Source organism: Chiloscyllium plagiosum, unplaced genomic scaffold (assembly GCF_037043375.1).
Source record: "Chiloscyllium plagiosum isolate Xiang-an unplaced genomic scaffold, Cpla_swu_hap1 HiC_scaffold_18, whole genome shotgun sequence".
Classification (NCBI taxonomy): Eukaryota; Metazoa; Chordata; class Chondrichthyes; order Orectolobiformes; family Hemiscylliidae; genus Chiloscyllium; species Chiloscyllium plagiosum.
Genome location: NW_028270156.1, coordinates 5,783,972 through 5,856,060, shown reverse-complemented (window position 1 = coordinate 5,856,060; position 72,089 = coordinate 5,783,972). Strand labels below are relative to the sequence as shown.

Genomic DNA, 72,089 nt, shown 5'->3' with positions numbered 1-72,089 from the left:
TTTTTTTTAACCCCCACACTACCACCTAAGTGCGGTAGTGCTTATTTTATCCCCAGCACCCATGGTGTGTGTGTGCAGGTGTGAGACACAGTGAAAGACACAAAGTGCACGAATCTTTATTCAATTTCCACCACCAGGAAGATAGGAAAAACACCCGGGTGGCCAGTGACAAACACTGCCCTTTCTCCTGTTTATTTTTTTTTTTGTTTTAACCCCCACACTACCACCTAAGTGCGGTAGTGCTTATTTTATCCCCAGCACCCATGGTGTGTGTGTGCAGGTGTGAGACACAGTGAAAGACACAAAGTGCACCAATCTTTATTCAATTTCCACCACCAGGAAGATAGGAAAACACCCGAGTGGCCAGTGACAAACACTGCCCTTCACATCAAAGGGCAGTGCTGTGTGATCAAAACAGTGAAGGGGAGGGTAGGGACTAAATCAAAATAGAATTGGAGGGAGAAATGATGCACTCCACTCCCTGCGGCGCCCACCTCTCCCTGAACAACTCCAGGGTGTTGGTGGACACCGCGTGCTCCTTCTCCAAAGACACCCGGGCTCTAACGTAACCGCGGAAGAGGGGCAGGCAGTCATGCTCCTGTTCTTTTTTTTTTTGGATTTGAACCCCAAATTTCACTGTTTACCAAGCTAGTACTTTAACCAACTAAGCCAGAACATCATGTTGACACTCCTGTTTATTTTTTTTTTCTTTTTTTTTCTTTTTTCTTTTTTTTTCTTTTTTTTTTCTTTTTTAACCCCACACTACCACCTAAGTGCGGTAATGCTTATTTTATCCCCAGCACCCATGGTGTGTGTGTGTGCAGGTGTGAGACACAGTGAGAGACACAAAGTGCACCAATCTTTATTCAATTTCCACCACCAGGAAGATAGGAAAACACCCGAGTGGCCAGTGACAAACACTGCCCTTCACATCAAAGGGCAGTGCTGTGTGATCAAAACAGTGAAGGGGAGGGTAGGGACTAAATCAAAATAGAATTGGAGGGAGAAATGATGCACTCCACTCCCTGCGGCGCCCACCTCTCCCTGAACAACTCCAGGGTGTTGGTGGACACCGCGTGCTCCTTCTCCAAAGACACCCGGGCTCTAACGTAACCGCGGAAGAGGGGCAGGCAGTCATGCTCCTGTTCTTATCTGTCAGTCAGGACTCCCTGATTGGACCAGATTAACAGCTACCATCTGGGAACTCTATTCTATGAGATCCACCTGGCTGACCTCATACAATCATTACAGCCCTCCCACTCTGAGTCTGAGGACTTGGGGTTGTCCTTTTTCTTGTAGCTTTTCTTGGGCTGTTTTAGCACTAGTCAGATTCCTCCAACTTTGCCTCTGATAGGGGCTGCATGTAACGCACAGTAGCTCACCTCCTGCACTTGGAGTGTCTCAGAAGAAATTCATTCACGTCTTCACAACACTCCAGCCCTGCACGCAGAACAGGATCTGCTCCAAGCAAAACACAAATAACCTCTGGACCCTGGAAGAAACCAGATGCTCAGAGACCATGTAACCAAAACAAACTTTGTTATATGTGTTAAGTTATCCATGCAGGGCCATTCTTTTGGTTCCCACACCAAACTTCATCCCCTGAAGTAAACTGCCTATATTGCTTAGCGGAGTCTTGTGTCTGACATTGGCACTCCTGATGCCATTTCACCGACCCCCAGCTCCGAGAAGATCAGTTATAACATGGTGCATAGTATTTTCTCCCTTAGCAACAATGCTGAAGCTATCTCTGGAGTTGCTTAACGGCTGGTCTGATAATCAAACAGGAACCGGGACAGTTTCCTCCCACAGTCCAAAGATGTGCAGGTTAGGTGAATTGGCCACGCTAAATTGCCCGTAGTGTTAGGTGAAGGGGTAAATGTAGGGGAATGCATCTGGGTGGGTTGCTTTTTGGAGGGTAGGTGTGGACTTGTTGGGCCGAAGGGCCTGCTCAGTGGGTGGCACGGTGGTTAGCACTGCTGCCTCACAGCGCTACAGACCCGGGTTCAATTCCTGCCTCAGGCGACTCTCTGTGTGGAGTTTGCACATTCTCCCCGTGTCTGCGTGGGTTTCCTCCAGGTGCTCCGGTTTCCTCCCACAATCCAAAAATGTGCAGGTTAGGTGAATTGGCCATGCTAAATTGCCCGTAGTGTTAGGTGAAGGGGTAAATGTAGGAGTATGGGTCTGGGTGGTATGCGCGTCAGTGTGGACTTGTTGGGCCGAAGGGCCTGTTTCCACACTGTAAGTAATCTAATGTAATGTTTTTTTCTTTTTAAAAAATGTTTTCTTTCTTTGTACCCCCACACTACTGCCTAACTGCAGTAGTGCTTATTTTTCCCCAGCACCCATGTTGTGTGTGTGCAGGTGTGAGGCACAGTGAAAGACACAAGGTGCACAAATCTTTATTCAAATTTCCACCACCAGGAAGAAAGGAAACACCCGAGTGGCCAGTGACAAGCAATGCCCTTCACATCAAAGGGTAATGCTGTGTGATCAAACTGTGAAGGGGAGGGCAGGGATTAAATCAAAAGAGAGTTGGAGGGGGAACTAATGCACTCCACTCCCTGCAGCGCCCACCTCTCCCTGAACAACTCCAGAATGTCTGTAGATACTGCGTGCTCCTTTTCCAGAGACACCCGGACTCTAACGTAACCGCGGAAGAGGGGCAGGCAATCGGCCCTAACGACCCCCTCCACGGCCCGTTGCCTGGACCTATTTAAGGCTAGTTTGGCCAGGCCCAGGAGCAGACCCACAAGGAGGCCTTCAGACCTGCCGTCCCTCCTCTGTACCGAGTGCCTGAAGATCAGGAGAGTGGGACTGGATGCAACCAAAAGCAGAGGAGGAGATTTTTGAGAAAATCAAAACGGGAGTGCAAACGTCCACACCCAATATATACATGGTCCACGGACTCCACAGCACCCAGAACAACCAATTGGGCTGGGAGTCAGTGAACCACCACAATCTGCGGTTGCAGGGGACCGCTGCGTGCAGCACGCTCCACCCCAGATCCCCGAGAGAAAGGGGGAGTACTCCCGCATAGAGAGCCCTCCACTGGAGATCCCCACCGCTCAGTGTCCAAGTCCGGACGGTGGATGAGGGAGAAGAGGTGACCGGGACGGTTAATATCTGGTTAAGCTACAGGTTGTTTCTTTAATCCTCCTTAAGTTTGGACTGCTCTTTCTGCCAGACTATTGGATAATGGATGGTATGGAGTTGCCCTTATTATGTCAAATACCATTCAACTTTAAGAAATATTCAAATTCCCTAATGGTAAGTGATGGTCCGTTGTCCTCAGGATCAACACTTCCAGGAGCCCATGTATTGCAAAAGGTGCACACAGATTTTCTATTGTCACCCCTATGCTTGACGAATGAACTCTATGCTCATCCATCCACTTCGAATGGGCATCCACAATGTCTAAGGACATTGAACTCATGAAAAAACTAACATAGTTGACAGGTAACTGAATCCAGGGTGGAGGAGGGGTAATTATTTTGTCCTTGTTTGCATTGTGAGCACTATAGTATCAATGCAGCTATGTCTGCATCCAATCCTGGCCATCAGACGTAACATCTCACCAACATCTTCATTGGGAAACCCTGGATGACCCTGGTAGAGTTCAGCTAGTATCTGTCAGTGACCTGTGCTCAGAACTGTCATTCTTGCTCTCCAATAATAATATGCTGTCCTCTGCTGTGATCTGGTCTCTCCGGATCCAAAAAGGTTTCAATTCTGGTTGTCATGGCCCTTTGGTTTCCTCAATGATCACCAGGACTTTTAATTTTGCCAGGACTGGATTTTTCTGCCTCCAATGTCTGATATTATTAGCTGTGACTGGAAGTGTGTCCAGAAAATGTAATACCATTACATAGTGTTCCAGTGGTGGTACCACTGGTGATATATTGCATGGTGGGAGGTGGCTCAAAGCATCTGTAGTTGCTCCTTGAACTCCTGGACAGTGTCCCAACATGTAATTATACACTAGTATTAGACCCCACCACTGAATTTGGCCTGAAGCTATGGACAGCATTATCTTGTCCTCTTTAAGTAGACCTAGCATGGGTTTGTGGTACATTTATTTCCATAAAGGTATTGTTGGAGCTTCCTGACTCCAAATTTGACAACCAAACCTGCTTCTCTATCTGTTTATATTTCCACTCTGCATTAGCCAAAGTCCTGAATACACATACTAATGAGTGTTCCTTTCTTTTGGGCCACCTATGAGCTAATACTACCTTGATGCTCTATGGGGAGGCAACGCATGTCAATACCAGATCTCACTTGAGATCATAATATGCCAACACATTAGAGAATGATAGCTTTTTCTTCACATCTCGAAAGGCTATGACTTGGCTATGAGACCATTTCAAAAGCTAACCCTGTTTTAAGAGTAGATACAAAGGTGCCAGGTTGGATGCCATATTAAGTATGAACTTTCTACAATAGCGGTGTATTTCCTCAGGCACATTTGACTGGACTTACTTTATCTTTCAACAGGTGCTATCCAGTCTTCTCTACTCTGCTGCCCAAGTAGGTCACTTGAGGTGTCTGGAACACAAGTATTTTCCTTCTAAAGCATACAGCAGCCTAGGAGAAACATTTAAAGACTATGTACAAGTTCTTTAAGTGCTCCTTATTGGTCTTCCCTGTTATTAGCATGTCATCTAGATAAATGGTGACCTGAGGTAGACCCTGTAAAATGTTCTCCATTGTTTACTGAAACGTTGTACAGGCTGATGATACATCACACAGAGTCTTGTATATTGGTGTAAGCACTTATGGGTATTAATTGTAGCATACTTATAGAAATCTCACCGCAATTGCAAGTACTCATGTCCAGCTTTGTGAAGAACAGTCCCCCTTCCAGCTTTACATATAAATCCTCAATGCGAGGGAATGGGTATTTATGCAGCTGGGAAAAGCTGTTTCGCATTTTTTTAAAATCATCACAAAGGTGACTGACCCTTTGAGTTTTACAATTGGTACTAATGGTGCTGCCCTTTCCATAAATCGGGCTGGTTTGATGATTCGTTTGCTTTCCAGCTTTCTGATTTCTGCCCCTACTTTTGTCTGTAAGGCAGATGGCACTGGGCGGGCCTTACAGAATTATGGAATTGCTTCCTATCAACATGCAAGGTGGCCTTGACTTCTGTGATAGTTCCTAGATCTTCTTGAAAAACTTCAGGTACTTGATTTGGACTTCACTCAGGCAGCCATTTTCTAATCGAAAATTGTTGAGCCAATTTAGGTGAATCTTTCTAAACCAATTTTGTTACAAAAAACTCGAGCCCAAGTCTTTTCTACTATCAGTCATACTATTAGCTGCTTTTTGTAAGAGACTGGAACCGAAGTTGTTCTCTTAATCTATAAAGTTTCCCCGGTCTCGGTTCTCAGTGTAGATGAGGGCTTAAGGGTTGGATCCAAACCAAATTTTGTTAAAGACTGGTTCTGCGATCACTGAAACATTCATGCCAGTGTTGACCTACATTAGAATTGGGTGACCATTTAACCAAACATTTATTTTGATTGATTCTGATTTGGATGTTGCTAAGCAATTTAACTGTTCCAAACCAGATGTAGGCGACTTTCCAGAATGTGCACCCTCCTGGATACTGGCCTATAGTTCAGTTATTCAATTCAGGTCTACTGAGACTCTTTTACTCTCTCCAGTCCACATACCGGCAACAACTACAATGGCTTGCTGGCCCAGATCTGGTAAAAATGTTAATTAATTGGCCAAGGCTTTGCTTTATTTTGGGATTTTGCAGTGTGCTGGCCTCGGGTCCCTCTGCTCAGGATATGTCCTAAATGAGGCTCGGCTGTTGCCTACACTCAAGTGGTGTTGCTCAAGCTCAGATGGACGAGTGAGGGTGTCTGCTTCCATCAAGATATCCTGTATCTCACATGCTCCACTTGCCGCATTTTCTAATGATAAAGTCAGTTGTAGAGTCTCTTTAAAGTCCAGTTGGGCTTCAGTTAGTAGGTACTTTTGCATGGTTACATCATTAATCCCACATACCAAATGGTCTCTCTGCGTCTCATTAAGGGTTAAACCAAAGTCACATGCCTCTGCCAATCATCTTAACCAAGTCAAAAATCCCAATATCAAGTCCCTTGGTTTTTAAATTGCCGAGGAAAACCAACAGCATTTCAGAATTAAAGGAGGCTTGAGGTTGGAAGATTCCTTAAGTAAACCCACCAACTCTTGAAAGGTTTTAGTATCTGGTGCCTCAGGGAAATTTACGCTCCTAAAAACTGAAAATACTGCGGGACCACATACTGTCCAAATTACTTGTTACTTTTCATCTGCCCCAATTTCATTTGCTCAGAAAAAATAATACATTCTTTCCACATAATTAGCAGAGTTTTGTTGGCAGGATTGAACAAATCAAGCTTCCCAAATAACAGCATGATGCCAGAAATGCTTATACCAATTCAAAGGTAACCGTTGTAAGCAAATTTCTTCAGAAGCATGCTTTTCTCTCACTGCCACTGAAGTAACTAATAGCTGGTATCCCATGACTAAGTCACCCTTTATTTACATATGGAGAGTCCTTGGCATTGATCCAATTCCCTCAGAGCTAGTTCTCAAAGTGTCTGATACTCCTTGTCTGTCAGCCAGGGCTCCCTAATTAGACAAGATTAACAGCCCCAATCAGGGAAGTCATATTCTATGAAGTCCACTTGGCTGACGTTTTTATAGTAACTACAGTCTCGCCCTGCTTCGCTTACCTAACGACCTAGTACCAATGGACAGGAATTTCCTCCAATTACATATTGGAAAGACTGAAGTTTTGAGTTTCTGCAACAAACTCTATTTCCTTGCTAATTACACCATTCCTCTCCCTTATAAACATATGAATGAAATTGTTCTCAATTTTAATACCAGATTTAAGAATAGCAAAAATTCATCGAGGGTCCTTTAAAAGCACCTTCCAAATCCCTCATCCACTATTATCTACACAGACAATGGCAATGTGGACATGGGAACACCACTATCTGCTGAGCCACTCATAATCTGACGTGGAAATATATCACTATTCCTTCAGTGTCACCAAGTCAAATCCTGGAATTCCCTCCTTAACTGCATTGTGAGTGTACCCACAACAAATGGAATTACTGATAAGGAATAAATGCTGGGCAAGCCAATGAAGCATACATTCCATGGATGAATAAAAAAAAGAGAAAGTTAACCCTGAGAACAGCTGCTAAGTACATATCGGTATTTATTTCCACTTCCATTACACCAACTGACACCAGCATTCCCTCACAAGTCATTGGCTGCTCATGGTGTTAGCTATCAGCTATTTGTTAGCTCTGGTGTTGATGATCCCAATGCACTCAGGTTGAACCTTCCACATTCTGTACTTTAAACTTGAGGTTTAAAATTATAACTTTACTACTATAATAAAGACACTATATAAATCTGAAGTTTATTTTTGTTGTATTTAAATTTCATTGGACAATCATTCATTTACACTCAGTGAGAAAAAGAATTGTTTCTTTCAGTGCTACTATAAATTCTATTGTTTCCTTCAAAAAAATCTGTTTCTTTCAGAGCTGTTCTCAATGTTGTGATTTACATGATGTTGCCTATGCAGATAGTTGAATCAATTCTGCCACCCTCAGGTAATTTACTGAAATGTAACTTGGTTAAAAAAATGGACAATGCTGTTACTAACAACAGGAACACTTTTAGAAAATATGTTTAAAGCATATTTGTAATATCTCTATACTTATCAATTCTATTCAAGGAATATTTACATAAAGATGAAAATATAAAACAAGACATGAAGCGTGTAAATGTTGTGAGTCGAGAAGTTCTGTTGTTTCCCAATGAGAAGGAAAGCCTAGTCTCAGTGAGGTTTTCTTCTTCAGTCAAATTACAATGTGATGTTGAAGTCAAAGTTGAACAATGCGGACCACTCATTTCTTTCAATCAACATGATCTATGGGTCAAACACAAGGTAACATTAAATGGAAAAACTCCGTATAGCTGTCTGGCCATTACATTGTTATACTGCCATCTTGTGGGTAGGAGGACCAATAGTGGTAAAATAAGTACAATATAAATGATCAAATTGTAGTAATATATTATGTTTTGAATTGGAGACGACAGTGTTTGACATAGACAACGTTGGCAGAGTCACATGAATACCTGCCACGTACATGGTGGGAGGTGTCCCCACACATAATGGTGATATCCGACTGAGCCAACATTGTCTATCTCATATGCTGCAGGCAAGGATGCCCTGAGGCATGGTACATTGGTGAGACCAAGCAGAGGCTATGGCAATGGATGAATGGGAACCGCACAACAATCAACAGACAGGAGAGTTCCCTCCCGGTCAGAGAACACTTCACGGTCCAGGACAATTGACCTCAGATCCTTCACCGTCCTCCAAAGCGGACTTCAGGGGCAGGCAAAATGAAAAGTGGCTAAACAGAGGCTGATAGCCAAGTTCAGTATCCGTCGGGATGGCCTCAACCGGGACCTTGGGTTCATGTCACACTACAGGTGACCCCATTGCACTATACACAGACATAGACAGATGGACACACAGACAGACGGACACACACACACAGCCACACACGCAGACCCTCTCTCATACAGGAGAAAGTGAGGACTGCAGATGCTGGAGATCAGAGCTGAAAAATGTGTTGCTGGAAAAGTGCAGCAGGTCAGGCAGCATCCAAGGAACAGGAGAATCAACGTTTTAGGTCCTGAAGAAGGGCTTATGCCCGAAACGTCGATTCTCCTGCTCCTTGGATGCTGCCTAACCTGCCTCTCTCATACACTCACACATACACTCCCTTACACCCTCTCACAGACTTAAACCCCTTTATACTCACATACATACACACATCTTCTCACAGACACTCACAACACCTCCCCCCCCCCCACCCCCCCACACACATACACATATAGGTTTGTGGGGTGAATTTGTACTTGCAGAATTACATTTTACTTTGCTCAAAAGCTGCATTAATTCATGTAAGATTCTGTAAATCCATTTTTTAAATTAGAATCAGTCTGATCATTGTGGCACAGGCAGCCTCACACAGGGAGCTAACACCTTCAATACATTATCTGGACTGACATGACACCAATTGTAAAAGTTCACAAAAATGTGCCAGGTGAATTGACCATGCTAAATTGCCCAAAGTGTTAGGTGCATTAGTCAGAGGGAAATGGGTCTGGGTGGGTTACTCTTCGGAGGGTCGGTGTGGAATTGTTGGGCCGATGGGCCTGTTTCCACACTGTAGGGAATCTAATCTAAGTCTAATCTTCACTTGAGAATGTAACCTAAAAAAAGTTTTGTGATTCACATATGAAAGAATTGAAAGCAACATGTTAATTCTAAAAGACGAGAGACTTAACAAACAATCCAGGTCTTCTTCAATATATAATTTCAGTTCCATTGCACTGTAAACTTTTGCTATAGATTTTGTGTCTAACAATCTTTTTCTCCACAACCACCTGATGAAGGAGCAGCGCTCCGAAAGTTAGTGCTTCCAAATAAACTTGTTGGACTATAACTTGGTGTTGTGTGATTTTTAACTTTATATTATGTTTGTAAACCATCTCTTACAAAGCAAAATATCCCAAATACCTCAACAAGGGAAAACTATAAATATGAACTAGGAGAAGAGGTTTATTTTGACTATTTTCAGAGGTGAAGGAGGATAATTAAAATAAACTGCAGGAACCTACCCACCCTTTAGTGCCTCAATCTGGGTGGTTGCAATTTTAACAAACCAGATCAGACTTTAATGACAAAAACAGGGCAGAATGCTATTTAACAATAGGGACGAGTGGGAGAATGAGGTGGTGCTATGCCAGACTACAACAGCTGGGGATCTGTACCTTGGGTCATATACTCCCAGGTTTCCTTGTCTAGGACAAGAATACTGAATTCGTAGCAAGTTTTGAGAAGATTTGTAGCTCAGGTTGAGGTTTTGGATGTAGGTTTGCTCACTGAGCTGAAAGGTTCATTTCCAGACGTTTCATTACCTTACTAGGTAACATCTTCAGTGGACCTCGTGCAAAGCAATGCTGAAAATTCCTGCTTCCATTTATATGTTTGGGTTTCTTTGGGTTGGTGATGTCATTTCCTGTGGTGATGTTATTTCCTATGTTCCTTTCCTCAGGGGGTGGTAGATGGGGTCTAACTCGATGTGTTTGTTGATAAGAGTTCCGATTGGAATGCCATGTCTCTAGGAATTCTTGTGTGTGTCTTTGTTTGACTTGTCCTAAGATGGATCCATCCTAGGACAAGCCAAACAAAACACGCATGAGAATTCCTAATGGCATGGCATTTCAACCCGAACTCTATCAACAAACACATCGAATTAGACCCCACCTACCACCCCCTGAGAAAAGGAACAGGAAGTGACTTCACCACAGGAAATAACATCACCACAGGAAATGATATCGCCAACCCAAAGAAACCCAAACATATAAATAGAAAGCAGGAATTTTCAGCATTGCTTCGCACGAGGTCCACTGAAGATGTTTCCTTATAAGGTCACGAAACGTCTGGAAATTAACCTTTCAGCTCAGCGAGCAAACCTACATCCAATACTGAATTCAAATCAGAGGTCACAGAAACATGGATAACGCATTTACAGGTAACAGGGTGGAACAGGGCAGAAGCAAACAATATCTAAGTATAAACAGGCAGAGTTGAGCTTCGCCTGATGTGTGATTTTAAATTCTTGTCAGATTCTAACAGAATAACAAAATTGTACTCTGTTAATTTTCAACTGGACAAGCAGCGTGCAGGGAAACTACACTGCAACATTTCTGGCCAAAATAATGGGTACAGCTCTGCCTTTTACTAGTGTTGAAATATCTATGACTTAATGTAGTGAAGCAGGTGCAAGGCAGAAAATTTGAGGCTTGTGTCAGAAAGATAACTCTTTATGGGAGCAGCATAGAGAGAGAAGCTAAGCTCAAGTTTAGAATAGAATGCCTGTGAGAAGCATAAGGGAGGGGAGGCATGGCGAGGTTGAAACTTTGGGGCACAGTAGAAGTGAAGCAGAGAATCCAATGAAGGAGTTGCAATGGTGATACTGGAACAAGCCAATTAAGAAAATGTGATGATATGCTGATGAACCATGAAGAAGACTTACAAAATCTAAACTGGACCATTGATACTAGGTCTCTTATCAGGTTCTTGATTAGTAGGGGGATCAAGGCTTATAAGGAGAAGACAGGAGAATGATGTTCAGAAATGTAGCAGCCATGATGAAATAGTGGAGCAGACTCAATGGGCCAAATGGCACAATTCTGTTCTTATATCTTATGGTCCTCATGAGACTCCAGATCCACAGCATTGGATCTTTAACTGTCCTCTGGGTAATTAGGGATGGGCAACAAATATTGACTTAGCCAGCAATGACCGCATCCCATGAAGAAAACCAACCACATTAAAACTACACAGAGATTATGGAGACATAATGCATGACATGTTCATACAGGATGTAGCTAATTATTTGACTGCGTGGAACAAATTAATTAGAAAGAAGTTGGCCATTTGATCCCTCAAGCCTGCTCTACCATTCAATAACATAATGGCTGTTTTGATTACTCTATATTCCAGTCTATCCCGATAACCTTTCACCTACTGCTTATCAAGAATTTATTGACTAATTCTTTAAAAATATTCAAAGCCTCTCTTTCCAATGCCTTTTTTAGGAAGTGAGTGCCAAAGATTCTCAAACCTCCTCATTGCTATCTTAAATGAGTGACTCCTCATTTTTAAATAGAGAATCCTGGTTCTGGAATTTCTCACACATGGAAACAATCTTTCTGGGTCTACCCTTCAAGAGCTACTATGTTTCAATCAATTATTTATGTTGCAGCTTTATTCTCAAATTCTTGATGCGGAATGAAGTTGTATTCAAGGCCATATCATCCAAAAGGGGGAGATCGAGAATTGATAAGATGAGCATGATGCCAAGTCAAAGTAATAGCAGCCTTAGGCAAGAATGAATTTGAAAAGAGAGGATTGGAGAGAAGCAAACATTAAAGTGCAGCCTTGAAGCCAAATTAAAAGAGCAGAACCAGAAAGAAAATATTTTATAAAGGAAGTATTGAAGTGAAGAAAAATTAAAAGGAGATATGGAAGTCATATTAGAAGGGAGGGAGAATACTAAACAGGGCTTCAATTACTGCAGTGTTAAAATATAGAATCCGGGATAAAGAGGAAACATAATTCCAAGTCAAGATGTACACTGGATTATATCAAATTCATGCATTAATACAAAGTTCTTAAGTACTATGTTTACCAGCAGAGACTTCAAACCACTTGAGAGTGCTCAATGTATACTTAGTTGATTAACAAATGTGCAGTTCTGCTATCTGGTCATGAATAGTGAGTGGACAATTAAGCAACTAATGAGAAGAGCAGGCTCCCTGAAAATCCCTGTCCTCAATGATTGCAGAGACTAACATAGGAAATGTAAATGACAAAGCTGAAAAGATTACAATCATCTTCAGCAGGGTGTGCTGAGAGGATAATCCATTTTGACCTGAGCTCCCCAGCTTCAAGCATGCCACTCTCCAACCAATTACTTTCATTCAGGCAAAATGAGGAATTGACTGAAAGTACTGAATACAGAAGCTTGAACACATGTACCAACCTGTTCAAGAACAGATTTTTCCCTGCTGTTATTAGGCTGCTGAATGAACCTCTCTAATTTCAAATCTAACATTCATCTTGCTTTTGTGCCCTCCTGTGCAGCCGTAACTCTGTATGCCTCTTTCTATCTAAACACCCTATGATCTGTATGTCCTTGTATGTTATGATCTGCCTGTACTGGTTGCAAAACAAAACTTTTCACTGTACTCAACTCCAGTTCTCATTACATTTGGTTCAAACATGAAGACAATAATTAAATTCCAATGGTGAGGTTTCCCTTGATCAAGTGTGGCATCAAGAGCCCAGGAATTAGGGAAAGCTCATCTGGAGCCATACCTAGCACAAAGAAAGAAATACAAGTAGTCATTTGGTAGTACAGAATTAATAGTGTTTTAAAAAAATATTTTGTTGAAATTTTTCATTTTGCACACATCAGGACAATTTACAAGTGATATCAATGTAAAGAGAAAACATTATTTATACTGTCTGGAAGGAAACTGCTGATTGGTTGACAAGTTGGCTCTGATTAATATAGGCATTGCCATGGAGAACACACCAGCTAGATGTTGACTCTCGTTTAACCATAAGATAATATGACGATAAGGAACGGGAGTAGGCCATTCGGATCCTAGAATACGTTCTGCTATTCAATAGGATCATGATTGATTCACCAGTTCTCACATCCACTTTCCTGACTTTTTCCCAAACCTTTGATTCTCCTACTGATCAAAAATCTATCTCAGTCTTAAACATATACAAGAAATCTCTGTGGCAAGGCGTTCCAAAGACTCACAACACTCTAAGAAAAGAAATTCCTCCTCATCTCAGTCCTAACTGGGCACCGCTTTATTGTGATACTATGGCCTCTGGTCCTAGACACTTCCATGAGAGGAAACATTCTCTACTTTGCCCTGTCAAGCACCTTAAGCATCCTTTGTATTTCAAAGAGATCACCTCTCATTTTCCTAAATTCAAAATAGAGTCCCAGTCTGGGGGGATGTTGACCTCATGGTATTATTGTTAGACTACTAATCCAGAAAAATTTCTGAGGTTTAGGTTCAAATCCCAACATGGCAAATGGAAGAATTCGATTTCTATTTTTTAAAAATCTGAATTAAGATCTTAAGATGACTATGAAATTGTTGCCAATTATCAAGGAAAGCCATCTGACTCACTAATGCCATTCAGGGAATGAAATCTGTAAGTCCCAGCTGATCTGGCCTACATATGACTCCAGAACTGCAACAATATGGCTGACTCTCAACTGCCATCTAAAATGATGGGCCGAGCGAGCCACTCAGTTCTATCAATCACATCTCAAGTCTCAACAAAGAAATGAAACCAGGCAGACTAACTGGCATAGGCCAAGGCACCAGAAACAGCAACAGCAAAGTCCACCTTATCTGGGGGCTAGCACCAAAATTGGGACAGCTGTCTCGCACACAAGTCAAAAAGTAGTCTGACAGTCATACTCATGAAATCATACCTTACAGACAATGATGTAGGCATCACCGTGACCATTCCTGGACATATCCTTTTCAACCAGCAGGACAAACCTAGCAGAAGTAGCAGTACAATGGCATACGGTCAGGAGACAGTTGTCCTGGGACCTTTCAACGTTGACTCTGGACCCCATGAAGTCTCACAGCATCAGGTTAAACATGGGCAAGGAAACCTCTTGCTAATTACCACATACCATCCTTCCTTCGCTGATGAATCATTACTCTTGGCAGAAGCACTGAGAACTCTTGGTGATGACTTCAATGTCTACCACCAAGAGTGGCTCAGCAGAAGTGTGTGGGTCCTAGAGGACATTGCTGCTAGGCTGGATCTGGGTCTGTGGTGAAGGAACCAACAAGAGCAAAAACATCTTTGACCTCATCCTTACCAAACTGTGGGCTGCAGCTGCACCTCTAAATGACTGAATCAGTAACAGTGACCACCGCACAGTCCTTGTGGAGACAATGTCCTGCCTCCACATTGAGAATATTGTGCATCGTGTTGTGTGGCACTATCAACGTGCTGAATAGGACAGACTTTGAACAGAGCTAGCAACTCAAGACTAGGCATCCATGAGGCACTGTGGGTCATCAACTGCAGCACAATTTTCAACAAAGTCTGTAATTTCATGACCCCCAGCATAGCCTGGTCTACATGTGACTCCAGATCCACAGCAATCTGGTTGATTCTTAATCGCTGTCTAAACAACTAGGGATGGGCAATAAATGCTGTTTTAGCCAGTGGTGCCCACATCCTATGAATGAATAAAACATCTGGGGAAAAGGTAAAATGGGCATACAAGGTAAGAAATTCCTGCAAAGGGTGCAGAACTTTCTGGAATTTTCCAGTTCTACCAGGGAGGAAGCTGTGTTGGATCTGGTCCTAGGAAATGAGGCAGGCCAAATGGAGAACATCAGCGTGAGGATCATTTGGGAAATAGCGATCATGATACAATAAAATTCATTATTAAGTTGAAAAAGGATAAAAATCAGTCAAGAAATAAGATGTCAGACTGGAAAAGGACAGATTCTGAGAAGTCTAAAAGTTGAACTGGAGGAGTTTGTTTGGTAACACATTTTGGTAGCTAAAATAGTGGATGAAAAATGGGAGAAGTCAGAAGTGAGATTGATATGTTGAAAGCTAGATACGTATCCATGAGAAATAAATATGGGGGATCCAAATCGAGAGTACTCTGGATGACAAAGGATACTGATGAGAAAATAAGGAAGAAAAAGAAGTCACATGAAGCATACAGGAGTAATAATAGCAAAATAAATCTAGAAGGGTATGTCAAATGTAAGAGGGAAGCTAAGACTGGAATAAGTAAGGTTAAGAGGAAGCATGAGGAAATAGCAAGTAGCAGAAAAAAAATAGTGAAGTGTTCTTCAAATATATTAATAGCAAATGATTAACAAAAGATAGTGGATAAACTGCTCAATAAAGCACATGGTATGGCAATGGTATGAAATGAATACTTTGCTTCTATCTTTACCAAATTGAAAGAAGGTGGGAATGGCTCATCTGAACATGTGAGTATGGCATGGTAACTCAGTGGTTAGCACTGCTGCCTCACAGCGCCAGGGACCCAGGTTCAATCACAGCCTTGGTTGACTGTCTGTATGGAGCTTGCACATTCTCCCTGTGTCTGTGTGGGCTTCCTCCAGGTGCTCTGGTTTCCTCCCACAGTTCGAAGATTTGCAGGTGAGGAGAATTGGCCATGCTAAATTGCCCATTGTGTTCAGGGATGCATAAGCTAGGTGCGTTAGTAAGGGGAAATTTAGAGTAAAAGGGGAGGGAAATGAGTCTGGGTGAGTTAGCCTTCAGAAAGTTGGTGTGGACTTGTTGGGCCAAATGGCTTGTTTCCACACGAAGTTAGAAGACAGAGGTGGTAGTGGAGTGTTGCTTTTCAGACGGGAGGCCTGTGACCAGTGAAGTACCACAAGGATCAGTGCTGGGTCCACTGTTTTTCTTCATTTATATAAATGATTTGGATGTGAACATAGAGCATAGAATATTACAGCGCAGTACAGGTCACTCAGCCTTCGATGTTGTGCCGACCTGCGAACATCGGAGGTATAGTTAGTAAGTTTGCAGATGACACCAAAATTGGAGGTGTAGTGGACAGCAAAGAAGGTTACCTCAGATTACAACGGGATCTTGATCAGATGGACCAATGGGCTGAGAAGTGGCAGATGGAGTTTAATTTAGATAAATGTAAGGTGCTGCATTTTGGAAAAGATCCTAGGGAGTGTTGCTGAACAAAGAGTCCTTGAAGTGCAGGTTCATAGTTCCTTGAAAGTAGAGTCACAGGTAGACAGGATAGTGAAGAAGGTATTTGGCATACTTTCCTTTATTGGTCAGAGCATTGAGTACAGGAGTTGGGAGGTCATATTGCAACTGTACAGGACATTGGTTAGGCCAGTTTTGGAATATTATGTGCAATTCCAGTCTCCTTCCTGTCAGAAAGATGTTGTGAAACTTGAAAGGGTTCAGAAAAGATTTACAAGGATGTTGCCAGGGTTGGATGATTTGCATTTTAGGGAGAGGCTGAAAATGCTGGGACTGTTTTCTCTGGAGCTTCATAGGCGAGGGGTAATCTTATAGAGGTTTATAAAATCATGAGGGGCATGGATAGGATAAATAAACTAAGTCTTTTCCCTGGGGTGGGGGAGTCCAGAACTAGAGGGCATAGGTTTAGGGTGAGAGGGGAAAGATATAAAAGGGACCTAAGGGGCAACATTTTCACACAAAAGGTAGTGCATACATGTATGGAATGAGCAGCCAGAGGAAGTGGTGGATCCTCGTAAAATTGTAGCATTTAAAAGGCATCTGGATGTGTATATGAATAACAAGGGTTTTGAGGAATATGGGCCATGTACTGGCAAATGGGACTAGATTAGGTTAGGTTATCTGGTCAGCATGGACAAGTTGGACCAAAGGGTCTGTTTCTGTGCTGTACTACTCTATGACTCTATCTGAGCACCGTATTTAAGAAAGGAAAGAGTGCAAAGGAGATTTTCTCGAAAGAAACCAGGAATGAGGGATGAGATACAAGAAAAGACTAAAGGAATTGGAGCAGAGAATATTAACAGGTGACTTATTAAGAATTTTGACAAGGCAAAAAAAAAATTCTGTTCTCACTAGTTGCTATGTCAGTAACTCAGGGTCATAATTTCAAGATTGTCAGCAAGAGACCTAGGAGTGAGATGAGAAAGCTCTTTACTTAAAGAGTTGTCAGGATTTGGAATGCACTGTCTGGGAGAGTAGTGGAAGCAGATTTCACAGAAGGTTTCAAAAGTGAGCTGGATGGATATTTGAAAGTGATTTAATTCAGAGAGTTACGAAGATAGTGCTCGAGAATGGAACAGGCTGTGTAGCTCATTCAGGAACCAGTACAGATAAGTTTGGGTTCGGGATAAGTCGTAACTGGGGATGTTCATTGATGATTGGGCATTGTTCAGTACCATTTGCAAACTCCTCAGATACTGGTCTTTGTTCAAATGCAACAAGATCTGGACAACATCTAGGCTTGGGTTGACAGGTGGGAAGCAAAATTCGCACCTCACAAATGCCAGGCAAAGATCATCTCCAGTTAGAGACGATCTAACCACCACCCCTTTACATTCACTGAATCTGCAAATATTAACATCCTGATGGTTACCATTGACGAGGAACTCAAGTGGATTGACCATATAAATACAGTGTCAACAAAAGCAGGTCATAGGCTAGAAATACTGCAACGAGTAACTCATCTCCTGACTCCCCGAAGCCTGTCCACCATCTTAAGGCACATGTCAGGATTGTGATGGAATACTCCCCACTTACCTGGATGAATGTAGCTCCAACAACACTCAAGAAACTTGCCACCATCCAGGATAAAGCAGTCTGTTTGATTAGCATCACATCCAAAAGCAACCAGTCCTACCACCACCAGTGCTCACTGACAGCAGTGTATATTATCTATACATTGCAGAAATTTGCCCAAGATCCTTTGACAGCACCTTCCAGATCCACGACCACTTCCACCTAGAAGGACAAGGACAGCAGATACATGGGATCGCCACCACCCTGCAAGTTCCCCTCCGAGCCACTCACCTTTCAGTTGTTCACAACAAACAAGGTACTGATGATATCCAACCAACCTATGTTTGCAAAGTTTGAAACAGTGTCCAAAATTAGATGTGATTCTATAATTATACAACATTTGCAAAATTATCCAAAGTATGCAAAGAATTGTGCTGACAACTAATTTACAATCATTAATCAGGATAACACTGTGGCATACTTGCACTAGAAACTACTTTTTTTAATATTCATTCAGAGGATGCAAGTATCGTTGACTTGACCAAAATTTATCCCTCATTCCTAATTGCCATTGAGGTGGTGGTGGTGGTGAACTATCTTCTTGAATTACTGCATCCATTTAGCATCAGTAAACCCACAATGCTAATCTGGGAGGGAGTTCCAAGATTTTGACCCTCCAAAGTAATGATAATATTTTTTAAGCCCGAGTGGTGAGTGTCTTGGAGGGGAACTTGCAAGTTATGCTGGTGTTCCCATATATCTGCTGCCTTTACCCTTTTAGATGGTAGGGGGTCATGAGTGTGGATGGTGCTATCGAAGGAACGTTAGTGAATGTTTGAAATGCATTTCGTATATGGTACACATTGCCATTACTGTAGAGGAAGTAAATGTTTGTGGATATGGTACCAAACAAGCAGGCTGCTTTGTCCTGGATGATATCTAGCATGTCGAATGTACTGGAGCTGCACATATCTTGGCAAGATAGGCTGTGAGACATCACTTTGTCATAACTCCATGAAGTATTCTGAGAGACACCCTCAAAGAGGGAGTACTCAGTCAAAGGACAAAGTCAGAAGTCACATGACACCAGGTTCTAATCCAACAGGTTTATTTGAAATCACAAGTTTTCAGAGCACTGCTCCTTTGTCAGGTGACTTAATGCAACTTCTGACTTTGTCCACCCCAGTCCAACACTTGCACCTCCGTATCAGTCAAAGGAAGCAGAAGGAGAATGTCTTTCAGAAATTGCCTGGTTCTGTTGATAGAGTCTAAAATTGTGTAACTGTAGAACTGGTGAGAAAAAAGGAACCTCCTTCTCTCTGTCCCCTAAAATCTACCATACTTCTCTGAGTCCACTGGCACAAACAACCTCAACTAGAGAGGCTATCATAGTTCCTGAATTCCGACTTACAGCTCTAAACTTCAGAAAAAGAATCTGAAGTTTCAAATTTCTAAAGTTTCAGTGTCCTAAAGCAAAGCAAGAAATAGGCCTGTAATAAGTTTAGTTGCAAAAATGAAAGTAAGATCATCTCTGTCTTTTACCTGTATCACCAATTAATCATTGCATTGATATTTTTCTATTTTCATTTTTTTTTACTTCGTAACTTTCTGCAATGGTTGTGCAATAAAGTAATCTTTATCTTCACTAGAACACTTGAATAACCAATTAACAATTCACAGACATTCTGCGAATACATTTGATGTAGTCATATCACAATGCATCACCTTCTTTTAGGTTAACGTCTCACTCCCAGACCAGAGCACAAAGATCAGGCTGGCACTCCAAAGTAGCTTGGATGAGACATTAAAGCATGCTCCATCAGTCTCCTTGGTGAATATAAATTAAGGATGCAATGGCACAATTTTGAAGAAGAGCAGGAAGCAATCCTTGGTGTTCTAAACAATGTTTATACCTAAATCAACGTAACCAAAACACTATTTGGTCAATATCATTATTTTTGCGAATTTAAAGTGCACAAATTGGCTGCTTCATTTCCTTTGTCACAAGACTAATAATTCAGAAGTATTTTGTTTTCTGTAAAGTGCTTTGAGCTGGTCCGATAGTTGTGGACAGTGTGACATTTGACGACGTCTTGCATTTGTTTTCATAAGCCCAAGCTTAGCCTCGGCCAATACAGATAATAAAATACTGTGTTGAATAGTGATCAAAAATGAGAAACTTAGCTGATATTATGCCCTCTCAATTCAGTATGGCTTAATACCACAACAGATGACGCATATACTCAATAAATGGGGTTAGCTGTGCGTAGTATTTCACAACACTGAAATTATGTAAATATTTCTCTGAAGCATACTCTGCAAGTGACTTTTGACTTCCATACTACCTTCTATTATTTACTGCTACCAGAAACTAATTATGCTCATTAACAAAAGTCAAGTAACTCTTTCTATTTTGCTTCTAAGCTGATAATTTTGCATAATAATTTCCGGGTGCTTAGCTTCAATTACCATAGATAGTAAATTATCTTGCTGAAAATACTACGCTTGATGTTCAGCAGTAAATATGCACCATTTATTTTCACTTAGAGCAAAAAAGCCTTAACACAGAGAAAGAATAAATCATACTACCTTATTCATGCTCATACTATTTCACCTGATCAAGCCATAACTATGAGTCTTCAGGATCCTCAAAAAATATTGCGTACGTATGTGTTTATATATATTTATATATTGCAAACCCTCAAATATCATGTGAGAGTCATGTGGAAACTTTTACAAGATTCATCTTGTTGATGCAATGATGGACACTATCATTTATTTGAAGAATGTGGTGCTGGAAAAGCACAGCCAGTCAGACAGTATCTGAGGAGCAGGAGAATTGATGTTTCGGGCATAAGCCTTTAATCCAGAATGAGGGGGTGGCCCAAGGGGGCTGAGAGATAAATGAGAGGGCTGTGGGCCTTGGAGAAAGGTAGCTGAGAATGCGATAGGTAGATGAAGTTGGAGGTCAAGGCAATAATTTGGAGAAGAGGGTGGAGTGGATAGGTGGGAAGGAAGATGGACAGGTAAGACAGTTTAAGAGGGTGGTTCCAAGTTGGAAGGTTGGATCTAGGATAAGGTAGGGGGAGGGAAAATGAGGAAACTGGTGAAATCCACATTGATCCCTTGTGCTTGGAGGGTCCCAAGGTGGAAGATGAGGCATTCTTCCTCCAGGTGACGGGAGGTAAGGGTTTGGCAGTGGAGGAAGCCCAGGACCAGCATGTTCTTGGTGGAGTGGGAGGGGGAGTTAAAGTGCTCAGCTACGGGGCCGTGGAGTTGTTTCATGTGTGTCCCAGATATGCTCTCTGAAGCATTCTGCAAGTAGGTGTCCTGCAGGTAAATCTCTAATGGATGTGGAAGGCTCCTTTGGGGCCTTGGATGGAGATAAGGGGGGAGGTGTGGGCACAGGTTTTGCAATTCTTGTCATGGCAGGGAAAGGTGCAAGGAGGGGAGGGTGGGTTGGTGGGGCACGTGGATCTAACAAGGGTGTCGCAGAGTGAATGGCCTTTACGGAATGCAGAGATTTACCTACACTTCCTCACACATCATCTACTGTATCCGTTGCTCCTAATGTAGTTTCCTGTACATTGGAGAGACAGGACGCTTACTTGCGGAACGCTTCAGAGAACATCTCCAGGACACACACACGAAACAATCCCACTGCCCTGTGGCCAAAAACTTTAACTCCCCCCTCCCATTCCAACAAGGACATGCAGGTCCTGGCCCTCCTCCACCGCCAAACCCTTACCACACGTCACCTGGAGGAAGAACGCCTCATCGTCTGCCTTGGCACCCTCCAACCATATGGGATCAATGTAGATTTCACTAGTTTCCACATTTCCCTACCTTATCCCAGATCCAACTTTCCAAATCAGCACTGCCTTCTTGACCTGTCCATCTTCCTTCCCACCTATCCGTTCCACCCTCTTCTCTGACCTATCACCTTCACCCCCAACTTCATCTACCTTCCCGCTAGGCCCACCCTCCTCCCATTTATCTCTCAGCCCCTTTGGGCCACCCACTCATTCCTGATGAAGGGCTTGTGCCCAAAACGTCGATTCTCCTGCTCCTCGAATGCTGCCTGACTGGTTGTGTTTTCCCAGAGCCACACTCTTTGACTCTAATCTCCAGCATCTGCAGTGCTCAGTTTCTTACTATCATTTTAGTATCAGCCTTTCATCTTTGAGGAATTAAGCTGTACTTAAAATGCAATTACTTGATTCTATTTTAGTATCCAATGGAACAAGCTGCCAGAGGAAGTTGTGGAGACGAGAACACTTACATCTGAAAAGGCAGCTGATTGGGTATATGAATAGGAAAGGTTTAGAGGGATATGTGCCAAATGCTGGCAAATGGGACTAGATCAATTTAGGATATTAGCTTGGAAAGGTGACTGACTAATGGATAGAAGTCAGAATAAATGTTTTTTTGGATGGCAAGAAGTAACTAGTGGGGTGCCACAGGGTTCAATCTTTAATAGTAACTTGGGATTGAAGGTCCTATAATGGGAGGGTAAATTGCAATGAGGAAATAAGAACCTTACAAATGGATATAAATAGGTTAGGAGAGTGGGCCAAAATGTGGCAGATGGCATTTAACATAGATATGTGTGAGGTCATGTGTTTTGTCAGAAAAATGGGAAGACATCCGATTATCTAAATAGGGAGAGACTTCAGGGTGCTCCAATGCAGAGGGATCTGGTTGTCCTAGTTCATGAGTTACAGAAAGTTGGCGTAGAGGAAAGCGAATACAATGTTTGCTCTTATAGCTAAAGGAATGGAATGTAAAGGTAAGGAAGTACTACTGCAGCTATACAAGGCATTTGTGAGGCCAGGTATGCATCTCTCTGCATCAGAGTGCCCTGAAGCCTCTTCCCATTTAGTTAATAGGGTGCCTTCCCATTTTTCTGACCATAATACATGACCTCATACTTATCTATGTTAAACACCATTGATCCCAGAGATAAGGTGTTTGTCACATGAAGAGAGATTGATCAGTTTAGGCCTATACTCTCTGGAATTTAAAATATGGAGAGACCAAATTGGCATATTCAAGATGATAAAAGGTATGGATAAAATAGATGTGGAGCTGATGCTTCCTCTTGTGGGGCATTCTAAGACAAGAGGTCACAGTCTTAGGATAAGGGCTAGTAAATTTAAAACAAAATTGAGGAGAAAGTACTTCTCCAAAAGGGTTGTGAATCTGTGGAATTCACTACCCCAAAGTCCGATGTTGGGGCAGTGAGTAAACATACAGAGGAGTTAGACAGATTTTTAATTGGTGATAGATTAGATTCCCTACAGTGTGGAAACAGGCCCTTCATCCCAACAAGTCCACACTGACCCTCTGAAGGGTAACCCACCCAAACCCATCTCCCTCTGATTAATGCACCTAACGCTCTGGACAATTTAACATGGCCAATTCACCTGACCTGCACATCTTTGGACTGTGGGAGGAAACCGGAGCACCCGGAGGAAACCCACACAGACACAGGGAGAATGAGCAAACTCCACACATACAGTTGCCCAGAATCAAGCCTGGGACCCTGGTGCTGTGAGGCAGCAGTATTAACCACTGAGCCATATGTTGAAGGGCTATGGGGAGAAGGCTGGAAAATGGGGGTGCTGAGCATATCCGCCACGATTCAGGGGCCAAATGGCATAATTCTGCTCCAATATCTTATGAACTTATATCTGGTTGGCAAGGGCGACTTGGACCAAAGAATCTGTTTAGTGCTGTATAACTCTTACAGAATTTGATCAGGATTTTAAAAATCTGACTTTGGATTTTCTAAATAACTTTTTTGTTGAGAATCTTCAACAGAAACAAAAAAAATTCTCAAACGATTAAAATCGAGAAGTTTGCAAAAATATCCAGCTCCGTCAGCTTTTCACGATTTCAATTTACACTGAGAACGACGCGAGAAAAGGGCACAAAAGGTTCTTAACAGATCAACCACACTAGCAATCTTAGTTCTAAACAATTGTCACCGTTAATACATATCTGATTTGTGGTTCAAACAAGAACCAGCTTTTAAAACTATTTATACTCCTACCCCCCGTTCTCTTTTTCTATGTTACATGCTTTGAAGAACACACCATTTTCCACTAGTTAATATACATGTCTCTACAGCAGTAACAAAAGCAAATGACCAAACAGGGAAGGGAGAAATACAATTGGAATGCATAATAGTTCGCTATTAATACAAATGTCAGTGACCTGAATGCATGCACATCTAAAAGCAATTAGTGGAAACTGGACTGCTGATATATAAAAGGAAATATACGGCTCAGCATAAAACAATTCATATATGTCCTGAAGGTGGCGAGGGAGGAAGTGAGAGGAAACAGGTCCTTCACCCGAAGGATAAACTGACGTCCTTTTTTTTGCGCGCTCTTTCCCCCGCCAATTTTACCCGGCGGTCCAAAAGTTAACATGTGCTCTGGGATTGGTCAGAAAAAGTTTTTTTTTGGAAAGGTTCTGATTGGTGGAGAAGTTCTAGAGGGGCGGAGTCAATAGCACAAGGCGAGAAATGAACCTGAAACTCCCACCCGGTCCAACATTTCAGTGTTTCACATTTAGAAAGTTCCCGGGCAACTTCAATTGGAAGTATTCTGTGTGTTTTTATAAATTTAACTTATTGGAGTTTTCTTTAATGACAATGGTAAGAGCTCAATGGAACGGATTCATCTTTCACCAACAAAGCAATGAGTGATTAACAGGAAAAGGTTGTTCGGGTAAGGTTTTGCAACACGATCTACGTTGTCTTGTAGAGTATGGTTTTGCCTTCATGGGTTCAGTGTACTGTATTAAGGCGGGTAAACTGCACTCACTGTAAATGGGGATCATCTTTCATTTTTGACCTGGGGGAACAGGGTTATGATTCACATTCTCTCATCCTTTTATCCCACCCTCTCCTTGCGTTTTTTTTAGTTCCTGCAATTGCATTTGTCAGCTCACAGACTAAGTAATGTACAACCGATTGACCATACAGGCAATATCAGATAGTTGTGAGATGTATTTATTCAGACAAATAGAGCCATATAGCACGGAAACAGACCCTTCGGTCCAACCAGTCTGAGCTGAAAATAATCTCACAATAAACTCGTCCCACCTGCCTGTTCCTGGCACACATTCCTCCAAACCTTATGTAGTTATCCAAATGCTGTTATTGTACCAACATTTGGAACTTTTGTTGGAGCCATCACATTTTCGATTTTTTTTCAGTTGGCCTAAAGCATTAATTTGGTTTCTCTCCACAGAGGTTTCCAGATCTGCTGAATATTTGCAGCAATGTTTAAAATAATCCAAAATTGACACATTTTATATTGGTGGCCTTAATTTGCTGTTGGCATCAGTGCCATTAGCAGTGAAGTTAGCTGCAAGGAGAACATACTTTTGTACAAAGTAAACAAGACTTTGCACTGATCAGCACCAGCTTGATTTTTATACTAAATGAAGGCGTTATCTGAGGATACAACAGGAACTCCTCCTTGGTAGTAGTACCTCTGCCCTCTACTTCAGGATTCGTGTCAATATATTAAAAACAAGAGTAAGCCATTCAATCCATCGAGTTTGCTCCACCATTCAATAAGATCATGGCTCATCTGATTGTAGTCTCAACTCTACATTCCCGCCTTCCATAAATACACTTTGACTGGTTGGTGGTCAAGAATCTAACAAATTGTCCCTAAAAATATTCAGTAACTGCCTCCACCACTGTCTGGGCGAGAGTTCCTAAAACTCATGATCCCTTCAGACAAAGGATTTCTGCATTTCATAATGAATAGGAGAATCCTAATTTTTAGTTTGTGTGCTTTAGTTCTAGCTTCTCTCACAAGGAGAAGTACCCTTTCAACATTCACTGTTAAGCCCATTTGGGATCTTATGTCCAGGATTTAAAGGCTGTTTTTCAAACCCAACCCAGGGGAGGAGGTCGGGATGAGATTCTCTTTCTCCTCTCACTTACTCCGCTGTGTTTTACTCTCTCTCCGAATCTCTTAGCTTAGTAATTTTCCTCTCCCTGATCAGCTCTATTGTACCACTCCCCTATCTCCCTGTTTCCCACTTTGATTTCCCACCCTCATTATCCCCGTACCCACTCATTTCCATCTTCTGATCACCTGTTTCCCAGTCTGACTGCCACCCTCTGCCAACTCCAATTTCCACCCACCCCCGGATTCCCCTCCGATTTCTCCCCAGCCCAATCTCTCTCCTCCCCTAATTGCCTGTACCCCGTTTCCCCCCCATTTCTCCTCCCTCCGCCCCCCTGATTGCTGCCTCCCCACCCCCACCGGCTCACATTCAAATTCTAACGGCCGGGGCTCGCGTCCTGGAACCCGCTGCCGCGCGGGAAAAGCCGTTCAAACCCGCTGCCCGCTAAACCGCCGCCACCGCCACGGCGATCCGGAGCGGAGGCTGGGGCTGCGCAGCGGCTGGGGCCCGGCTTCTGGGCGCGTTATTCACTTATTTCACCTGGCGACTGCCAGAGCAAGGGGTTCCGGTGCGGCTGGCCCCGGGCTCTCGATCATCATCGGGGCCTGGAATCAGGGGGAGGTTGGGCAAGACGCTTACCCGCCATCACTCCTTCACCGCACAGCCCCGACCACCCGCCTCAACAAATCAAAACCATAGCTCTTCCTCACGAGTTTGTCTGTCCTTGAGAGGTATTTTTTTTTTAAATGTGTTTTATTCTATTTATTCACTCACTGGGCTCCGTTCGGCGATGGACCGGGCGCGCGCGGGATGTTTTCGTTTACGCGCCAAATTTCAAAAGGTGGAAGGGGGCGGGGAAAGGCTTCAACCGGGCGGGCGGGAGAGTCCCGCCCCCGCCCCCTCTCTCCTCTCTCATTGGCGAAGCGCCGGCAGTGTTTGGACGGTTGCTCAGGGTAACGCGGCGACGATTGGCCGCTCTCCAATGCCAATTACCTCGTTGTGACCACGCCCCTTTTTTCTATCACCGCCGTCTCACCTGGCGCCCAGAGGCAGAGACCTCACACACTCACAAAACACTGGGCTTGGAGGATTCTGCTTACTGAATAAATATTCGCATATCAAGCTTTCTGAACTTTTACTTTCTCTTTGGTGATAACCGATCCTCGCCACCCACATAACCAGACCCTTGAACAGATTTGTTTTTTTTTTCTTTTGTGCTTGGAGCTTGTTGTGGGCAAATTGGCTCTAGCTTTCTTGTTCCCCCCACTCAGTGGGGTAAACTGGGCTTTCATCCACTGGAGTTTAGAATAGCAAGAGGCTGTTTGATAGATCAGGTAGCTCACTTTGCTGGTTTGTGATGCCAAAGTAACGCCAATCCCTGCACCAGCTGAAGTTACCATGAATGATTTTCCTTATCAACGTTTATCCTTGCAGGTGTAGTGACCCTCAGGTTAAGTCACTACCGGTTTGTTCTCTCTCTTTAATGAGAGAGCGGCATGTGGTCCACTAAAGCGATAGCAACTTTACATTTTCATAAGATCCTGAGGGAGCTTGGCAAGGGTGCGTGTGGAAAGAATGCTACAAGAGCTAGTGGCTACCATTTTAAAATAATGAGTTGCCCAGTTCAGCCAGAGAGGAACTGATATAATTCTGGACTGATGTCTGGACTTCCAGAAGGCATTTGATAAGGTGCCGCACAAATGGTTAATTCACAGCATTGGATCATATGAGTTTAGCGTTAATTTGTTAGCCTGGGTAGGTGACTGGCTGATGAACAGAAGGCAGAGCTTTTCTCTGGACAGCAAGATGTAACTCGTGGGGTCGTACAGGATTCAGACCCCAGCTATTTATAATCTACGTTAATGACTTAGATACAAAGATGGAAGGCTCTATAGCCAAATTTGCAGATGACACAAAAATAAGCAGGAGGAAACAAGAATCTTACAAATGGATTTCAGTAGGTTAGGAGAGTGCGCATCCAAAGCTGTGCAGGTTAGGTGAATTGGCCATGCTAAATTGCCCATAGTGTTCAGGAATGTGTAGGTTCGGTGCATGAGTAAGGGATAAATGTAGAGTAATAGGTCGGGGAATGGGTCTGTGCAAGTAACTGGGCCGAAAGGCACTAGAGATTCTATGAATCAAAATGTTGCAGATGGAGTGTAACATGGATAAGTGCGAGGTCATGCATTTGGGTTGGAAAAACTGAGAAGGTGAACTGTTATCTTAATTGGGAGAGACTTTGGAGTGCTCCAGTGCAGAGATATCTAGGTGCACTCGTTCATCAGTCACAGGAAACTAGTATACAGGTACAATAGATAATAAGGAGAAAGTGGGGACTTCAGCAGATGCTGAAGAGTAGAGTCAAAAAGCATGGCGCTGAAGAAAGCACAGCAGGTCAGGCAGCAACCAAGGAGGAGCAGGAGATTCAAAGTTTAGGGCATAAGTCCTTCATCAGGAATGTGAGGGGGAAGAGAGCTGAGAGATAAATATGGAGATGGGAGGAAAAGTAGGTGGGATGGCGGTAGATGAATGCAGGTAGGAGGCGATTGTGTTAGTTCAGTAGTGATGGTGGAGCGGATAGGTGGGAAAGAAGATAGACAGGTAGGTCAGATCAAGACGGTGATTCCAAATCAGATCTGCGATGAGGTGAGGAGGTTTGGAAATCAGTGAAGTCAATGTTGATGGTGTGTGGTTGTAGGGATCCGAAGTGGAAGATGAGATGTTCTTCCTCCAGTCCGCAGGTGGCTTTGATTTGGCAGTGGAAGAGGCCCACGCTTTGGGGGAGCAGGAGGAGGGTTGAAGTGAGTGGCCACAGGGTAGTGGGGTTGGTTGTTGCGTGCGGTCCAGATATGCTACCTGACTAGCTCTGTTAGTTGACGCTCATACTCCCTGATGTAGAGGAGACCACATCAAGAGCAACGAATGCAGTAAATAAGGTGGGAGGATGTGCAGGAAAATCTGCTCGATATGAAATTACCCTTTAGAACCTTGAACGGAAGTGAGGGGGAGGTGTGGGTAGGGGTTTGGTACCTCGTGTGGCAGCAAGGGAAGATGCCGGGTGCGTTGGTGGGGAGCATGGACCTAACAAGGGAGTCGCAGAGGGAATGGTCTCTCCAGAATGCAGATGGGGTGGGGAGGGAAATATATTTTTGATATATTTTGGTGGGATCTGACTGTAGGTGGCACACTGAGCAGGAGTGAACACGGCACTGCTGGGTAAGTGAGGGTTTTGGATTCCTGGATAATCGGGGCCCTTTCTGGGTAGGTGGGAACCTCTCCAAACAGGATGGTCTTCACCTGAATCAGGGCTACCAGTATCCTGGGGGGGGAAATTTGCTAATGCTCTCTGGATGGGTTTAAACTAATTCAGTAGGGGGATGGAACCTAAATTGTAGCACGAATATACACGAGGTTGAGAGTAGTCAGGTCCAAAATAATGTTTCAAGGTTTGCAAGAGGGCATCGGCAAGCAAGAAGTTGGTTTGAAGCGTGTCTTCTTCAATGCCAGGAGCATTGGGTGGGTGAACTTGCAGCATGGATTCGTACCTGGGATTTCGATGTTGTGGCCATTTCAGAGACATGGATAGAGCTGAGACAGAAATGGCTGTTGTGGGTTCCGGGATTTAGATGTTTGAGTAAGAACAGTGAAGATGGTTAACAAAAAAGGGGAGGTGGCAGCATTGTTAATGAAAGACAGTATTACGTTGGCAGAAAGGACGTTTGAGGACTCGTCTACTGACAAAGTATGGGCTGAGCTTAGAAACAGGAAAGGAGAGGTCACTCTTGGGAGTTTTCTATAGGCCTCTGAATAGTTTCAGAGATATAGAGGTAAGGATAGTAAAGATAATTCTCGATAGGATAAGTGCAAGAGTAGTTGTTATCGGGGCCTTTAACTTTCCAAAAATTGATTGGGAATACTATAGTTCAAGTACTTTAGATGGGTCAGTTTTTGTCCAGTGTGTGCAGAAGGGTTTGCTGACACAGTATGTAGACAGGCCAACAAGGGGTGACGCCACATTAGATTTGGTACTGAGTAATGAACCAGGCCAGGTATTAGATTTGGATGTAGTTGAGCACTTTGGTGATAGTGACCACAATTCATTTATGTTTACTTTAGTGATGGAAAGGGATAGGTATACACCGGAGAGTAAGAGTTATTGCTGGGGGAAAGGCAACTACGATGCCATTAGGCAAGATTTAGGATGCATAAGATGGGGAAGGAAACTGCAGGGGATAGGCACAATTGAAATCTGGAGCTTATTCAAGGAACAGCTACTGCGGGCCCTTGATAAATATGTAACTGTCAAGCAGGGAGGAAGTTGTTGAGTGAGGGAGCCGTGGTTTAATAAGGAAGTTGAATCTCTTGTCAAGAGGATAAAGAAGGCTTATGTTAAGATGAGACGTGAAGGCTCAGTTAGGGCACTTGAGAGTTAGGCAGGAAAGACCTAAAGAGAGAGCTAAGAAGAGCCAGGACGGGGCATGAGAAGTCGTTGGTGGATAGGATCAAAGAAAACCCTAAGGCTTTCTATAAGTATATCAGGAATCAAAGAATGACTAGAACAAGATTAGGGCCAATCAAGGATAATAGTGGGAAGTTGTGTGTGGAGTCAGAGGAGATAGGGGAAGCGCTAAATGAATATTTTTCATCAGTATTCACACTGGAAAAAGACAATGTTGTTGAGGACAATACTGAAATACAGGTTACTAGACTAGATGGGATTGAGGTTCACAAGGAGGCAGTGTTAGCAATTCTGGAATGTGTGAAAATAGATAAATAACCTGGGCCAGATGGGAATTAACCTAGGATTCTCTGCATACAGTTCTGGTCACCGCATTACGAGAAGGATGTGGAAGCTTTGGAAAGGGTTCAAAGAAGTCCCAGTAAATGTTGTCTGGTATGGCGAGAAGGTCTTATGACAAAGGGTTGAAGGACTTGAGGCTGTTTTCATTAGAGAGAAGAAGGTTGAGAGGTGACATAATTGAGACATAGAACATAGAAAAGTACACACAGAATAGGCCCTTTGGCCCACGATGTTGTGCCGAGATTTAATCCTAATCTAAAATATAATAACTTAACCTACGCACCCCTCGACTCACTGCTATCCATGTGCATGTCCAGCAGTCGCTTAAATGTCCCCAGTGACTCTGCTTCCACCACCACAGTTTGCAACGCATCCCATGCATTTACAACTGTCTGTGTAAAGAACCTACCTCTGACATCTCCTTTATACCTTCCTCCCAATATCTTCAAGCTATGACTTCTCGTACCAGTCAATCCTGCCCTGGGGAAAAATCTCTGGCAATTGACTCTATTTATTCCTCTCATTATTTTGTGCACCTCGATCAGGTCTCCTCTCTTCCTCCTTCTCTCCAGAGAGAAAAGTCTGAGCTTATTCAACCTTTCTTCATGAGGCAAGCCCTCCAGTAAACCTTCTTTGCAACCTCTCCAAAGCCTCTGTATCTTTCCTATAGTAGGGCGACCAGAACTGTACACAATATTCCAAGTGTGATCTGACCAGGGACTTGTAGAGCTGCAGCAAAACCTCGCGGCTCTTAAACATGACCCCCTGTTAATGAAAGCTAAACCTGATTCCCCTGTTAATGAAAGCATATAATGAGACACATAAGATAATCCGAGGGTTGGATATGGTGGACAATGAGAGCCTTTTGCCTCAGATGGTGATGGCTAGCATGGGAGGGCATTGCTTTAAATTGAGGGGTGAAAGATGTAGGACAGATGTCAGAGGTAATTTCTTTACTCAGAGTAGTCGGGGCATGGAACGCACTGCCTGCAATGGTAGTAGATTCACCAACTTTAAGGGCATTTAAATTGTCATTGGATAGATGTGGGCAAAAATGGCATAGTGTAGGTTAGGTAGGCTTCAGATTAGTTTCACAGATCAGCACAACATCAAGGGCCGAAGGGTCCGTACTGCGCTGTAATGTTCTATGAAAATGGCACAGGATAACATCTGTATCTGGAGATTTGTGGGGTTGAATATATAAAAGTGAATGGAATGTTGGCCTTTAAAGTTAAAGGAATAGAATTAAAGGTAAGGAAGTATTATTGCAACTGTACAAGGTATTGGTGAGTCTGCATCTGGAGTATTATGCACATTTTTGGTCCCGTTATTTGAGGAACGATGCAGTGGCTTTGGAGGCAATTCAGAGCAGGTTCACTGGATTGATTCCAGAAAGGAGGAGTTTGTCATATGAAGTGAGATTGAACAGTTTAAGCCAATACTCTCTGGAATTTGGAAAATACGGAGAGATCAAATACGGAGATATTCAAGCTGATAAAGGGTGTGGATAAAATATAGGTGGAGCGGATGCTTCCTATTGTGGGGCATTCTAGGATGAGATGTCATAAGGGGTGGCAAATTTAAAATAGAGTTGAATACAAACTACTCTTCCCAAAGTGTTGTGAATCTGGAATTTCCTACCCCAAAAGTGTGGTGGATGCTGAGAGAAGAGAGTAAATTTAAGGAGTAGTTGGACAGAGAGAAGGCAGGAAAATGACGGTGAGGAGTATATTTGCAATAATCAAATGGCGGAGCAGACTTGATGGGCCAATGGCCTAACCCTGCTCCAATATCTTATGAACTTGGAAGAGAATTTTTTTTGGTGGCGATGATTCTTTAGAGTTCATTGTCTCAAAAGACAGAATTTTGAAAAGCAAGATCTGAAACATTATAGATGTGTGGGAATGTAGGATTGAGTTTACTATCAGATTCCTTTTATGTTTCTATCGGTTGTGGTCTTGAATGGTAGAGCAATGGACGTTTTGTTTCAGGAGGCAGTCACACCTGGGAGATTAAGTAATTCACATTCAGTTAGTGATCAGGGACATCAGAATGTGACTGTAGGTGAGGCAGGTAGGGGGAACCTGAGTTCAGGAGTGCAGGAGCCTCAGCCCTTGACCTTGTCCAACAGATATGAGATTCTTGCTCCCTGTACGGATGAGGAAAAGGGCTCTGGACAGGATGAGCCAGCTGACCACGGCACCATGGTGCAGGAGGCCATTCAAGAGGGGGGAGCAAAAAGACAAGTGGTTGTTATAGGGGATTCTATAATTAGGGGGACAGATAGTATCCTTTGCAAGCCGGATCGGGAGTCTCGCATGGCATGTTGCCTACCCGGTGCCAGGGTTCGGGACATCTCTGACCGGCTTGAAAGGATATTGGAGCGGGAGAGGGAGGATCCAGTTGTTGTGGTCCACGTTGGGACTAACAACATAGGCAAAGCTAGGGTAGAGGACCTGTTTGGGGATTATAGAGCACTAGGAAGGAAATTGAAGTACAGGTCCTCAAGGGTCATAATCTCCAGATTACTGCCCGAGCCACGTGCCAATTGGCATAGGGATAAGAAAATTAGGGAAGTAAACACATGGCTAAGGGATTGGTGTGGGAAAGAGGGATTCCACTTCATGGGGCATTGGCATCAGTTTGGAACCATGGGGATCTGTACCGTTGGGACGGTCTCCACCTGAACCGATCAGGTACTAATGTTCTAGCGAAGAGGATAAATAGTGTGGTCAGTTGGACTTTAAACTTCTGAGTTGGGGGGAAGGGAAAGTGAAAGCGACAGGGAGTATGGAGTTAAATGGAAAGATAAGCGGCAGGATAGCATATGTGCAGGCAGATTTAAACTTGAGACAGATTGGGAATGCAGCAAAAAAGAAGGATAACTTAGGACATCTTATGACTTCCAATATCTCTAATGATAAGAAAGTTAGCATTAAGGCACTTTACCTGAATGCTCGTAGCATTCGTAACAAAGCAGATGAACTAATGGCACAGATCATCGTGAATGATTATGATGTGGTAGGCATCACAGAGACGTGGTTAGGGGGGGTCAGGACTGGCAGTTAAACATCCAAGGGTTTTCAACTTATCAAAAAGACAGGGAGGTGGGCAGAGGGGACGGGGTTGCCTTGTTAGTTAAGAACAAAATTAAATCTATGGCACTGAATGACATAGCGTCGGATGATGTGGAGTCTGTGTGGGTGGAATTGAGGAACCACAAAGGCAAAAAAACCATAGTGGGAGTTATGTACAGACCTCCTAACAGTGGTCAGGACCAGGGGCGCAACATGTATCGGGAAATAGAGAAGGCATGTCAGAAAGGCAAGGTCACGGTGATCATGGGAGACTTCAATATGCAGGTGGACTGGGTAAATAATGTTGCCAGTGGATCCAAAGAAAGGGAATTCATGGAATGCTTACAGGATGGCTTTTTGGAACAGCTTGTCATGGAGCCCACAAGGGAGTAGGCTATTCTGGACCTAGTGCTATGTAATGAACCAGACTTTATAAAAAATCTTAAAGTAAGGGAACACTTAGGAAGCAGCGATCATAATATGGTCGAGTTCAGTCTGCAGTTTGAAAGAGAGAAGGCAAAATCGGATGTAATGGTGTTACAGTTAAATAAAAGTAATTATGACGGCATGAGAGAGGAACTGACGAAAATAGACTGGAAGGAGAGCCTAGTAGGGAAGACAGTAGAGCAAAAATGGCAGGAGTTTGTGGGTAACATTGAGGACACTGTACAGAGGTTCATCCCCAAGAAGAGAAAGATTATCCAGGGAGGGATTAGACAGCCATGGCTGACAAAGGAAGTCAGGAAATCTATCAAAGAAAAAGAGAAATCCTATAAAGTGGCCAAGAGCACTGGGAAATCAGAAGATTGGGAAGGCTACAAAAACAAACAGAGGATAACAAAGAGAGAAATAAGAAAGGAGAGAATCAAATATGAAGGTAGGCGAGCAAGCTCAGCGGCCAGAATAGCCTCCTACTTCCAACTTACATGCTTGCATCGAAAGTACTTCATAGGATGTCTTTAGGCTTTCCAGAACTTGTGAAAAGTGCTATATAAACACCAGACTTTCTTTCAATTTAGTTGTTCCGTCCCCAGTTAGCATTCTTAATTCCTCAGGTATATTGAAATATGATTTGAGATATGATTTTGTGGCAGGGCAAAAAGGCAGGTCTTTGTAACAAAAACAGTGACCGTAACCTGTACTGTTGTTGTTATTCTGACCCGGATAACCCAAGTGAGCTATTCACCTCATTTCTTTTGGTTAATTACATCTTTACTAAGGCTCACCTGTACATGTTATTTCGTTTAAAAGATTTATTTCCTTTGCCTCCCTTTTAGACATTTTTTCTGACAATGATTAAAATCATTTGTAATTTGCAAACCACTTAATTTAAACCTATATTTTAAGTATGGTCAAATGACTGGATTAAAACATTTTAACATTGGATAAAAGTCAAATGATAATTTGTTATGATTTTTAGTTAAAGAAGATGACAAGCATTTGCTTAAATGTAAGCGAAAGCTTGAATACTGCTGACAGAAATGCAAAACTTGAAGATGATGTTGCAGAAATCAACCAAAGAGTGAGTTGCTTGCAATTTGTCTTATTTCCATTTTGCTGATGAAGTAATGTACTGTGGTATTCATTGTGTGTGCATGGGTCAGACCTAGTCCTGCCCTGGTTTTGCAAGTGCTAATGATCTTATGAGGCAAGAGTTCCTGTGATAGACAAAGATGCTAAAGAGCTGGTGTTAATTTCTCATAATTACTTTATGCTTGTTGCAGTAACTCTTGTCCCATGAATAGCCACACATCTTGACCATTTGATTTATTCCACTAAAGACTTCAGCTAAATAGATGGTTCATCCTTCTCCATTCTGGTCAGTATAAGAATCATAGAACCTGTACAGTGTGGAAGCAGGCCATTCAGCCCATCAACTCCACAACAATCCTCTGAATACCATCCTAACCAGATCTACCACCATCACAGCTCCCATGGCCAACCCACCAAACATGCACACACTGGGACAATTTAGCACAGCCAATCCATCTAACCTGCACATCTTTGGACTGTGAGAGGAACCCAGGCTGACACAAGGCAAATGTGCAAAGTCCGTGTATACAGTCAGTCGAGGCTGGAATCAAACTCTGGTCCCTGGCACTGTGAGGCAACAGTGCTAACCACTGAGCCATTGTGCCACTTATAAGCTGAGTACCTTATCTGAGATGCAGGTTGTATGCTTATAACAATCACTGAACGTAGGGAGATAGTGGCGTGGTGTTAATCACTTCTCACTTTAAGCCAAGCAGCTGCTCCGAGGGTCCGTGCATTGCATTGATATCCTGACATCATGCCAACACATTCAGGCTCGGTTTCTCGAGTCACTGCTGTGCTCAGAAGTGGAGAATTAAAGGGATCATAGGTCGTAATGTCTCAGGGGTAATAATTCTAAAGCCTAGGCTAATGCTTCACATTCATTCATCATGAAAACCCATCTTGTTCATTATTGTCCTTGAAGAATGGCAGATTTTCTTCCTTACTTGATGTCACCTACCTGTGATCCTGGACCCACAGCAATGTGGTTGACTCTTGAATGACCTAGCAAGCTACTCAGTTAAAGGGCAATTGGGGTTGGGCAACAAATGCTGGCCTTGCCAGTATCCGTCGCATCCATAGAAGAATAAAAATGATTTTCTAACACAGTATAATTAGCCCAGAAGGATACCATTCAGCTACCATTTGAAAGAGTTAGCTGTTCAGTGCAGGACAAGTCTCAAACCAAAGCTTTTTAATATCTGATAACATAAGAGTAAAAATGCTCGGTATTTATCTTGATGTGGTATAAATATCTTGTCTTTTTTACTATTTAGATATTCATCAGATGTGGGAGTTGCTGGTTTGGTCAGCATTTATTTCCCTTCGCCATCTCTTCTTGAGAAAGCAGTCTTCTTAAACTTTAGCAATCCATAGGGTACAGGTTCACCCACAGTGGCAGAATTTTGACCCTGTGACATTGAAGGTAATTTAGTTCTAAAGCAGGATGGGATGTTGATTGGAGGAGAACCTACAGGTGTTGTTGAATCCATGGAACTGTTGTCATTTTAATGGGATGTGATGACTTAAGTGTTTTGAAAAAAAATCTGTTTCCAACATAGCAGATCTGTGTATGTTGTATGCACTCTACAACGCGCTAAAAGTAATGCAAGATGTCACAATGTTTGGATTTTCATGTTTTTCAAAACAGGAAAATATATTTTTGGAACCACATAAAAAGACTACAAAAACTCCACTGAAGCAACAATTGTCTACCTCACATTCAGTATTGGGAGCAATTAAACCAGACTTGGGAGCCATGACCACACCAACAAAGCTTCAGGAATCAACTGTTGGAGAGCCATGGACACCTACCGCTAATTTGAAAATGTTAATCAGTGCAGCTAGTCCAGAGATTAGGAGCAGGGAAAAGAAAAAACAGGAGCTACTTGTGGATGATGATCTTACTTCAGAGACTAATGAAAATTTACAGGTACAGTAACAATTCAGAAGTATGTGTTTGTAGTACACATGCAAAACTCAATGTGGAGAGTTACATCATTATAAAATTAGACTTGGAGAGCAATACATAATACAAATAAAACCTATGGATACGACTCCAACGTTTCCAAACAACGAAGTAACGTAAAGGTTCTACTTGAATTTCAGGACCAATTATCTGGGGAAGACTTTGAGAAATTTCATCCGAGTCGCAAAGAAAAAAGTCTGGGTTTGTTGTGCTATAGATTCCTGGCACGATACCCTGATTATCCCAACCCTGCACTGAACAACGATATATGCCTGGATGAAGTAGCAGCAGAACTAAGTGAGTTGGTGCATGTATCTTGCATCGCGTAAATGTATAGGATGGAGATGCAGTACTTAATGTTATGTTAATAAGGCCTGAAAGTTGCTGCATTTGATTTTAATGTAGTTTCAGATATATTGCTTATAGTTGGCAACCTCCCACTGGAGATTAAATTCTAACAATCAACAATGATGTAATTTGCAAGTGGTCAGATGGAACATATGGGCTTGGCCATTTTACTTTTTTCATTTCTCAGGGAAAAGCGCTGACTAATCAAAGCCAACCTACCTGATTTCAAATTCTATGAAAGCCTGGCAGCAGTTAACTAATAACCATTATTAATTGTCTACCAATCAAATCCACTTGCCAACCAATTAGCACTTGGTTGGCATAAGTGTTAGATTGGTATTCTTGTGATTTGTACCAACAGATGCAAACCAAAAAATTGAACAAAGTATCTGTTACTTTTTTTCCAGCAACTACTCAGTTTCTTTATAACCAAATACCATTTTATTTTTAAAAGGCAAAATACTGCAGATGCTGAAAATGTAGAAAACAATATGCTAGAGAAATTCATTTATGGAGCAAGAAGCAGTTCACATTTCATATCCAATATGATCTTTTTCAGTATTGAAGAAGAGTCCTATCAACTTAGAACATTAGCTTTCAACAGAGAAACTGCTAATTGGTTGGCAAGTGGACTCAGGTATAAGCACTGCAAGGGAAAATGAAGTAATTAGTGATAATTGACAGTTAACTGCTACGCTTTGATAGAAGTTGAAGTCAGGCAGATTGGCCAATACATTTCCCTGAGAAATTAAAAATGAAATGTTACAGCCAAGCCCATTTAGAACATTTTGTTTTATTTTCAGGTGTTATGCCTTATGGTATATGAGGCTTAAAGCAAATGAGACTTCCACGACTGTAATCTCATTCTATGAATATTTCTTGGTGGTGCTTCTGTTCCTGAAACAGACTTCCAGTTATCATTTTAATTGATTTTAGGCCTAATATATTATGGTAGTTATAATTATAACTTTAACATAAAACTGCATAAGTGTAGGCTAATCCAGCATTGCTGATCATCTTGGGTGGCATGGTGGCTCAATTGTTAGCCTCACAGTGCCACAGACTTGGGTTTGATTCCAGCCTCAGATTGTGGAGTTTGCACATTCCCATCATGTCTGCGTGGCTTTTCTCCAGTGCTCTAGTTTCCTCCCACAGTCCAAAGATTTGCAGGTTAGGTGGATTGGCCCATCCTAAATTGCCTATAGTGACCAGGGATGTGCAAGATTGGTGGGTTAGCCATGGGAAAATGCAGGGTAATATGGTATGATGTAGTCTGGGTGGGATGCCCTCTGGGGGATTCAATGAGATGAGTGACCTGCTTCCACGTTGTGGGGATTCTATTCTATGATTCTAACAAATAACAAGAATTTCCACTTCTGAGTGCTGACCTATGTTACACTATGCACTTTTGTCTCAGTCAATAACGTGTTTAGACACAATGTAACAGTCAGCCTTCACTATTTAGACCTACACATGAATAAAGCCATTAAGATAATTTAAAAAGGTGTTGAAAACCTTTGACCTGTGCACAAGAATCCTTGCCTTACACAGGAGATGAGAATAAATTGAGGTGTAAAAAGCAAATGAGGTTAAATTATATATTATTGTAAAACTTAATGGTTAGTAAATACTTATAAGATAAGCATATAATCCTGAAAGATCAAAGCGTAAATTTTCAACAAATAATATTCTGCATCATTATTAACATAATTCTACTTATTTAATCAATAGATGTTGAACGTAGGCGTATCTATGATATTGTGAATGTTCTAGAAAGTTTGCATATGGTCAGCCGCCTTGCTAAGAATCGGTACCTGTGGCATGGTCGCCACAATCTCACACACACACTGGGAACACTGAAGAATGTTGGTGAAGATCAAAAATATGCGGAACAGATGCTGCACATTAAGAAGAAAGGATTCGAATTACATGAAAACTATATAAAAGAGCCACTACGTGAGCAAAATTCAACCAACGTCAATGAGGTGAAATCTAAAGAAATGTATTTTGTGGAGCTTCCTGGAATGGAATTTAGAGCAGGTAAACAGGCATTATAGTTTAATGTAGTATCAACTAATTTAAAGGTCTGTAACTTCAAAGCATTCTGTATTTTGTTCATTTCTTTGTAAACTTGTATGGCTTTTTTTTGTGGCAGTGATTACTTGCTATGAACACAATTTTAAGATTAGACATGAGAAAAGGGTCATTTAAATCACCAAACTTGTAAATAGTTTCAATTTAAGAGAGATTATTGTCAATTGTCTAGACTTATTTGAGAGGTTTAGTCTCAAAAATTAGCCATATAAATATTTGACTGTTTAGCATTTGCTTCTATCATTTCTTTCCGTCCGTTCTCAAATCTTGTAATATGCAGTGACCATGATACAGAAGGTATCGCAAACCATTTTTATTGATATGCAGGTATGCATTTTGGATACTGTTCTTCAAGCGGTGTGATACAGTTCCTTTTGTATCTACATGAACAAGCAGATAAGGTCTCAGTTAACATCTTAGTCAAATAATAACAGTGCTGATATTTCCGATCTCCCTCAATGCTTCAGTTAAATATAAGTATAGAACAGGTCTTCCCAAAGCTTCAGCAAGCTGAAATGTTGGTGTTGCAAGCTCTGAGGCAACAGTGGCCACTGTGGAACTCTGACTGAATTATTACAGCTGACCTCCTGGTCCAACAGAACCCAACTACCTCATTTCTCACAAGGTTGCAACAAATTTCAAGCCTCAATTGAAAGTCACAGTAGAAAAATGTTTGGGAAGCACCTAAAGTTTGCATTCTAGTCCTGAAGTGCAACTTGAATCTACAATTGTTTTCTCAAATGAGAGTGCTACAGTTAAGCCAAGTTAAGTGAAACACTGGAAGCTGCTTGCTCTTGCCCACCAACCAATTTGTCCATATTTCCAGTTGGATGTACATGCATGTTTTTACAGTGACCGTGTCCTTGAAATGATGTGTGGGAGTTCCTTTGAAACTGTTTGCAATATGATGGAATGGCAATCAGGTAAACGTACAAACTGGTTTATGTGAGTAACCTAGCAGGATTTCAAATTAAAAATATAAAAAGCTGATAGTATTTTTTAACCTTTTTAGTTTTGATTTTGATACTGTAAATTTGAAACTGTTTCTCCCCCAGGAGGATCAGTAACTTGGGGCCACTAATTTAAGATAATTGGGAAAAGAACAAAAGGGGACATCAGGCTTATTTTTAATGTAGTGAGTTCTAGTGGACTGGAATGTGTTGCCTGAAAAATAGAAGCTTTTAAATGGGCATTGGATATACACTTTAAAGGAGGATAACGGTAGAGAGGAGTAAAAATAATTGGACGGCTTTTTAACAGACACAACTGAGGGCTGTCTTGTGGCACAGTGGGGTAGTGTCCCTGTCCCTGGACAAGAGATGTAATAACATCTCTGAACATGTTGGTTAGGAAAATAGGTTCATTAAAAAAAGAAGGCACAACTGGTCTCCTGTCCTATGAGGCTTACTTTAATTGCTGTGGACAAATACAGAAAGCTGGCTAAAGTGAACTGGAAAATTAAGTTAACAGACAGGTCAGTAGAGATGCAGTGGAACACAGTAACAGGAGTAGGCTATTCAGCCTCTTGAGCCTGTTCCACCATTCAGTGAGATCATGGCTGATCTGTGGCTGAATTCCATATATCTGCCTTTGTCTCATATTCCCTAATGTCTTTGTTTAACAAAAAATTATCTATTTCAGACTTAAAATGAACAACTGAACTGCCATTTGTGGAAGAGAGTTCCAGACCCCTTCCACCTTTCCTTATTGGTCTGGCCTGAATTCTCAGTCTATGCCCCATAGTTCTGGAAGCTCCAACCAGTGGAAATAACCTGTCTTGTCCTTTTAATATCTTGAAGACTTTGAGATCAGCCCTTAAGCTTCTAAATTCTAGAGAGAACGGGCCTAATTTTTATAACCTCACTTTATAACTTAACCCTTAAAGTCCAGGTATAGGACTGAAGTTAGGGGTCGGTTCTTCACTCAGCGAGTCGTGAGTTCATGGAATGCCCTGCCAGTAGCAGTCGTGGACTCTCCCTCTTTATGGGCATTTAAGCAGGCATTGGATAGGTATATGGAGGATAGTGGGTTAGTATAGGTTAGGTGGGCTTGGATCGGCGCAACATCGAGGGCCAAAGGGCCTGTACTGCGCTGTATTCTTCTATGTTCTATGTATAGAATATAGAACAATGCAGCACAGAACAGGCCCTTCGACTCTCAATGTTGCGCCGACCTGTGAACTAATCTAAGCCCATCCCCCTACACTATCCCATTGTCATCCATGTGCATAGCCAAGGACTGTTTAAATGCCCTAACGTGGCTGTGTTAACTACATCGGCAGGCAGGGCATTCCATGCCCTTACCACTCTGAGTGATTCTTGCAAACCTACTTTATACTCCCTCCAAGGCAATTTGTCTTTCTTAAGGTGTGGTACCCAGATCTGCTCTCAATACTCCCAAGTGGGGTCTTTCCTTGCTTGCTATGATCTGCCTGTACTGCTCGTAAACAAAGCTTTTCACTGTACTTCGGTACATGTGGCAATAAATGAATATGTACATACATACATAAATAACCAGTGGCAGAAATTTAAGGAGATACTTAAAATCGACAATAAATGCATTCCCACAAAAAAGAATCATCCCTATAGGGGTATCAATTAGGCATGGTTAACTAAAATAGTTAAATATAACATTAAATTTTAAAATCATATAATTGCGCAAAAATATAAGGTCAGAGGTTTGGACATGAAAAAGTCAAGCAGGAAAAGTTAAGGTACAGGAGGTAACTAGCTAGAAATGTAAAAACTAAGATTCTATAAATATTATAAAAAGACTTAAAGTGACTCCTATAGAAAGTGAGTCTGGGAATAAAGGTTGGAAAGTATGTAGGTGGAAGGTGAATGGGACATATGTTTTTCATCTATAGAAAATACACATGACATCCCAGAAATAGTCGTCAATTAGGAAATCGAAGCGAGGAAGGAACTCTGGAAAATTGCAATAACCAGAGAAGTGGTACTGAGGAAATTATTGCAGCTGCAGGTCAACAGTTCCCTGAAGATGGCAATACTGGAGAAGGAAGTAGGCAAATGGCATTCTCATAGAGTATAACAATTGGCAAGTCATGTTGCAGCTGTATAGAACTTTAGTTAGACCATATTTGGAATATTATGTACTGTTCTGATCGCCACATTACCAGAAGGATGTGAAGGCTTTGCAGCAGGTACAGAAAGGGTTTACCAAGATGTTGCCTGGTTTGGTGGGTATCAGCTTTGAGGAATGATTGTACAACTTTGGTTTGTTTTTATTTAATATCAATGGATGAGGAAAGACCTGAGAGAAGTATACAAAATTATGAGAGGCATGGATAGGGGATAAGTTTAAAGGAGATGCGAGAGGCAGGTTTTTTAACAGAGGGTGATGAGTACCTGGAATGTGCTGCAAGAGGAGCTGGTGGAGACTGATACAATAGTGACATTTAAGAGGCATCTTGGCAGTTATTTGAATATCAGAGAATAGAAGGATATGGACAGGACGAAAAACTTTTAGTTCAGAAAGGCATCATATGTAAGCGCAGCCTTGCTGGGCAGAAGGGCCTGTTTCTGTATTGTACTGTTCTTTGTTCTATAATGGAACTCACAAGAGGGAAAAGCATAGTTGACCTCACCCTTACCAATCTGCCAGCCACAGATGTATCTGTCCATGGCAGTATTGGTAAGAGTGACCATTAAACTATCCTTGTGGACATAGAGTCCTGTCTTCACATTGAGAACACCCACCATCATGTTGTGTGGCATTATCACTGTGCTAAATGGGACAGAGTTCAAATAGATCTAGCAAATCAAGATTGGTCATCCATGAGGTGCTGTTATCCATTAACAAGAGCAGAATTCTACTCTAACACAATCTACAACCTCATGGCCTGGCATATCTCCCACTCAACCATTGCCATTAAGCCATGAGATCAAACCTGGTTCATAGGGACCACAGAAGAATGCTCCAGGAGCAACATCAGGAATACCTAAAAATGGTTGTCAAGCTGGTAAAATTATCAACCAGGACTACTTGCGTGCCAAACAGCATAGCAGCAAGTGAAAGACAGCTAAGCAGTCCCACAATCAACGGATCAGATCTAAGCTCTGCAATTCTGCCACATCCAGTTGTGAAAAGTGGTGGACAATTAAACAACTCACTGGAGGAGGAGGCTCCACAAATATCCCCATCCTCAATGAGCCCAAGACATCAGTGCAAAAGATAAGGATGAAGCATTCACAGCAATCTTCGTCCTGAAGTGCCAAATAGAACATCTATCTTGGCCTCCTCCAGGGTCTCCAGCATCAGAGATACCAGTCTTCAATTAATTTGATTAATTTCACATGATATCAAGAAATGATTGGAAGCATTGGATTCTGCAGAGGCTATGGATTCTGAGACCATTTCAGCAATAGTACTGAAGACTGTTGCTCCAGAACTTACTGTTCCCCTAGCTAAGCTATTCTAGTACAGTTACAATACTGGTGTCTTTCAGACAATGTGGAAAATTGCCCAGGTATGTCCTGTACACAAAATATAGGACAAATCCAACACAGCCAATTACCGACCCATCAGTCTACTCTCCATCATCAGAAGAGTATGGAAGGTGTCATCAGCAATGCAATCGAGTAGCACCAGCTCAGCAATAACTTGCACACTAATGCCCCCTTTGGGTTCTGCCAGCTTCTAATTTCACAACAGCCTTGGTTCTAATATGCCTCTGGAGTTCAGTGCTTTTGGCCAAAAGTAAGAGTGACTGCCCATGATATTGAGGCCGCATTCAATCGAGTGTGGCAATGAGGAGCCCTAGAAAAACTGGAATCAATGACTATGAGGGGAAACTCTCTGCTGGTCAGAGTCATACCTGGCACATAGCAAGATGGTTGTGGTTGTTAGAGGTCAATCATCTCAATTCCATAAATCTGCAGGAGCTCATCAGAGGTGTCCTAGGCGCAATTATCTTCAGTTGCATCATCAATGGCCTTTCCTACATCAAATGGTCAGAAGTGAAGATTTTGCTGATGATCGCACAATTTACGCCTCCTCAAATACTGAAGCATTTCATGTTCAAATGCAACAAGATCTGAGCAATATACAGGTTGAAGCTGACAAGTACCAGCAATGTTCATGCCACACAAATGTCAGGCAATAACCATCATCAGTAAGAGACAATCTAAATACCACCTGACATTCAGCGATGTTCTCATCCCTGAATCCCCGCTATCAACTTCTGACGGGTGACCATTGACCAGAAATTCAACTGGACTCTCCATATAACTACATCAAAGACACCTCGGAAATGACTGCCAGACTACTCAGACCCCCTGGTATCATGATAGCCCCAAACCCAAGAACACTCTAAAACAGCAGCTAATGAACTTGAAAGACCCTATACAGACAACAAGCAAAACTAATGTCATTTACAAAAATACCTTGCAAGAACTGTAACAAACACTACATTGGACAAACAGGCAGAAAACTAGCCACCAGTATACATGAACATCAACTAGCCACAAGACAACATGACCCTCTCTCACCAGTATCCGTACATACAGATAATGGATTAGAGGTGCTACATACAGATAAGGAAGGACACCATTTCGACTGGCAGCACACATCCATTCTAGGACAAGCCAAACATAGATACGCATGAGAATTCCTAGAAGCATGGCATTACCACCGGAACTCCATCAATAAACACATTGACTTTGACCCCATTTACCACCCTCTGAGAAAAAGAACAGTAAATGACATCACCACCACAGGAAATGACATCATCAACCCAAAATAACCCAAACATTTAAATAGAAAGCAGGAAACATCAGTGCTTTGTCTGGAGGCTCACTGAAGATGTTACCGAGTATGGTGACAAAATGTCTGAAAATGAACCTTCCAGCTCAGCGAGCAAACCTACATCCAGAAATAGTAGGTATTAATGATCATTTTCAAGTTGTCAGGATGTGATAAGAGGTGTGCGACAGGATTCAGTGCTGTGGCCTCAATGTTTAACAAGTTATGTAAATAACTTTGATGAAGGGGCCAAAAGTATATTTGATAATGACACAAAGATAGGTAATAAAGTAAATTGTGAAGAGAACGTGAGTAGGCGATAAAGGGATAAAGATAAAAAAAAGAACTGAGGATGCTGTGAATCAGAAACAAAAACAGAAATTGCTGGAAAAGCTCAACAGGTCTGGCAGCATCTGTGAATAAAATCAGAGTTAATATTTCAGAGAAATTCTAAGGAAGGGTCACCAGACCCAAAATGTTAACTCTGATTTCTCTTCACATTTGTTGCTAGACCTGCTGAACTTTTCCAGCAATTTCTGTGAAAGGGATACAGGTAGTAGGTGTAGGGACAAAAATTAGGCAAGTAGAGTATAATCTGGGAAAGTGTAAAATTATCCATTTTGGCAGGTAGCATAAAAAAATTAGCTGATTACCTAAATGGTAAGAGATTGCAGATCGCTGAGATGCAGAGGGATCTGGATGCCTGACTGCATGAATGACAAAAGGCACAGCAAGTGATTAGGAAAGCTGATAGAATGTTATTGTTCATTGCAAGGGAACTAGAATGGGGAGGAGTGATAAACATGGGGAGGAGTGATAAACATTTCTACATTGTTATTATTTGATAATGTGAGTTCTGATATGAACAGAACCACGTATAGCTTTAAGTTTGATTATATTTCTATATTGTGTGGGTTAAGAAGGGAAGACATATGGTAGAATTTTTCCAGGCTCTGGATGATTTGGACAATTGCAAGTCAGTTGGGAAAATTTGTTGAGAATAGAAAAATGAAATTGTCACTATCAAGAAAAACCTCAGATACTCCACCTCAGGTTTTTACAGTTAAAGAAGAATCTCACTAGTGAGTGTCAAAGGCCTATTTGCATGCATTAATATCTCATTATTTACCTTTTCTCACATTGGGTGGAGGAGTTGGGGTGTCATTGCTATGGCGATACAGGACATTGATGCGGCCACTTTTGGAACCATGCTTTCAGTCATGGTCTCCTTGCTATAGGAAAGGTGTTATTAAACTTAAAAACTTTCCGAAAGGTTTACGAGGATGTTGCAGGGGTTGGAGAGTTTGAGCTAAAGGCAGAGGCTGAACAGGCTGGGGCTATTTTCCCTGGAGCATCAAAGGCTGAGGTGGTGACCTTACAGTGGTTTATAAAGTCATGAGGGACATGGATAGAGTGAATAACAGTCTTTTTCCCTGGGTAGAGTAGTCCAAAACAAGAGGGCATAGGTTAAAGGTGAGAGGGGAAAGATATAAAAGGAGCCTGAGGGGCAACTTTTCATTCCGAGAATGGTATGTGTATAGGATGAGCTGCCAGAGAAAGTGGTAGAGGCTGGTACAATTACAGTTAAAAGGCACCTGGACGGGTACATGAATAGGAAGGATTATAGAGGGATGGGGGCCAAATGCTGGTAAATGAGACTAGAGTAGTTTAGGATATCTGGTTGGCAAGGACAAGTTGGACAGAAGGGTCTGTTTCTGTGCTGTAGAACTGTATAATCTCATTTGTATGCAGTTTGCTATTTTCCCAGACTGGAGAGAAACTAGATGGAAACAATTCCTGACATGAAAGCAAGTACCTGGTGGCTGCAGCCCACAAGCATCTTCTCCATGCAGTCACCTTGTCCATAATTCCCAACATCTCAGGGTATGCTCTGTGGGCAGTGACCATTTACACCCATCACCAACACAGATTAGCATCACACTTGCACCAGCCTCTCCACATCATCATGGCACACTTCCAGCTTGTTTACAATACAGTTCACCTTTTCAATACTGTACTTTGGAGCTCACTGACACCTTACATTGCAGTGCTTCTGCTTTACGAGTAAGGGCAGGCAGACCACTGTATAGATTAGACCTCCTACTTTGCACTCTTAGCATTCATTCATTTTCCATCAGTGCACACATTGGTACCTCTTTCAGAACTTGCAGCCTCACTTCTGTCTTGCCTTATCTCTTAGCACAGGCACAAAGTCAAGCAACTTGATATGTGTGCCAATAGTCACAGTCAAAGCCGAATTGCTTTTTGTACAAGGTACAGGAGCTACTCACCTCATCTTGGATTGTAAATATGAACATCATTATCTTGAAGGGCGGCATGGTGGCTCAGTTGTTAGCACTGCTGCCTCACAGCACCAGGATTCTAGGTTCGATTCCAGCCTCTGGTGACTGTCTATGTGGAGTTTGTACATTCTCCCTGTGTCTGCGTGGGTTGCCTCTGGGTGCTCCGGTTTCCTCCCACTGTCCAAAGATGTGCAGGTCTGGTGAATAGGCCATGTTAAGTTGCCCAGAGTGTTAGGTGCATTAGTCAGAAGGAAATGGGTCTGGATGGGTTACTCTTCGGAGGGTTGGTGTGGACTGGTAGGGCTAAAGGGCCTGTTTCCGCACTGTAGGAAATCTAATAAAGTCTAATATATGCACTGATAATGTAATGTTGAGGCGAAGATTCTCCAGTCTCCATACCAATATCATTTGCCATCTCTTGCTGTTTGTGTGCCAAATGGCTTGTTCAGCATATATCTGAATCAGGCCAACAATTGTAAAGGTCCATATAGAGGCATCCCATTTCCCTTCTCATAGGCCTCCATGTCTCAGTATTTTGAGGGTAGATTTTAAATGTAATTTGTGTGTGCTGCAACTGCTGACTGTTGACATTGCTGAAGAACTGCTTTGTTTTTGATATTACCCACATGGGCTCATTCAAACTGTAAAAATGAATCCAGGCACAGAAGTTGCAGTCATATGTGTCTGTGACTGCTTTACGAAGAGAGTTCACAGAAATTGATGGTAAACATGGGTGTCTGGTGTGACCAGTATCAATCTCCAGCAGATGTGGAGCAGCCTCCTCATGTGGAGTTTACAGCTACAGGTTCCCACATGATGTGGTAAAAATGCAGGAGACCCAGAGTTGCTTGTCTTTCTTGCAATGATGTGCAACTGAGAGAGCCAGTGACACTCCACTCTGAATCGAGGTGGCAGTCAGGACACCATGTCATGATGCCCATTATATGTGCAGTGCAACACATTCCACTAGAAACAAGGACCATAAAATATTTCCTCAACATTGGATCCCCACATTGGTCAGGACTGACCATGTATTGCATTACAGAAATAGGATAATGCATAATGCTTGGCTGCTTTTTCCCCAGACAGCTGAAGTATGCAACAGCATTATAGGTATTTTCTGATCAACCTGTTCAGAGATATCATTGCACACCTCAGGAGCAGTTGGGCCTTGAACCTGGGCCTCCTAGGTCAAAGGTAGGGACACAACAACTACACTAAATGAGCCCTTTGAAGCACGGTTATATGATGGACAATGAGAGCCACAGCATTGCACCTAGTAGGAAAATGGGAACTTTGATCAGAAGGAGTAGCACCTTTACCTTCACCATCGTACAGTGCAGCATGTCAGTCAATGCAATGCAGGCAGGACTTCGTTGTCGTCGCTTTCAGTGGAACTGAGTTGCATAATGTCAGTTTCCACTGACGAAATGTTTTGATGTTGCAGAGGCCAGCATTCTCTGCTCAATCATAACTCCAAATGTAGCTGATTTGTTTCTTTTTCTTTTGCTTTTCCTGTTGTTCAATAAAGCTAAGATTAGAAACTAAAGCCCTCTCAACATCTGATGCCACTCATTCAATTATGGCAAAGTTTCATGCTAATATGTACACTACAGAAAAGAAACTACTCCTAAGACTGAGTTAAAATATCTTGTGGTGCTAAGGATGGCTAGCCTTCTAGCTTCATTCTTATAGTTATAATTAAACTGACAGTCACTGACACAGGGCGAAAGTGAGGACTGCAGATGCTGGAGATCCGGGTCAAGATTCCTGATGAAGGGCTTTTGCCTGAAATGTTGATTTTCCTGCTCTTCGGATGCTGCCTGACCTGCTGCGCTTTTCCAGCACCACTCTAATCTTGAATCTAGGGTCACTGACACAACTGATGATGTAAAGTTTCACCTATGACATCTATGTCCCCTCAGATTTTCTTTTTCCCTTCCTTCTCACTACACCTTGGGGTCTGCAGTGAAGGTGGAGGGAACCGTGCCTTTCTTGGAGCCCATTGGCCTTGGGAGTTTTGACCAGGCAAAACAAGGGGCATTTGTAACTAGAGAATGAATGGTTCCTGGCCTCCTTACCTTGAAGCCCACAGTTAGAGAATGCAGCAAGTTGGAAATGCAAACGATCTCTGAAGACGCTTGAGTCGAGAATTCTGGGGGCTTATGTGTGGTTCAAGTTGTGTACAACTTTTCAAAGCACCAACCTGTCTCCTTTTAGAAGGGGTATCTGGAGTGGGGTCTAGGTCCCACGTTCCCCTGTTGTTTGTCATTGGTGCCTAGCGCCCATGGCGGAGTTGTTAGAGTGCATGTCTGTGCACATGTCTGTCAGACACTGAGTGCTGCACCCTAGTTTTTCACGACAGTGACTAACCTAGGCATAGAGACAGCCAATAATCTGCTGGAGCTAGCATAGTACAGGTTGCATTTGTGAACTCCCTCAGTTTTCAATCCAGTTTCTCAAGTGTGCCTGACAAAGAGCCTGCTCTTCCTGTATTTAATTTGTCAGAATGTACAAGCTATTAAAAGCCAACATCATGGGTCCTCTTCTGGCTGGTCCTATGTGGCAGTCCCCTAAGTTCTGGAGAGACCTGGAATGCTTCTTTGGCCAGGTATGGTAATGTGCTCACGAGAATGTGCTGCCAAATCTAATCTAGCTAAAATATCCACTGAGGTGTCAGTATCAGAGTTCGATAGATTTGGGATCAGTTCCTGCGGATTGGAGGGTGGCTAATGTTGTACCACTTTTTAAGAAAGGTGGGAGAGAGAAAGCAGGAAATTATAGACCAGTTAGTCTGACCTCAGTAGTGGGAAAGATGCTGGAGTCTATTATAAAGGATGAAATTAGGACACATCTGGATAGTAGGAACAGGATAGGACAGAGTCAGCATGGATTTATGAAGGGGAAATCATGCTTGACTAATCTTTTGGAATTTTTTGAGGATGTAACTCTGAAGGTGGACGAGGGAGATTCAGTAGATGTAGTGTACCTGGACTTTCAGAAAGCTTTTGATAAAGTCCCACATAGGAGGTTAGTGAGCAAAATTAGGGCGCATGGTATTGGGGGCAAACTACTAACTTGAATTGAAAGTTGGTTGGCTGACAGGAAACAAAGAGTAGTGATAAACGGTTCCATTTTGGAATGACAGGCAGTGACCAGTGGGGTACCGCAGGGATCAGTACTGGGACCGCAGCTTTTTACAATATATGTTAATGATATAGAAGATGGTATGTTATAAATAATATTAGCAAATTTGCTGATGATACAAAGCTGGGTGGCAGGGTGAAATGTGAGGAGAATGTTAGGAGATTACAGGGTGACCTGGACAAGTTAGGTGAGTGGTCAGATGCATGGCAGATGCAGTTTAATGTGGATAAATGTATGGTTATCCACGTTGGTGGCAAGAACAGGAAGGCAGATTACTACCTAAGTGGAATCAATTGAGGTAAAGGGGCAGTACAGAGAGATCTGGGTGTTCTTGTACACCTGTCAATGAAGGTAAGCATGCAGGTACAGCAGGTAGTGAAGAAGGCTAATAGCATGCTGGCCTTCATACCAAGAGGGATTGAATATAGAAGCAAAGAGGTTCTTCTGCAGCTGTACAGGGCCCTGGTGAGACCACACCTGGAGTACTGTGTGCAGTTCTGGTCTCCAAATTTGAGGAAAGATATTCTGGCTATTGAGGGAGTACAGCGTAGGTTCATGAGGTCAATTCCTGGAAGGGCGGGATTACCTTACACTGAAAGACTGGAGCGACTGGGCTTGTATACCCTTGAGTTTAGAAGACTGAGAGGGGATCTGATTGAGACATATAAGATTATTAAAGGATTGGACACTCTGGAGGTAGGAAACATGTTTCCACTGATGGGTGAGTGCCGAACCAGAGGACACAGCTTAAAAATACGGGGTAGACCATTTAGGACAGAGATGAGGAGAAACGTCTTCACCCAGACAGTGGTGGCTGTGTGGAATGCTCTGCCCAGCGGGCAGTGGAGGCCCAGTCTCTGGATTCATTTAAGAAAGAGTTGGATAGAGCTCTCAAGGATTGTGGAATCAAAAGTTATGGAGATAAGGCAGGAACAGGATACTGATTAAGGATGATCAGCCATGATCATATTGAATGGTGGTGCAGGCTTAAAGGGCAGAATGGCCTACTCCTACACCTATTGTCTATTGATGAAAGATACGAGAGACAGGTTGCTGGTGTTTACTGTGAAGGATTTATGACACTTCTGGAGGAGATGTTGTCTGCTTAAGCCAGTTTTTACTGTGAAATCTGACTTTTCTGGGATTATCATTAGCAGAAATCCTCACAGAAATTGTACTTCAACTGCATAGTGTATTGGTGAGACCACATCAAGAGTAATGGAAACAGTATTGGTGTCCTTGTGTAATGAAGAATGTAAATGCATTGGAAGCAGTTCAGTGGAGGTTTACTAGACTAATAAAATATGAACAGGCCAGTTAATTTGAGGTAAGGTTGAACAAGCTAGGATTTTATCTACTGAGTTTAGAAACATAAGAGGCAACTTGATTGAACTATGTAAGGTCTTAACAGGGTGCAGACGGAAAGAAAATTTCCCTGTGTGGGAGAAATTAGAACTAAGGATCACAATTTAAAAATAAGACGTCTCCCATTTAAGATGCATGAGAATTTTTTTTCTCAGAGGGTCATGAGTCTTTTGAACAGGCAGTAGAAGCAAGATATTTGGATATTTTTAAGGCAGTAGAAGCAAGATGTTTGGATATTTTTAAGGTGGGGTGAACAGTTTTTTTTTTAAAAAAGAATGAGGATAAAAGATTATTATGAATGGGCAGGAATGTGGCATAATCAGATTAGCCATGATCTTATTGAATGGCAGAGCAGGCTTGAGATGCCAAATGGCCGACTCCTGCTTCTAATTTTTATGGTCATATGTAACCATACATGTTATATTGATTACCTTGATTCAGTAGCAAGATATGAATCAAGGGTACGGAATCCAAAGCCGCTCATTTATACAGAGCAACGGGTCAGTTTTCATATAGGGAATCTAATAAAAAATAATAAATAATTACAATTAAAATGTATATTTTCTGCCTGCAGCCTCAGTAAATGGACGGAAGGACAAATCCTTGAGAGTAATGAGTCAGAAATTTGTCATGTTGTTCCTGGTATCGAAACCCCGGGTGGTTAGTCTCGATACTGCTGCTAAAATTCTAATTGGCGATGACCAGAAGGTAGATCTGGATCACAGCAAGTTTAAGAGTAAGTGAAGCATTTTAAAATGACATGAGAACATCACTCGATAACCTGTCAAACTGCAGTTCTTTAGTTTGCTATTAGTGGACATGTAACAGTAGTTTGCTTTTTTTTAAAAAAAACTTTCCAATTTAAGTTTCTCTTCCACTTCCAATTTTGGATGTTTCACTTTGGAAGGCTAAACAAATTATACAATTATTGAGATACACTTCATCTCCTTTCTACAAGGAGTTCCAAGAAATAGCTTGAAGGTAAGCATTGTGAAGGTTCACCTTAACTGCTTCGGGCAGAATTTAATGCCCTCCCTTTATATGTTTGGTGGTACAGCAGTGTTTATTCAAATGGGAAGGTGGCAGATAGAGACCCTGCTACCTTCCCCAGTTGAGTCTGTGATCAGAAGGCCTGTAGATGGCCATCTCCTCCTGCCACTGATTGAACCCATCTGAACAAACTCCCCTCCTGCCACATTCTCTATTGCCTGGTATCTAGCAATGATATTAAGTCTCAGGTAGGAGTGGTACTAGCAGCACCCACTGCCTACCATAAATTGGCAGACAGCTATCAGAAGGTTGGATTTCCACCTTTAAAGTCTTTTGATCCTGCTATGATCCACTTACTTCAGTCTCCCTAAAAGCTTGATGTTCCTGCCAGCTCTCCAAGTGACAGTTGGGACCCCAAACATCTTCAGTAAATTCCACCCTTTGAATGTTGGTACCAAAGGAGGTGGACACACTAAACTGAATACAATAGCTTTTTTGAAAAATCTATTGACTTGATCGTGCCAAATGTTTCCTCATCACCTGGCGACATTGATTGTTTTCTGAAGTACAAGCTTACAGATCCCAGGTGTCTTCAATATCTCCTCCTCAAAATCCTTAGTGATGTGTGTTAGTGTTGGCAAGCTATTTGACTGTGATTGGGACCACATTAACTTGAGCTGTTGGACCATGTGCATAAGCTTTGTAAGGTTAACTTGGCTATGCTGATGCTGGAGAGAGATGCAAACACAACACATTTTTAGCTTTCATCTATCCATAAACTTTGGATAAAGAGGACCAGCTGAACATACTGAATGAAAAATAATATGAGGAATAATGGGTTTAAGACAATTGTTAGTTCTGTTGTGTTCCATGACTAGTTGCTGTTTCCAAGTTAACTTGCAGTAAATAAGTTGTTCTTGATTATTGTAACATGCATAATTTATTTGTGCATGTACAGATAAATTTTAATATTGTACGGTGAGCTTCTTGTTATTGTTATTCCTAAGTTAGCTATATTAATGAATAAAATTTGGGCTTTGTGTTTGATTCTTGCGGACTAACAGAGTTAAAAACCACACAACACCAGATTATAATCCAATAGGTTTATTTGAAAGACTTTACACACCAGATAGTATGTGGATAATTCTAATATAGCTATGATGTACCATCTTTGTTTTCATCTTTTAGAATCTTCTAAAAGATAAAAGACTTAACAGCAATCTAGGTTTGTTCAATATATTTGTTTTACTTGCATGATACTGATCTTTTGCTATAAATTCTGTACATAATGATCCTGCCCCACTAGTTACCTGATGAAGGAGCAGCGCTCTGAAAGCTAGTACTTCCAAATAAATCTGTTGGACTATAACCGGATGTTGTATGATTTTTAACTTTGTCCACCACCGGCACCTCCACATTGTATTTTATTGACATATAGAAAAGAGTTAAAAACCTAATGTATGTAAACATTATCAGCATCCGCAGTTCTTTCAGTTTTTATTAAACATGATCAGAACTCAGTTGCTAGATTTCTGAAAAGTAACATTTTTACTATCTACTAATGTAATTAACTTTTATTTCACAGCTAAAATCAGACGACTCTATGATATCGCTAATGTTCTCACCAGCCTTGAGCTTATAAAGAAAGTACATGTAACAGAGGTGAGAGGGCGGAAGCCAGCATTTAAATGGATCGGACCAGAGGCATTCCCAGACCTAATTGGTATACAATTTTTGTTTAGATTACAATTATGTTTCCTTGGTTCTTATAATTTTACCCTTTTTCTCAGAAAGTGAATTTGATTGCATAAACAACAAATTGAACTTTTATCATGAAGGAAACTATTATTGTTGCAGATATAAAGCCCATTACTCTGACTACCTCAGCTCAACCTAATACTCAGTTGCCCAAGATTTCTAAAGAAACATTTGCCAAGAATCTGTTCCCTGCGTCAAACACTAAACAAGGCTTCACCCGCCATGCATCTTTGAACCACTTATTAGAAAATCTGGAGAATAAACAGAGGAAGATCAGCTCTGCACCAAGCAGCCCAGTTGGCAAAGTTTACAGTATGTATTTCAGAATAACTAATTTATCATGTATTTGTACAATTTATGGACAAATATTTAAATATATTTATGAATTGATGCCATTACTTTTTTGTGTACCTGTTGTTCTGCAAAAATTAATTCATGCTAAATTAGTTTAACAAATGGAATATTACACAAATAGTTTGCTGAAAAGCTTTTTTTTTTAGTTGTTAAGCTTTTAATGCATATTCAGCCGGTTGGACCTTGGTTGTTTTGCTTTAGCTAGAATAAATGATGTATAAACTACCTGGAGGTTCATTGAAATGAAGTGATTCCTGGTTTTAATTTCCAAAAAATTGTACATCTTGAGTGCACTATTTTTAAAAATTTTGGCCATTTAGTACAGAAAACAGAATTAGGAATAAATGTTCTGGATGTAAGTTTGCTTGCTGAGCTGGAAGGTTCGTTTTCATACATTTTGTCACCATTCTGGGTAACATCATCAATGAGCATCTGGTGAAACACTGGTGGTGTGGCCCGCTTTTTATTTATGTATTTAGATTTCCTTGGGTTGGTAATGTCATTTCCTCTTCTTTTTCTCAGGGGGTGGTAAATGGGATCCACATTGGACAAACAGGCAGAAAACTAGCCACCAGGTTACATGAACATCAACAACTAGCTACAAAAAGACATGACCCACTCTCACTAGTATCTTCACATACAGATGAGGAAGGACACTACTTCAACTGCGACAACACATCCATCCTAGGACAAGCCAAACAGAGACACTTGCAAGAATTCCTAGAAGCATGGCACTCCAACTGGAACTCTATCAACAAACACATTGACTTGGATCCCATTTACCACCCCTGAGAGAAAGAACAGGAAATGAAATCACCACAGGAAATGACATCACCAACATAAGAAAACTGAAACACATAAATAAAAAGCAGGCCATACCACCAGTGCTTCGCTGGAGGCTCACTGATAATGTCACCTAATATGGTGATGAAATGTCAGAAAACGCACCTTCCAGCTCAGCAAGCAAACCTACATCCAGAACCTCAACCTGACCTACAAATCTTCTCAGGAATAAATGTGCCACTTTCAGGTTGGCAGGCTATAACTAGTTGAGTACGACATGGATCAGAACTTGGACCACATCTATTTGCAGTTTACATTAATTATTTGGGTGAAGGGAGTGTTGATAAGGCTCCAAAAGAACCTTTAACCGATTGATTTCATGCAAGCTCTCTAAGGGCAATCCAACCAGTCTAGAATTCCTACTATATTCCTACAATCCTGTAAATTTATTTCATTCAAATGCCCATTTAATTTCCTTTAGAAATAGTCATCTCCATTTCCAGCACCCAACCAAACAGTGAGTCCAAATCAGTACAACATGTTGCATTTTTGAAAGAAATGTTCTTCCTTTTACACCACCTCTCTTGCCAAAATTTAAAATACGTATTATTTTGTTCTTGTACTATCAACTAATAGGAACAGCTTTCCTATCTCTACCTTATCGAAGACCATCATAATCTAGTATGTCTCAAACAAATTTCTCCTCAACCTTCTTTGCTCTAAGAAAATTGCAGCTTCTCCAACCTAACCTTGGAGCTAAGTTCTTGCTTTCTCGAATCCTTCTGATGGATCTCTTCAGCACCCTTTTATCCTTCCTAAAGTGCAGTGAACTGAACTGGATGTTTGTTCTCGAATTGCGGTCTAACCAGAGCTTTATGCATGATTGGCATAACCTCTTGCTTTTGTACCCAAATACCTCCATTTATGAAGCACAACACTGCATGTTTTTGTTAGCTGTCTCCTAATATGTCCTGCTACCTTCAAATGTTTTTGCACATAAACTTCCCAGATCCCTCCACTCTGTGCGCTGTACTATTTAGTATTTATGCATTCTCCCTATTCCTTCTGCCAAAGTGCAACACCTCACATTTCTTGTATATGTCGTACTGCAATCGATTGATTAGATTAGATTCCCTACAGTGTGGAAACAGGCCCTTCGGCCCAACCAGTCCACACCAACCCTCCGAAGAGCAACCCACCCTTACCCATCTCCCTCTGGCTAATGCACCTAACATTTTGGGCAATTTAGATTACTTACAGTGTGGAAACAGGCCCTTCGGCCCAACAAGTCCACACCAACCCGCTGAAGTGCAACCCACCCAGACCCATTCCCCTACATTTCACCCTTTCATTTAACACTACGGGCAATTTAGCATGGCCAATTCACCTAACCTGCACATTTTTGGACTGTGGGAGGAAACAGGAGCACCCGGAGGAAACCCACGCAGACACGGGGAGAATGTGCAAACTCCACACAGTCAGTCGTCTGAGGCGGGAATTGAACCTGGATCTCTGGCGCTGTGAGGCAGCAGTGCTAACCGCTGTGCCACCATGCCACCCTTGGTCATTGGCCATTGGTATCATCTTCACTGCCAGCTGCACCTCCTAATACAGAATTATCAACAAAGTTTAAAATTCTACTTTGTATTTCAATACCTAAGTCATTAGTAGTTTAAAAAAAAAGTGGCCCGAGCATTGATATTTAGCACTCACAACTGCCTAGCACCCTCCAATTAAAAACAAAACAGCCATTTACCATGACGCCTGTTTTCAGTATTTAAGTCTTTTTATTATCCAAGATGTGACCCTCCTGTTTGAGTCTTAGTTTTGTTAACTAACCAATTATGGTATTTCGACAAAGGCTTTTTAAAAATTCATTGCTTTTCCATTATAAAACCTCTCTCTCAATAAGATTGATTAAATGCAGTCCCCTTATCTCTTCACCAACCCACCAATAAAGAAATGACTGATTCTACCAACAAATGCATTATGTCAGTGTTATTTAATCATGATTTGGAGATGCCGGTGTTGGACTGGGGTGTACAAAGTTAAAAATCAGGTTACAGTCCAACAGGTTTATTTGGAAGCACTAGCTACCTGAAGAAGGAGCCCCAAAAGCTAGTGCTTCCAATTAAACCTGTTGAACTGTAACCTGGTGTTGTGTGATTTTTAACTTTGTACACCCAAGTCCAACACCGGCATCTCCAAATCATGATTAAATAACACTGACATAATGCATTTGTTGGTAGAATCAGTCATTTCTTTATTGGTGGGTTCGTGAAGAGAAAAGGGGACTGCATTTAATCAATCTTATTGAGAGAGAGGTTATATAATGGAAAAGCAATGAATTTTTAAAAAGCCTTTGTCGAAATACCATAATTGGTTAGTTAACAAAACTAAGACTCAAACAGGAGGGTCACATCTTGGATAATAAAAAGACTTAAATACTGAAACAGGCGTCATGGTAAATGGCTGTTTTGTTTTTAATTGGAGTATGCTAGGCAGTTGTGAGCGCTAAATATCAATGCTCGGGCCACTTTTTTTTTAAACTACTACCTGAAGAAGGAGCCCCAAAAGCTAGTGCTTCCAATTAAACCTGTTGAACTGTAACCTGGTGTTGTGTGATTTTTAACTTTATTTAATCATGAAGTTTTACAGAATGTTTTCTTTATATGAAAGGTGATTCATCCAAAGCTGGGTTATATCCAAGTAAAATGGACCAGCTTGCAACAATCTGTAAACTTCAGTTGGAAGCGCAATCTAAGTAAGTGCCAGAAATTTTATATTTGCACCTGTCTAACTAGATTTTCAAATTCAATTATATACAGAGAATTTTGTGCAACATGTCTGTATGAAACTTTTAAAAATAACTTAAATCTGAGACATGTTTGAAGTCAAGTTTCATTTGAATTGTACAATGTGAAAGAATGTTTTAATGTCTATTGTGCATGAGCACATTTGTTTTAACGTTTGTGTTTTTCCTTCCCCCTCAGTCTGAATGCCAGTAAACACATAGCCTCGCCATTAAAACCATCTTCCTCACAAGAGAAATCAAAAATTGATCATCCTCCTGGACTTGTGGAATCAGTGCGATGTACTGGAGTTAATTCAACAGTATTCCCTCAAGTTAAATCAACATTGCAGCCGCTCGGGGTCTTTCCTTTGATGCACGGACAATATTCTTCTGTTTTACCAGTGGTGTTACCTCAAAGCCAATCTGGTGGATCTTATACAATTTATTTACAGCCTTCACAGCCAGGAACCCTGACTGCACATCCCTCTGGCTTTGTACAGTCTATATCCTTTGCCACCGAGCAACAAATTGTAAATCCTAATGACTCAAAGAACCACACCAATAAACGGACTGCTCAAACTTGTGTTGATGTGCCAGAAACACTTAATGACATCCAGACTAGCAAAGCAGCCAAACATGATAATATTCTTGACTGGTGCCTGAAACAACCTTCTACTTGTGACCTCAATGATGTTCTGCATTCCAAAGCAGCAAATAGACCTGTTGAGAGCCAACTTACAAAGGATGCTGATTCATTCAGGGTACAGTAACATGAAAAAATATATATATATTTGTGAACTTCTCAAATGGCCTGTTTATGGTGATTTCATTTAAGTAACAACTGAGTGTTAATAACCATCATCAAATTGACATCTACTTCTGTCAGTTGCAATGGCAAATTGAGGCTTCTTTCATCACAATGCCCCATGCCCTTGAGAGTGGGCTAAGCACCATGCAAAACAAATGCACTTCTGGTTTGTAAAAAATTGCCCAGAATGCAGTGAGGCATGTAAATGAGTCTCAGGATGTTTTGGGTTTCTGACTGTTGGCTAGATTCTTGACCATTATGTTCCTGTTGATTGAGTAGTCTGAACAGTAATTGAGGATCAAAGAAAGCCAGTCCAAAGTGTCTCTAGGTTGAAACAAAATGGCTGGCAGCATTCATTGTCATAGTTCATGTGATCAATGGTGGCTTGAGCAAGACATCTAAGCTGCTCTTTGTAAGATCTTCCAGAATGAAAATCAGTCTTATTTCCAATACACCACAACCAATTGAATTGAATTTATTGTCACGTGTACCGAGGCACAGTGAAAAGCTTTGTCTTATGAGCAATTCATGTAGACCACGTAGTTAAGTAGCATAGATAAGTAAACAATAGGTAAACTGTGGCAAAAATAAACACAGAGGCGAATGTGAAGAGTTTGAGTCCATTCAGTACTCTAACAACAGTAAGGTAGAAACTGCTTCAAAACCGGCTGGTGCGTGTGTTCAGGCTTCTGTATCTTCTCCCTGATGGTAGAGGTTGGAGAAAAACATTGTCAGGGTGGGATGGATCTTTGAAAATGCTGGTGGCCTTTCCTTAACAGGAGGCCTATTAGATGGGTTCTATAGATGGAAGGTTGGCCTTTGTGATTGTCCAGGCCAAGTTCACCACTCTCTGTAACAGTCTCCAATCTTGCATGGTACAGTTGCCATACCAGGTAGTGATACATCCAGACAGAATGCTGTCGGTGGCGCACCTATAAAAGTTGGCAAGGGTATTCACCGTCATGCCAAATTTTCTCAGTTGCCTGAGGAAAAAGAGACGTTGTTAGGCCTTTGTAACCAGTGCGTCCACATGAAAGTCCAAGAAAGCTTGTTGTAAATGACCACTCCCAGGAGCTTGACACTCTCCACTCGTTCCATCTCTGTGCTGTTAATGTGTAGGAGGGCATGAGTAACATCCGCCAGAAATCAATAATGAGTTCCTTGGTTTTGCCAGCATTGAGAGCTAGGTTGAACTCAGTGCACCATTTTCCCAGGCCTTCCACCTCCTGTCCGTAGTCTGTTTCGTCGCCATCTGAGATTCGACCAACTATGGTGGTGTCATCAGCGAATTTGTAAATGGCATTAGTCTGGCATTTGGCGACATGGTCATGGGTATGCAGTGAGTACAGGAGGGGGCTCCAGTGTTTAGTGTTAGTGAGGATGAAATATTGTCCCCAGTCTTCACTGATTGTGGCCTGTGGGTCAGGAAACTGAGGGTCCAATTGCAGAGAGTGGGGCTTAGTCCGAGATCACTAAGTTTAGTAATCAGTCCCGAGGGGTTAATAGTGTTGACGGCTGAACTGTAGTCAATAAGTAGGATTATTACGTAACTGTTCTTGGTGTCAAGATGTTCTAAGGAGGAGTGAAGGACAAGTGATATGCATCTGACATGGATCTATTGGTCTGATAGGCAAATTACAGTGGGTCAAGAATAGGGGGGAGGCTAGAGTTGATTAATGCCATGACCAGCCTTTCAAAACCCTTTATGACTACTGAAGTTAGAGCCACTGGGCGGTTGTCATTGAGAAATGCTGCATGAGCCTTCTTCGGCACAGGAGTGATGTTGGCCCTCTTGAAACAGGCAGGAACAGTCGCCTGCTGCAGGGAGAGGTTGAAGATGTCTGAGAAGACCTCTGCCAGTTGATCTGCACATGCTCTGAGTGCGTGGCCTGGTACGGCGTCTGTTCCCATCGCTTTCCTTGGATTCACACAAAGGAAAACTGATCTGACCTCTGATGCAGTGACTGTTGGGATAGGTTCGGCAGGACTTGTTGGAATAGGTGTTACCTCTCCACCGAAATTCTGCTCAAAGCGAACGTAGAAGGCGTTGAGACGATCTGAGAGGGATGTGTCATCGTCTGCTATCTTGCACTGTCTCTTTTTAGAACCTGTGAAGTCATTCAGTCCTTGCCATAGTCACCGGGTGGTAACGGAGATAGAGTGTGAGGTAGCAGGGAGAGGATGATGGCAGTGCAGAAAAGGTCATTAACCTTCTTCCGACACTGCTGGGTATTTCTTCAGACCATGGACACTACACTGACAAGTGTGGCAACATCATACCATGCTGGCAGGTTCTCGTGTTGTGGCCTCCTCCACTGAAGAGGATGTACGTATTCTATACCACCAGATCCACTAAGACCTCCAGGGCCCTTTTCGTTAACGGGGGTGCCAATTTCCCCTTGCCTAGAAAAATGCTATTAATGCACAGACAGAGTTTGACCAAGTGCACAACGGCCTTTTAAATATAGTGGTGGTAGCACAGATGCTGGAATATTTAGGCACTGACAAGTACTTCTGGGCTATGGCAAGTTAAAGAATTGGGCTAGCATGAGACAAGGGGAATGTGATAATTACTTAATGAGGTGAGTTTAGGCTGATAGCACAACAAAATTCACTGGGCTTCCTCCAGGACATTCCAGAAATGAAATAACATTTTGCCAGTATATGGTAAGATTTAGCCCTGTTTTTTTTTTCAATAATTTGACGTGCAGAATTTAAAATGTTCCATTTGTAGGCAGCTAGCTGACTAAAACAAAGATAGTGGTATCACAAATATATTGGTGCTGCTTGTTTTTTACATTAGATTGGCTGTGAAGTTCAATTTGGTTATTTCATTTTGCATTCGATTTTCGATTGTTTGTTGATAAATCTGTAGAGAAGTTTTATTATGTGTACATTTCATGACCTCCCAAACCACTTTACGACCAATGCATTGTTTTTGAAATACAGTCACTGTTGTAATGCAGGAAGCATGGCACCCATTTGCGCACAGCCACCTTCCAAAAAGAGCAATATGATCATGAACAGATAATTTTTATTGTGTAATTGAATGTTTCCAATGCATCTTGATGTCAAAATTACTATAATTGGTGCCTGATTTTGCAGCTTGCACAAAACCCAATATCTTGGATTTATATTTTTATGCTAAGTACAGAACCTAAACCAGAAAACAGAAAAATTTAACATTGCCTACATTTTGCCTTGAAGGGCCCTTCGTCAAACAAAGATGAGTTTTTTGAGATTCATCAAGCGAGGTTAAAGGCTCGCAGAAGCCTCATAACTAATCGGGCTTCCCCAAGGGCTTTGCATCTTGATCCAGAGTTCCTTAATGCCCCAGAAGACAAGAGTCTCAGCTCTGAAAAACTAGAGCATAGTGTTGAATGTTATCTTGAGAATGAAGAGAAGAGAGGGATTATTACATCAGAAGGAAAAGCTACCGCAGTGAAAGCTGTTCCAGTGGCAATTGCATTTCCTGCCCTTCATTCTGTTTCTGAGGTGAGATCTTGACTTTACAAATTGATATTGCAATTAGCGAAATGAACCTTCAACCAACAAGCTGAAATCAGTTTTCTGTTGCAATTGTTAGTTTTTGTTTCATTGGAGCAATCTGTGCATTTTATTACTGCATGATTTCAATTTTCTTTAAATCCTGATTGATTGTCCCCATATATTTATTTATTTGAATTTGTTTCAGACTGTAATACCATCAGGATACCTTATCCCATTGCCACAGCAGGCATCTTTCAATAATGCAAGCAACGGATCTCCTGAAATGAAAAATAACTGTGTCCCCTCACCAGAGCATCAGCTTTACCATTCACCATCATCAGGTTTGTGATTAAACCTTCATGTTCAAGAGATTCAAACTGTGTAATGCTTGTAAGAACATTATTTTTTCATTTGTGGAAGTAGAGAATGAATAATGTACTTGTCATTATTAACACAATCATTCGGCTGGGGGAGCAAAAGCATCTTTATAACTGCTGCACAAATCCATAGAAAAGCACCATTTGATATTCTGCTGCAACTTGCTGTTACTATCTCAGAACAGCTGCTGAGGTAGTGTCTTATTTATGTTAAAATTCATTTAAAGTTCCTGAATACAAATTATAGTCTTCGGTCTTGGGACAGATTTCTTTTAATTTTATTCCTTTGTCTTGCACTTCAATTCCTCACAAATTCCTTGCAAAACCGTTTTGTGGCAGTTCCTTAAAGCCAGATAAATTGAGCTTTTCACAAGGGGGAGTGAAAGGAGAGCATGGATGGCGATTGTTTTGGTCACTGTTTGGCTTGTTGTTCAGACATTTTTGGTTCAAATCTTACATCAGTATACGAACAATGAACCTGCACTGCAAGGTCCCTTTGTTCAGCAACACTCTCCATGATCTTACCATTAAGTGTATAGGTCCTGCTTGATTTGCCTTTCCAAAATGCAGCAACTGAAATTTATCTAAATCAAACTCCATCTCCTACTCTTCAGCCCATTGACCCATCTGATCAAAACCTCATTGTACTCTGAAGTAACCTTCTTTGCTGTCCACTACACCTCCAATTTTGGTGTCATCTGCAAACTTAATAACCATATCTCCTGCATTCATATCCAAATAATCTATATCAATGTCGAAAAGCAGTGAACCCAGCACCATTATGGAACACTATTGGTCACAGGTCTCCAGTCTTAAAAACAACCCTCCATTGCCACCCTCTGACTTCTGCCTTCGAGCCAGTTCTGTATCTCAGGTGGATAAGATAGTGAAGAAAATGTTTAGTATGCTTTCCATTATTGGTCAGAGCATTGAGTATTGGAGTTAGGAGATGGTGTTGTGGATGTACAGGATATTGGTTCAGCCACTTTTGGAATTTTGTGTGGAATTCTAGTCTCCCTCCTCCAGAAAGAATGTGGTGAAACTTGAAAGGGTTCAGAAAAGATTTACAAGGATGTTGCCAGGGTTGGACGTTATGAGCTCCAGGGAGAGGCTGAATAAGCTGGGGCTGTTTTCCCTGGATCGTCAGAGGCTGAGGAGTGATCTGATGGTGGTTTATAAAATAATGAGGGGCATGGATAGGGTAAATAGACAAATTCTCTTCCCTGTGTTGGGGGAGTGCAGAACTAGAGGGCATAGGTTTAGGGTGAGAGGGGAAAGATTTAAAATGAACCTGAAGGGCAACTTTTTCACGCAAAGGGTGGAACATGTCCAGGAAGAGCTGCCAGAGGAAGTGGTGGAGGTGGCTACAATTGCAGCATGGATATTTGAATAGTAAAGGTTTGGAGAGATATGCAAATGGGCCTAGATTAATTTAGGACATCTGGTCAGCATGGATGAGTTAGACCAAAGGGTCTGTTTCTGTGCTGTACATCTCTATTACTCTACAATATATATTGTTTGTTTTCCAATAGTATCAATAAAAATAATTTTTGCTTTGCAAATGAGTTATTAAAATGTTCTCTCTCTTTGTAGGTGTTACATCAATGACTACTTCAGACTATTCACCAGCTAATTTCTCTGCTACACATATAACCCCTCTGAAATTGCCTTATCCAATGGCAGTAGCTTCTTCTGTTGCTTCTCTTCCTGTCGTGAGCCAAGCCAACATCACATCCTTCACGTCTTCAGGTCATCACTTTCCTATTCACAGTCCGAGCCCAGGAATTCTGAATTTCACACTGCAGAATCTTGGCTTGATCAACCCTGGTGTACACTTTTCAGTGAGTCAAGGGCCTACAATGACAACTGCTCCTCCAGAACAAGCTAGTCCTCTCACAGGAAACATCAATCTACAACAAGGAAAAATGATTTTTGTTAAACCAGTTTCTCCTCAGCATCAGCTGAATGGACAGCCTGTAGCATTGATTAGTATACAGCAGGTGAGCTAAGTCACTAAATTGCAATGAATATGTTCAAATACTTTATTAAATAAGGCTTCATTAATCTAGAGGGAAAGTGAGAACAGCAGATGCTGGAGTTATCAGAGTCGAGAGTGTGGTGCTAGAAAAGCACAGAAGGTCAGGTAGAATCTGAAGAATTCCTGATGAAGGGCTTATTCCCAAAACGTCGATTCTCCTGCTCCTTGGATGCTGCCTGACCGGCTGTGCTTTTCCAGCACCACACTCTCGACTCTTCATTTGTCCAGAAGAAAGAAATGCATGAACTGCACCTTGCAGAATCCATGCAAAAACTAACTGATTCTTAGTTTGATTCCAGGTGTGTACAGATATGTTTCTCAACTGAAATTGTAGGGAAAATGTTAATATTCTCAGTATGCATGAGGAGAAAAAGAAATCCTAAATTTCTGCTTTCCTACTTTGCCTGATGGAAAGAATGTATAAGCAGTAAATTTTGCTCTATTTTCTAGTTTTCAATTTTGGCCAATCCTTGTTCTTGAAATAACCTACTATTACTCAGCATAGTAGCACAAATGCCTCTAAATCACAAGCTTCTAAGTTCAAGTCGCACTCCAGGCTGACCATAAAAATCAGTGTTGATGTTCCTGTGCAATCTTGCAGAAGCACTGCACTGTTGGCTGTGCTGTCTTTTGGATGATATATTAAACCAAGATCCCATTTGTCTGCTCTGGTGAATAATACTTCTTTCAAAGACTAGCAGTAGCATTATCCCCAGTGTTCTGACCAATATTAATCCCTCAATCATATTAAACAGATTGTCTGTTTATTGTCACATTGTTGTAAATGGGATGTTGCTGAATGCTAATTAGCTTCCACATTTCCAATGTTCTCATGGTGACAACATTTTATAAGTAATGATTGTAAAATGGTTTTGAAACTTCTAGTAATCATGGGAGGTGTTATATAAATGCAACTTCCCTTTTGTTTTCGCTGCCTAAACCCAAACAGAAACAATGACCATCTCTCACCATATGGTACATTCTGAGTTACTCAAGAATTGACCATTGATATCAATCAAGAGTGAGTCCTCTATCTTGACCTCCTCTTTTTCCGTCCCTATATAGCAAGCTTCAAATAACATTGACAGTTGAGATGAATAAACTTTAAGCAGATCACTGATACAGGCTGTTCTGTTTTTCATTTCCATATCGAGTACATTTACCCATTGAGTCATCATGGAAGCCGGATAATCTATGTATATTTTGTGGCTTTGATACACGTCAGAATATTATCCTTTATATTTAGGTGAAAGCAGATGTAAAGTTTCCAAATGATGCATATTTCTAAGTGGGTGTTGTCAATCTGCTGTGATATTTTTCATAAAAGAAAAATACTACAGATGTTGGAAATCTGAAATAAAAACAAAGTATGGGAAAACTCAGCAGGTCTGGCAACATTTGTGGAGAGAGAAACAGAGTTAATGATTTAAGTCATTGAAAGAGTCAAAGAATAGTCATATTAGAATCAAAATATTAGCTTTTTTTGAAATTTTATTCATAATGTGGACATTACTCAGTGGCCATCATGTATTGGCAATACATACTGCCTTGAGCTGCCTTCTTCAACTGTTGCCATCCATTTTGCCATTAGGGAGGGAGTTTTAGGACTGAGACCCTGAAAATAAAGCAATGCATTTCCAAGTCTGAATGGTGAGTGGCTTGGAGGAAAACTTGCATCTGATGGTATTCCTGTCTATCTGCTGCCCTTGTCTTTTTAGGTGGTAATAGTCATGGATTTGGAAGGTGCTGTCTAAGGAGCAATTGTGAATTTCTGGAGTGGAGCCTGTTGATAGTGAACTTGGGTGGTGAAAGGAGTGAATTCTTGTGGGTGTGGTGCCACTCAGTGGGCTGCATTGTCCTGGATGGTGTCAAGCTTTTACATGTTGTTGGGGCTGCACTCAACCAGGCGTGTGATTGAATTCTATCACATTTCTGATTTAACTGATAGTTGGTGGACAGCCTTGGGGATTCAGGAGGTAAGTTATTCACTTCAAGATTCCTAGTCTCTGACACGGCCTTGTAGCCACATTACTTATAAAACTAGACCAATTCAGTGTTAATGTTAATCCCTAGGATATTAGTGGTGATGGCTTTCAGTGATGGTGATATCATTGAATGTAAAGGGGCTATTGTTAGATTATCTCTTGTTGGAGAAGCTAATTGTCTAGTACCAGTGTAATGCAAATAGTACTTGCTACTTGTCACCCTAAACCTAGATATTGTCCAGGCCTAGCTGCATTTGGGAATGCACTATTTCAGGATCTGAGGAGTTGTGAATGGTGCTGAACATTGTGCAGTCATCATGATCGAAGGAAGGTCACTGATGAAACAATTGAAGATATTTAGGCCAAGGTCAATACTCTGAGGAACTCCTGTAGTGATCTGGAGCTGAGGTGATTGGACTCCAAATAGCACAATCATTGTTCCATGTGCAAGATATGAATCTAACCACAGGAGAATTTTTCTCTGATTCCCATTAACTCCAGTTTTGCCAGAGCTCTTTGCATTTGTCAAAGTGTGACATCAGCCTTGATGTCAGGGATAGTCACTCTTATCTCACCAACTCTGTTTCTGTCTCCACAAATGTGCCAGACTTATTGAGTTTCTCCAGCTTTCTGTTTTTATTGCTATGTTTCTTTTAATTTAACCACCTGTACATCCATTCAATAGGATTTTCTTTCCTTTAGGTATTCTTCTGACCACCCACTTTAACTTCAAAAACTGTGTATACACTGTATAAGTTACAGGAGTTTCAGTTGGATGAAGTCCCATGCAAATGTCCAGGCTTTGCACGAAGCAGCAACTTGTTCAGCGTGTAGCTGTGTTTTAGTTGTAGAGATCTATTGTTGACTTAGAGTTCTTTCAAATAATGATAGAGTTTAGTGAGGTAGACTTCCAGAAGATGTAAGTACCTGTACTTTGTAGTTTGAATATGGAACCTGCTACGACAAGGAGCAGTTGAGGTGAATGGCATTGTTGCTTTTATGGGTAAGTTAGATTAAAGATGCAACAGAAAAAAATACAAGAAATGTTGTCATTGGCTAAAACAGGTAGGAGAGGATTTGGATAAAAAACCTTTTACTGTGTTCATTAGATCTTCAGGTAACAGCATCCTTTTGAACTGCAAAATGCATTATTCACCAAGTTGTGAAGTATGTAGGTTCCTTGCCTGTGAGCTTCTAGAAATACTGATCTCCATTGATTTCAGGAATTAATCTTGTACTATACAGTATCTTAATGCTGCTTTTTCTGTTGTATTGTGGACCCCAACTCCAGTTCCTTGCAAACATCTTGAGCTCACCACATTGAAAATTGGAGCTTAATGATGGTCCTACTCTAAATTACAATTACGTGCATCACATCTGCTCTCTGTGGTCTGGTGGGGTAATGGTGTTTCTGAATTTATTTTAAAAATTAGATTTGCCATGGAAGGAACAATACAATATACACAATTTTCACACTTCAAAATATTGCCATAATTCAGGATGACTAATTGGTATCATATAATTTGCATTTAGCAATATAAACACAAGGATTGAGGGATAGAAGATCTTTATGAGATTTTTTTTCTGGATTGAGAAGCTGGAGCAACCTGCTTCTGATTGAAGTGAGTTCAATATTTACTCATCATGCCCTTGAGAGGATATTATTATTCCTTGTTGAAGTGGTGTGCCTTTCTAAATAATGAAGATATCTAACATTGAACTATATAGTCTAATACAAAAGCTTCATGAATTTTGAATGTATACTTTTGCACCAAATGCAATATCTATTTTTTGAGAGAAGGCTTTGTAGTCTTGAAAACAACTTTAGAAGAATGTGTAGCTGTAAGAGAAGCTGTATATTCTGCTAACATGTATAATCTGAAAGCGGTGCAAGACAATTCCATCACAGTACTGCCAAATAACTTGCTTGGGTAGCAAACTTAGCAACGGTCATGAAGTATATCCTTAACTGTAGATGAAACAAATGATAATGTGCAATTGCTTTTAACTAGTTACTAATGATCTCTTGTGTATTACAGCCAAGTGTGCCAGCCACACCTGAGGGTGCTCAGTCAGTCAACAGGGAGAGCTTTTTCCGTACTCCAGGAGGTCCATCATCAGCTTCCATCCTGTCATCAGTACCCGTTGTTGTCACCAATGGCAATAACATAAGTCCTGCAGGAAACTTGCCCCTTCCTCAACGAAAGCTTGAGGTCTGCACTGAAGATTTTCAATGACAATAGAACAGCTGGTAAATCCAGAATGGTCTATAAGAGTTTTAATGTATTGCTAGATTATGAACAATTCTTGGGGTACATTCTAAATATGTAACGCATAATTTGCGTTTAATCCTATGATTTTTTTAAAAATGTTATCTGGCAGCGCATATTGCTCTAAGGGATTCTCTTGAAGTTTACATTGTACCAATGTGATGTTAACATAGTCATAATTTACAAAACTGTGATCTTCTGCTTCAGCAGAATAAAAATTCAATACAGAACCATATTCATGTAAGTACTATGGTTAAATATGGCTAGAATTACAAACTAAGGAATATTTACTTTGCACATTATACAAGTGAAACAGTAGAATGTATACCATCCTACCTAGGGTTAGTTTACTGTTTATATATATAAATGGTGCAACCATTGTACACATCAGCTGCAAATTAACACTGGAATGACGTTTATGGCATGCATTGGGGATGATGTCCCCAGCACAGAAATATATGTACTGTAAAGTCAGCCCATTCTCCATTTAAGAAAAGAATATATTAGATGGCCATTGTTACTGAACAAAATTGGTCAACATAAATTTAAGATGACACAGAACATCTTTTATTGGATGTAAAATCACCGGATAATTGTTTGTTTGAAACTGAGAATGTGCATAGTACCGGAATAATCCATTGGGGAAATACATAAAAGTATTGTATCTTTACATATTGTGCTGTATTTATGTATAACATTAAAGCATTAACTTTAAATGAAATTAAATTTCAAATTGATATGCTTATCCAATTTTAGATGTCACTATCTCTTGTAAAACCAATCTGAACAAGTACTGTGAGCTATAGATTGTTCTAGGTTTCTCATCATTTCTGAGGGTTTCACAATTAAATCTTTAAAATGTGGAAGCCCCAGTAAAGAGCTTATAATTTTTGTTAGTCCAATCAAGTTTCTGTCCAACTATTTGAATTTATTTATATTGTCATGTGGTTCTGTACTATGTCTATTTCAGAATAAATATGTACAGCTAAATTTCCATATATTGAAGTGCTTTCAAACAGTTTGATGACTTTTATAATATAATAGATTGTGTTTGTGTGTTCATGCATTTTTATTGTCAAGATGAATTATGAAGCAAAATAGTTGGCTGTTTGCTTATTTTCCTGGACAGCGGTGAGGTCACAGTAGTCCATTGGTACTGGTGCAGTAAACTGAATCTCAGAATACTTTAATTCTGCCTCCATGTATTGCTGTGACACTAAGTTAACTTAACATCTTACTTAAATAGTTAAAATTTCACAGCATATTAATGAATGATTTATTATCACATATCTAGGAGACACAGTGAGAAGTGTTCTGTTGCCACAATTTGGCATCATTTTGAAGTACAAAAAACAAAGAAAGTATTTGAATAGAATTAATCTTCATCAGCTGGGACCTCAAAACATAACTCCAGGACTTATGTGAGGTCCCTGCTCCAGGCCTACTCCACCATCGCTGCAGCTGACACCTCACCACCAATAGGCAATAGGCCATTCAGCCCTTCGAGCCTGCACTGCCATTCAATATAATCATGGCTGATCATTCCTAATCAGTATCCTGTTCCTGCCTTATCTCCATAACCCTTGATTCCACTATCTTTGAGAGCTCTATCCAACTCCTTCTTAAATGAATCCAGAGAGTGGGCCTCCACTGCCCCCTGTGGCAGAGCATTCCACACAGCCACCACTCTCTGGGTGAAGAAGTTTCTCCTGAGCTCTGTCCTAAATGGTCTACCCCGTATTTTTAAGCTGTGTCCTCTGGTTCGGCACTCACCCATCAGTGGAAATATGTTTCCTACTGCCAGAGTGTCCAATCCTTTCATAATCTTATACGTCTCAATCAGATCCCCTCTCAATCTTCGAAACTCAAGGGTGTACAAGCCCAGTCGCTTCAGTCTTTCAGTGTAAGGTAATCCTGCCATTCCAGGAATTGACCTCGTGAACCTACGCTGCACTCCCTCAATAGCCAGAATGTCTTTTCTCAAATTTGGAGACCAGAACTGCACACAGTACTCCAGGTGTGGTCTCACCAGGGCCCTGTACAGCTGCAGAAGCACCTCTTTGCTTCTATACTCAATTCATCTTGTTATGAAGGCCAGCATGCTATTAGCCTTCTTCACTACCTGCTGTACCTGCATGCTTGCCTTCATTACTGGTG

The 72,089-nt window shown here is 41.5% G+C and overlaps 1 protein-coding gene across 2 annotated transcripts; it reads left to right on the top strand.

Annotated features, from left to right (window-relative positions):
* Nucleotides 1-24,532: 24,532 nt before the first annotated feature.
* e2f8 (E2F transcription factor 8) lies at nucleotides 24,533-71,091 on the top strand. 2 transcript variants are annotated; one of them, XR_006313883.2, is made up of 15 exons: nucleotides 24,533-24,688; nucleotides 35,185-35,286; nucleotides 36,949-37,230; nucleotides 37,407-37,563; nucleotides 39,346-39,654; nucleotides 52,861-53,022; nucleotides 54,862-54,999; nucleotides 55,134-55,346; nucleotides 58,851-58,935; nucleotides 59,165-59,726; nucleotides 62,981-63,268; nucleotides 63,468-63,603; nucleotides 65,233-65,639; nucleotides 69,196-69,284; nucleotides 69,702-69,777. XR_006313883.2 is itself a non-coding variant. In XM_043705371.2 (14 exons), exons 2-14 carry the CDS (start codon nucleotides 35,194-35,196, stop codon nucleotides 69,897-69,899), a joined length of 3,030 nt encoding a protein of 1,009 aa, XP_043561306.2. In that variant the 5' UTR covers nucleotides 24,533-24,688; nucleotides 35,185-35,193; the 3' UTR covers nucleotides 69,900-71,091. The 2 variants fall into 2 exon arrangements, 1 of the variants encoding a protein (XP_043561306.2); XM_043705371.2 differs by lacking the exon at nucleotides 69,196-69,284 and having other exon boundaries at nucleotides 69,702-71,091.
* Nucleotides 71,092-72,089: the final 998 nt, after the last annotated feature.

Coding starts and splice junctions, on each gene's coding strand:
- e2f8 (XM_043705371.2), top strand. CDS start 35,194: ATGACAAGCATTTGCTTAAATGTAAGCGAAAGCTTGAATACTGCTGAC. Junction 37,231..37,406: donor AGACTAATGAAAATTTACAG/GTACAGTAACAA, acceptor CTTGAATTTCAG/GACCAATTATCTGGGGAAGA. Junction 53,023..54,861: donor GGATCACAGCAAGTTTAAGA/GTAAGTGAAGCA, acceptor TTTATTTCACAG/CTAAAATCAGACGACTCTAT.